The sequence below is a fragment of the Glossina fuscipes genome, unplaced genomic scaffold (assembly GCF_014805625.2).
Source record: "Glossina fuscipes isolate IAEA_lab_2018 unplaced genomic scaffold, Yale_Gfus_2 59, whole genome shotgun sequence".
NCBI classification, from domain to species: Eukaryota; Metazoa; Arthropoda; class Insecta; order Diptera; family Glossinidae; genus Glossina; species Glossina fuscipes.
Genome location: NW_023998431.1, coordinates 1,458,683 through 1,530,771, shown reverse-complemented (window position 1 = coordinate 1,530,771; position 72,089 = coordinate 1,458,683). Strand labels below are relative to the sequence as shown.

General features: G+C 34.5%; 1 protein-coding gene across 1 annotated transcript; it reads left to right on the top strand.

Annotated features, from left to right (window-relative positions):
• Nucleotides 1-34,418: 34,418 nt before the first annotated feature.
• On the top strand, nucleotides 34,419-63,075 carry LOC119637493. The gene is made up of 5 exons (XM_038033531.1): nucleotides 34,419-34,534; nucleotides 61,803-62,073; nucleotides 62,143-62,394; nucleotides 62,468-62,656; nucleotides 62,719-63,075. The coding sequence occupies exons 2-5, from the start codon at nucleotides 61,804-61,806 to the stop codon at nucleotides 63,073-63,075; spliced, it is 1,068 nt and encodes a 355-aa protein (XP_037889459.1). The 5' UTR covers nucleotides 34,419-34,534; nucleotide 61,803.
• The last annotated feature ends 9,014 nt before the right edge of the window (nucleotides 63,076-72,089 follow it).

Here is a 72,089-nt window from a genome sequence, read left to right as displayed (position 1 = left end):
TTTCTTTTCACTAACTTTAGTTATTGAGTAAAGACGAAAGAAAAAAAAAAAAAAATGAAATTTTCTTTGATTAGTTTTTATGATCATTTTCAATGCGATAATTGAATTTTAGTAAACTCAGTATTCTCAGCAATCGCATGACGTTAATCTATGTGCTTTAGTTAATTAAATTTAACTTGAATGAAAACAATTACATTTAGTAATTTATCGCTTCTAATTAAAAGACGATTATCGCTTAATTACTGACTCAATTCAATTTATATACGTGATTCTCACGCAACGCGACCGTATAAATGGTCAATTTTTTTAACAAGTTTTACGACCTACCTTAGTGGTTAAGAGAATAGGAACGCGAATAAGAAATTCCACAATCAATCAAACAACGATTGTATATGACATTATATAAAACGTGAAGTAAAGTAACGTTTTCGTTACTAAAATATTTTAATGAGATTTTGTTGAAAATTGTTAACAAAGGGTGACCCGAAATTTACGCAACATTTTAATTAATTAGAAAACTGATAGAATATTTTGATAATCGTATTTTTTTTAGTGAATCATAATACATGTAGAATAAGGTTATGTGTGGAATAGAACATCGAGCAAACGATCTGCATGGTCTCGTTGACGGATACGCATATCCTTCAATGCACGGATGGTTAGGAGTCTCTTGGTTTAAACTTTCATAACATCATAAAAGAATCTAGTAGTGTTAAATCACATGATTTAGAGGACCGTTTTGATCACCGAAACGATCATATTTGGTACGAAATTTACCAACTGTTCCCGCTAAGCTTTCATTATTTTTGAAATGTTGTGCAACAATGAAAACTGTCGTATAATGTACCTTAAACTGTCAGTCAACACTAGTACGTAAATAAACTTAAATTTTAAGAAAAACAAGTTCTTGCGTTAAAACATCGGGAGCAGAAATCGGTTTATGGTTTTCTCCATCGGGTTAACTCGATAGCGAATCTCCATTTTGTGTCGATGGTTCTTCTTATCGGGCAATCATTAACGCGATTTTCGTTGATGGCGTCCAAAACCTCGATAGGATTGTTTTGCTCGATATCGTATGTAAGATGTCATATTTTAGCTCGAAAGCAAAATAGTTATCGAACTTCATTTCATGTTCGAACGGAAAATAAAATATTTTTATAAAAGCACTTATATGACAAAATTAATAGATATAGTAGGATTACGTAATATTATTAAAATTAATTGCGACGTTTTAATTTGTTGATATCATAAAATTTGAAAAGAGGTAAATAAATATGGAATTAACGGCAAACGGTATATTTTTATACAAACATGAACATGAAAAAGCGATCGTATCGTGTTTGTGTTTCTTATCGTACAATAACTCGATAACGAGCACCATTGACTGACCCCAGTTTGTCTGGGAGACACTAGCGAAGTGATTAAAGCATCGATTTTTAAATGAATCGGACTAAAGTTCACCTTCTAGGCACTTAATTGAAACTTTGAAAAACTGAAAAAAAAAAAAAACTCTAAAAGAAATTATTTGTACTTATTTATATATTCTTGTGTTCTGTATTCACATAGAACACGATCGTCAAGATATTAGTGGTATACATACTTTTGTGATTCACTTTAAAACACTTTGATTTCAACAAATCGAGTTAATATTTAACGCAAACGTTATTAAATATTAATTAATATAATTTATATAACGAATTTTATTAAAGCTTTAGATAGCAGATGTTAATCATTCAATTGAAGCTTAACACTTATGTTTACGAGTTGTTATCGTTATTGATCTTCTCGCTCATAGGTTTGTCCTTTGCAGACTACAGTTGATTTTGACATTAATTAATTATGCTTTTGATATTATAATCTTTTTGCTTTAACACAATCATCATTCATAAGTCCCTACGCATTTCATTATATTATTCATAGATAAGACACACAATGTAATTTTTCTCTATTTGATCGGTGTAATTTTCCTGTTCCGATCAATTGATAGAAAACATTACAGTAAATGACAAAATCTACACAATGGCGCTGCGCTAATCAGAAAAGAACTAAAATTTTTCTCCTCTTTCTCTAAGACTACATTATCCCACATTATCTTAATAAGGTAGGATGACCCTCTCAGTGTTTAATAATATGTGAATGTAATTTACAGCGAGTATATATCTGCAAAGGAAACCGGTTCGACGAAATGGTTATGATTGGGTCCCGGAAAACAACGTGCGAATTAGACAGAAAAAAACAAATTAAAAGGTATTTACTCCATGTTTTTATACTCAGAAACGAGGAACTAAAACAACTCAGAAGTTGTAGTTTGTTTGCTCAGAAATACCTATCACTCTATCTTTGAAATATGCAATTAGTGATCAGGCGAAAGGCTTAAGATTATTATTATTATTATTGTTCATTGTTTCGTTCCGCCACTTCCTTCGCTTGCATTTTCAAACACACAAGTGTATAGATAAACATTTGAACTCGAATGCAACGAAGCATTTAACTCGAGCATAAAATAATTATTTCGTATTAGGAGATCACCTCATCGCCAAATTCCAAAAGAAAGCGGCGCTGCATTCGCTCTCTTATCAAAACAACATAACTTAAGCGATATTTCAACCTTGCGAATGTTATTACGAACGGTAGACGTTTGTGGTAATTTGTTATGATGAATTGATGATGTGATGTACCGAGCGTTTGCTCTATTGTAGGGAAAAAATCCTTAGTGGTCAAATGCTGCTAATATTTTATTTTCTTCTTTAATAAGTTCAGATTGTAACGAGTGGATCTTAGCCCTTTCATGTCGTAATCTAATCAAATTGATTAACAGTTTTACAAAATCTTTGTCTATTTTCCATAATACCTCCGAAAACTTACTACAAGTATCTTTCATCTATATTTTTATATATTTCTTTTCAAGTCTTTTTTATAAACCGTTAAACACCGTACGATGTTACAAAGAGAAAAGAATACCAAATGTTCGCAAAAAATTATGAAATCAGTTCGACATATGTTTGTCATTGCTTTACAATTAGCGACGTCTTTATTTTGCTGTTCAGAACGTGGTATTAAATAATATGCGGTTTTCACCGCTTCTATCCCACTTATTTGTTTGCATACAAGGCACGGCTACCTTACTGCTCCATTCGCATTATTAGCCGACTAACGACTTAGTAGTCGTGGGGTCGAATCTCAAGTGCGGCAGAGTTTTCAAGATAGGCGAGCATTTAATCTAAGCTATCCAGCAGCCTTCAATTCCCTAGTTTGTGAATTTACTCACCAAATATGTAGACAATAAATAAATCAAAAAATGCTTTATTTTGCTTTTCAAAAAGTCTGGGGTTAAAGAGGTCCTAACTAACAAAAATAATCAAAAACTTTACTGTTCTTAACGTATAGTTGCACTTAAAACGAAAATTAAAAGCCTACCTCTTTACTCAGCAATTAGGCTGTTTTTGTTTTTTCAAGGTCTATAAATAAGCAGTTTATTCAGTTACCTACAAAGCTCAAACAAATATTCGATTTTTATAATTTTTCTTAAACGTATCAAAAACCCGAAAAAAAGGGCAAATTTCATATACTTTCACTAAATTGGTAACGTTATACCGTATAACAGAAGCGTTACACATATCAAGTGTCACTAACAAAACGGCAAAGCAGCAACACAGAGCAAGAAAAGTGTATAACAATAGACAGGTAATTGAGTGGAAAACGTGATCAGATTTTAATATTCATTGTTGCAGGCTCTCTAATGGTTTAAGTCTGCGGTCATGGCAGTCATAAACACAGACCGACTGCCTATAACCATAAAAACAACAGACACGGCCATGGGAAAATAAGAAAGGAATTTAAAAAAAAAAAAAAAAAAAAAAAAAAAAAAAAAAAACAAATAGTACTCCGCATAAACCGTAACAAGGCGACAAAGAAAATATTGAACTTTTGATGACAATACAACGCATATAAGCGTAAGGCAAAGTAATCGTCAGAAAAGAGGAAGAGAAAATTTACGCTCTATATACGGAGGGCGGAAGTGAAAATGCAATCAAAGGTATTGAAAGGGATTTAGGAAATACAAATAACAAGTAAGTCTACGACAAATGGTTGGGAATTGATTGTTGCTGCTGCTGCTGCTGCTGTTGCCACCATTGCCTGTGAAGTAGACAATGAAAATATTGTTGCCCTTTGCTTTTTCATGTCTTTATAAGTGTGCACGTATGTATCGTGATTGAATTTTCTTTTTGGTCTTTTTTCAATTTGCCTCGTATGTTAGACAAGAGAAAGTATTAATTTTTCAGTTCGGTTAGGTATCTCTAAGTAATTTTCCATACATGTATCTGGTTCCGTGCTGATGCCTATTGAATGTTTGTTGCTTTCATGTAACAGTTGTAACACAACAACAACTTAACTTTGCTTTTATTTGTATTTTTTATATTTTATTTGTCTTTTTCGTCTTTGGAATCGTACCACTGTGAATGGTTTAATATTCAAGAGGTTTTTATAAAAGCCGCGTGTGTTGGTGGAGAGAAAAATTTAATGAAGTTTCTTTATTAAGACGAACTTTTCAATTAAAAGACATTCTTTATTGAAGCTTATTTTACCAATGACTCAATAACTTCCATATCGCACAGAACATCTTGCTTAATGCTATTGATATCGCATGCGATATATTTATTTAATAATTTTGATTTGTTCCTTCATAAAATGTTTAGACAAGGATCAGCGTTTTCTTTTAGAAATACTTAAGACATAAACAACATTTGCTATCTTTGTCTTATTAATGCGGGAAGCGGTTTTGGGACTTGCTTAGCTTCGCTAATATATATTATTGTTTACAATAAATAAGCTGTTTTTCTTTTTTGCTAAAGAATGTTTGAGAAATCTGTCTGTCATTGATGTATGCATTGTTTTTTATATTTTATTTATTTTATTTTTTTTTTATTATTTAATAGTTGCACTTTGACAAATTAAATAATAGTATTAAGAGAATACAAAATAAATGTCATGGCAATGTTGTCGTTTTCGTCTCAAAAGGAAGGCAAACGCTTCTTTTTATATCTGATCAAATAATTAGAAAAATATCATTCACATAAATTCATTTGACTAATGCTATTCATAATTCATGTAAAAATTTATATTTGGGACTAACTGATGCACTCCCTTCTATCTATTAGGCCTATGTATTTCTTTTTACAATTGTAATCTAACATCATAATAACAGCAGTGAAGTAGATTTTCTATATATGTGTACACAATTATACTTGAAAATTATGCTTTAAAATCTTTGTTCGTTTAATAATCACTCCTGGTTACTCTTGGTTAAGAGGAGTTTTAAGAATATTTTATTTCTGTAAATCATTGAAACGTTGCTTCAGTTTAGTTATTTAGCTGTCAGTGCTCTCAATTTTTTGTGATTTCTTTTGTTTTTTGTTGTTATTATTGTTGGTATTTTTTTTTTTTTTTTTTTTTTGCAGCTATTCCATTCCCTCATGCTCTACCGCATTTATTGTATATGTAACAAAAAAAAAAAAAAAAAAAAAAAAAAAATTATAGAATTGCCTTTCGAGTTGAGTTCATATTTTGTTTTGTTTGTTGGTTTCTGAGTATGTATGGTTGTTTATTCGTTTGTTTGATGCCGTGTTGGCGTGTGACCCCTCTCTTGGCGTATCTATGTTTAAATAGGTGTTTGTATGTATGCAAAGCAGTTTGCATGCACCTTTTGTACGTTTTAATTTTCCTGTTTTATTTCCGGTGTTACGATTCCGATCTCATCATGATTGCATTGAAATTGTTGCTGAAGTTGTTGTCGATGATGATACCACCGCTACTGTTACTGCTGTTGGTAATAGTGATGGTTTGGTGATTCTGCTGTTATGTATGTAGTCTGACTAAATATCACATAATGCACCAACAAACATAACAAAAAAAAAAAAAAAAAGAAAAAAAAAAAAAAAGAAAGAGAAAAAAAAACAAAAGTAAATCATACACACACAAGCAAGCAAAAAAGGGAAGAGAAAGGCTTTACACATTCATATGGCTTTAAATTAAAAGCTTTCGTTTTAGCCCCTTTTTTGCTTTACTCTGCACTTTACTTTTACCCTTTCATTTTGTGCAAGTACGGCAGGCCTGCAAAAAGAAAACAAGAGGGCAGCATAACAAAACTCTGGGTATTTAATTTAAATGTCATTTGATTTTTTTTTTTTTTTTTTGTTCATATCCTAGCAGTATATATGTGCTCTAAAGCAGTCCTTTTTTTTTTTTTTTGTTTTATTTTTATTATTTTTTTTCTTTCTCCGGCGTTATTGAAAGCAATTTTCAGCTATGGAGGGGAGACTATCTTTAGCATTAACCATTAAGATAAGCTTGTTGAGCTTAAATGTTTCATTTATTCTATGGCTGCTGTTGCTGTTGTTCTGGTTTTGCACCAACATTACCCTTTGTCTGCCTTAAGACAGACAAACATATGTGTGTTCAGTTACATGCTTTTGTTAATACGTATTTACTTAGAAAGGTCAGCAGACTCTTGAACATAAGTTATTGTTATTTAAAGAAAAGTTTACAATGACATCTTAAATATACAAATATTATTACAAATATTTAAATATTCTTTCTTTTTGAAAATATATACACATACATGTAAATATAAACACATATAAAGTCGCTTCTTTTAACGAAAATTTGATTAATTCCTTCACATTGTTGGTATATGCTGCCTTGCTATACTACTCTGAAAGTAGCTAACAACTGTATTAATTCAATCATAATGAAATTTTTAACATTACTTATGTCTAAGAAATTTTTAAAAATATATGTATTTTGGAATTCGATTCAAATTCAATCGCAATTAATCTTTTCTTAATGCCACGGATCGCTTACATGTTTTTTTACTCAATTACTTCTGCAAATTTACTTCTATACCATTTCTTTCTTCTATCCAATGCACAAAGAAACATTTAATAACAATAAAAAAAATTTATTTGAAAAGAGTACTACTTTCGGCAACGTCGGACTGTTCAAAATATAGACCATAATTTTGGATAAAATAAGCCAATTTGTTTAAGGGGTAGTATTATTATTAATTTGGCAGAAAAGTTTTTACTTGTCGTACAAGCACGCATTAAGTTCGTGCAGATATGCGCAACTCCTCAGAAGGATTTTAGATGGAGCCAACTTTTACTATCTATCTGTATATATTTATTATATATATACATTATACGTTGTATGTCTTTAGGGGTCTAACGTCCGCACCTGGCATGAAGCCTTCATTCGACGGATTCCCTGAAACCATCAGCAGTTGGAATTGAGGAGTAAGACAATCCCCATTGAAGAGGGCCTTACTACCCTGAGGTACCGAGTTCAAAAATGATTGCTGACCATTTTCTCGCTTACTGGTTTGCATCTAAACGCCTCTTAGATAGTTCCCCACGAAACTTCGGAGTAACCACTGCCACCACGAACACTCTCCGAAGGGCCAGTACCCAGCAATCAGGTTAAAACGGGTTCTTGCGACAGTCAGGTGGATAGTGCATCTTCCTGCCAGGAGTAATCCTACTTTTGGGCAACTTGAACCCCGTGGACACCCATTAACTTCATGCCTTATCATTCGCACAGAACTTACGCCAAGCTATAAAACTTCTCTTACTGTACGCATCCGCCAATCTTGCCTTCGGACTCTCCATATGTTCCGGAAGACCAGCCAAGCACCATAGTTTCTCGGGGAAATAATGCTTCCAAAGTTATCATCACACAGAACACGTGTGCCCCAGCCTTCTTGAACATCGTTAGCCATCATGTTATTTGATAACCTCCTTAAAAGAGAACTAAAAGAGAGAAGGAAAATGCGCTCTTTTTATTAGAAAAGAGAAACCCCGTCCCCAGGTTATAGATAGCGAACCTTAAACCTCTCTTTGTCGTTGACTGTGAATGTGAGAGCCATAAAAGCAACAATCAACGTTTATAGGGAGCACCACGAAAAGGGGAGGGTTTCTTCACATCTATGTTCAACCAAGGGGATCCCATAGTTCTGCTCCCCACATTATACGTTATATCTGGCCATCCGTCCGTCTTGGTTTCTTATGTTCAACCTACAAGTCGCAACTTTTACGATATTTCGTTATAAGTTGTTACACCACCTTGTTTCGGCCCAAATACGGGCACTATTGCCATTCGAAGCTGCCCTCTCTTTCGACCTTTCGACTTTCATTATATAACCTTTTATGAAAAAATGAGCAAAAGCTCCTTATGTAACACTTTCAGGAAAACGAAAGAGTTACACCTTTTGAAATTGCCCACTTCGCGTGAATTTGTAAAGCTCCAATTCGATTTTTAAACCCATGGATATTAAAAGGGCAACTGTAGGGAAGCGCCCAAATGCATGATGTCATATAAGACAATATATAAAATATATTGCAGTAATTAAGTTCTTTCAAAAAAGCAATAAAGAGAATGCAACGGTAGAGGTAAAGGTCTAACACTTTCTTATTGGTCACGTATTCAGTAGGCTGCGGTCACTTCGTGTTACACGTACGTTATAGGCAACATCCCCTGACTGATTGCTCAAATTAAAAAAAAGAAAAGAAAATCTATTCTGAGTAAAACTATTAAAGCCCCGAAGTGCAGAGTTAAAAAGATATTGCATTATTTTATAACGAGAGTTTTCTTAGGAAAATGGACGGCACATTTATTAAAGTCATCTATTAAGATCATCTATTTCCGAACTAGAAAGACGTTTTATTCAGTTAGTATTTTTCATTTCAGCTAAGGCTGAGTACAAACGCAATAAAATAAGAAATTTTATAAAAAAATTTTTTATCAAAGTCAACTTAACTTATTGTGAGTACTTAACGTAAAGTCCGTTCAGTAAATGACGTCATGGTTCGTAGTAAGCTAATCCTTCATTATCTCCACGATTTTATCGAAAATTGATTATCTAGCACACAGTTTCTATTCATTTTTCTGACAATCGACTACACACAGTCCGTACTGGGACCGTTGCACGTTTCAAAAATTTGGCTCAATGGATTCCGTAAATATAATTTCTGCGTTGTCTAAAGATTCCGGACAGACTGGTTGAAGCAAAGTCTCAATTGGTAATGAAAAATAAAAAGTTTTCATACAGTATTTGTTCAACATATCTGTACAGTTGAATAAAAAAGATGTTGGACAGAATCTTCCAATAGAACTTACTTCTAATAACGGATATTTTGGGTCGCCAAAGAAAATTCATTAGCCACTAGTTGAACAACTAAGAGACTACAAAGGGATAGCACCGCATCTTAGTCAATTATTTTGTTAAAACATATACACTGCAAAATCTGTGAAAATTCATGATTGCGTGTTTAAAGACTTGAGCGCTCCTTATACATAAAAGCTTTTCAAGACTAGGTTCTTAGAAAATTGAATGAAAGTTTAATTATTTTCAGTTAAATCTTTCCAGCTTTCTCATCTTCTTCTACGTTTCCTCCGTATCGTAGACACATATTAGTACATGCTCAGTAGATCTATTGTTCAGAGCAAATATGTCTTACCCGATTTGTGAGCATTACGCGGAATAATATAACTATAACATCCTTAACTATCGACAACTTGCATAATTTACAACCCTATATATGGATGTTCATTATATTCAATAGAAAATCGAAGCTTCTAAACTTCGAAGCACGAAACTTGGTTGTATCATACATTATTTTCAAGTCACATAACATAAAACATAAAATTTTTATACCCCTTACCGAAAGATGAGAGGTATATCCATTTTATAAAAACGCTTGTAACGCCCACAAAGCAGCTTCAGAGACCCCACAAAGTATATACATTCTAGGTCAGTATCAAATTCTAAATCTACGTAAGTAAGCCCGTCTCTTCGTCTGTCCATATGTCCGTCTGCCCGGTCGTTTGCAAAAACGAAGATAACGCCTACAAACTTGTAAAAAATTTGAAAAATGACACAAATCCGTCGAAGAAATTGCCTACAATGCCCACACGCCTAAGCAGTACAAACTGAGGACACATTTGCTTTGCAAGTTGTTTGATTGTTACTCATAAGGTGCAACACGTACCCCATATAAATTTTCACTTTTATTCTGAAAACAGATAAAATCTACCGCGTCCATCCAATATTATAGGGTATGATAATTTCGGTCTTTTCCTCTTTTTATGATCCCGATAATGGGTATAAAAGATTCCACCGAATTACCACCGAATATAGTTTTTTCGCCTGTTAAATTTTGAAATTTTAGAATATATATGAGATGTAAATCCAAACTGGGAAAGATTACTAATACGACGTGTGTGTTTCACTGTTATTTTCTATTCACAATTACTTGCTGTTGTTAGTTTTCTGCAACAATGGTTGTGACCAAGAGTTTCAAAAATTTTTGTATGTATTCTAAACTTTGCATAGTTAATTTTTATATTAAATTTTTATTATGGATCGATTTTCATCATAACGTATGGAAACATCAACTTTCTGCCCTAAGAAACAAAAATTTTCGTGCAAATCCTTATATGGGGTAAGATTCAAAAATAGACGTGGATGTCCCAAATTCGGCAGTGAATTTTTTTTATCTTAAATTGCTATTATGCGTTAAGTTTCATTATAACATATTAAAGTTTAGACTCTTCCGCCCTACAAAGGATTAATTTTTGTAAAAGTTTTATGTAAAGAGTAGGATCCAAAAAATAGGACAAGATGGTCAACATTTGGTACAGTTAATTTTTTTATCTTAAATTACTGCTGTGATCTGATTTTCATCATGAAGCATTGAAAACTAGCTTTTTTTGTCTCCTTTTGAACTCCAGTCTTCAGTATATGAGAGGGGATCAAAAGAATTGCCCCAGCTGGCCCAAAGTTTTTACATTAATTTCAAATGCCGAAATACTATTGCTATAAAATAATATAACGATTTTTCAAAATAGGTCGTCGTATGGCGAATGGTCGGAAAAATGAACTGATCCAAACCATTTCTAATAGCGGTCGTCCTCGGTTCAAAGCACGTTAATGTACCAAATTTCATCAAAATATCTGAAAAATTGCGTACCGTAGCTTGAACACAAATCTACTGATGGACAGAATCAGATGAACAGACAGCCTTAGGTCGATTCAGAATCACCATCTAGCAAAAGGTGGGTAGAAGCCGTTAAGCCGTTCTGCGTTTTACATACGCCCGCAAAAACTTAATATACCGTTTACCACAAGATATGGAGCGTATAAACACCGCACAAGCACGGGTTGAACTGTATATGAAGACATATAAATTTATCAGATCGCACAAGACACAAATTACAAAATAGTTTACGTGTCAAGTCCAAATTTGTACAATTATTCAATTTATTTTGTAAAATTTACTTTTTCAAACATTTAGACAACTACCTCGTTTTAACAATTAAAAATTCAACAACTTTGTAAACATATGACAATAATATACCGAATGAAATATGGCCGGAAATTCTCAACTATATGCTGCCTGGAGTTCTACTCTATGTAAATTTCGTCTGTAAACACTGACGGCAGCTGGCTCGGACACATGCATGAAAGCGTTACTACCAAGCGCAATTTGAAGAGCATTTGGGACATTATGGCGCACAATGACGCATATGTACCATGAAATGTTGAGATAGGTGAGTGGAAATTCACCAGCGCGGATTCTGAGCTTTTATTAAAAGTTTTCAGATATCAATTCAGAATGCCGAAATACTGATACTTCGTCACTTTTGTTGAGAAATTTTAAAAACTGCAATTTTTTCAATATAATCACTTTGCAAAATAGGTTGTTAGTGCCCGAAAAATTGGACCGATCAGACCCATTTTCAATAACGTTCGTCTTTGGGTCAAAACAGGCAAATTTCATCATTATATATCAAAAATGGCGGCCTGCAGTTTAAGGACGAAAATATGTGGACAGGCGTCAGACGGACAGACAAGCTGAAAGTTGCGTCTGTCTTAAGCACCTCTGCTTGTTAAATACTTTTACACAAACTTAATATATCCTATACCACAAGTAGTGTTGGGTATACACACAGTGTGAACAGGGTTTGAAATTGCATCCACAGTGTTGCTGAAGACTTTTTATATGAATGGTGATTTTCTATTGGAGGTAATATGTTAACATTATTCATAAATAAATAGATCGAACAAGACGTAAAACTGTTGCATGCTTGCTTTGTGTACTGATTTTCTATACCTTTGCAAATTTTCTATACTTGCGTCAAGGATTAGTAAAGTGATAATTCTATCATTTCCCTGAATATTTGCATATCTTGTAAAGCTTATGTGATCTCAACAGTGAAAGTACCGGCTACATATTAAAGCCTTTCTACGACACGAAAATATCGACAGGAGAGGAGAAGACAGGAACGGAGAGAAAGAAAAGTTTAGAATATTTAACCGAAATCAATTTTTTAGAATTACATAAAAGTGGAACTTAATTTCAGATTTTTTACGCAGAATTTCATCAGTTTATTATAATCTAATAATGTGGTATCAAGTCGGAAGACAAGATATCATGAACGGCTATACCCGTTTTATTTTTTTTCCATAGTGTATGTAACACACAAAAGAAAGTTTCAGAGACCCTATAATCTATATATACTCTTGATCGGCGTGAAATTCTGAGTGGACTTAACCATGTCTGTCCGTCTGTATGATGTATATTGTTGGCATTCTCCTGGTCGCAAAAATGAAGATATCGACTTCAAAGTTGGTAGAAACATTGGAAGTTTCGGCACGCAAGTTGGCATTGATAGTCAGAGCAGAAGCGCGCAGTGGAGCGTTAACTGAACGCAGCTCAGTTTTTTTAATAAAAATTTTTGGATTCTTGTTCGTTTCTCGGAAATTATTAAAGTTAGAAGGTTGAAATTTTTACTCACTTACTTTGCGAAACACTCTACTCTTTAGGTGCAAAAATGGAAAAAATCGGCCACAGCCACACAAAGTTAAAAGCGATTAAATTTTCACTGCTTATTTATCATAAGAAAAACAAGACCGAATGTATAAAACTATTTTACACACTCCACAAATAAAGATATATTGTCCGCCTAAAAATGGATTAGTTTTAAAATGAATATTGTAGACACTGCGATTGACTTTTCTTAATAATACTAACGATATCTACAATCAAATAAAAGAACTTAGAGAGTAGACTGCGAAAAACGTGGTGGTGGGTATGGGAGATCCCGTCAGAAAGAAGGAAGGCATTGAACACAAATAGGGGGATTGTCGCCAGAATATAATGGCTGTGTGTTTGTATAAGCGTACGGGACTTCTGCGCCTAATTTTCCTCCCCCGGTACTATAGTTCCTTTCAAAAACAATTTCTTAACACAAATTGAATTTACGATTCCTAAGCTGTACATTTATACACGAGGTGTGTTGATGACCTGTTGAACGCGTTTAAAATTTTTTCAATAATCTGCGTATCTATAAGTATGCTCCGACCTATCCAAGTATTCGTCCTCAAGTTATCTCCCATCGACGATTTTTGTTGCACTTGCTGCGAACGGATTCGCACGCTTCACGCGTAGGTGTAGCGAAATGACGTTACAAAACGAAAAGAAAATTTTTAATTCTGTACTTGACTTCAAAATCAAATCTAAAAACATCACTTCACACACTTTCAATGTGGTGATGGAGTTATTAAAGCATCTCCAGCCGCTTTCAGCTTCATATTGGCTGAACGGTCAACGAATTTAGGCTAATGTATTTTGGTTTCGCCATGACTGTAAGCAGTTTCTAAAGCCTTCTCATTGTGTATTAGAGGTATAAGGTATCAGCAAGAGAGGCATTTCCAGTAGAGATTCATTTGGCACAGGCAACCTTTTCGTGCCTGTTGAAGAGAAGTTCAAAATTTTAAGGAAAATGCCAAAAAATTTTGAATTTCTTAGGGCTTAAAACTATAAGTGCTACAAACTATATTGAGGACATATGTATTTCTCACTTTTTAACTCAGTTAAGTGAAATTTCATTGTAAAGATTATCTTTCGTCGCGGTTCCCGGCGGGTACTTACTCGGAGCCGATTGATAAATGTAGAAACTTATAAGGACAAGACTAGACTGGGTTCAATAACCGCATCAGTTCGTGGATTCATGGCGTGGAAAGCGTCCACTAGGTCCTCGGCTATGTCTAACCATCTAGTCCGTATGAAATAATCATTTCTTTAGTCTTATTAATAATTGAGTATCTCTTTCAATCTCCGCACGTGGCATTGAATCTTATTTGAATTAACATTCAGTAGTTTTTTTTTATCGCTACACAATAATTATTCTCACTACGATATTTACCAAATGTATTCCTCGTCGCGGAAAGATGCAAACAGAGTCAAAGGCTGTCCGCGATATTTTTGGTTTGATTGGTTGCACATGAAAAAAGAAAACGAATCAGGGTAAAGGGAAAGCAACTTCTTTTTATGTCTATTTCTAAGCGCGCGCTAGGTATCAGCCAAAAATGAATTACTTTAGCTGCGATTGCCACACATTTTGTCTGTCGTCTTGTCCACTCTTATCATCTAGCTTAATTTATTGGGTGTTTCGGCCTTCGGTATATTCGTCCCCTTCATATATAAAATAAAGAACTTTCTTCTTGCTTTAACATCACCTCTTTGCTAATAGCAAAAGTGAAGTACGCTGAAAATTTCTGGCACACAAGCATTACGATATCAGCTATCAACTTTGTAAGGATAGCGCGCCTTAATTGTGAGCTTGACTCTGAAAAAATTTAATTATATCCGCTGTTGGGGGAAAACGTAATAATTTTCCAAACTGCCTAACACCTTAACTTGGCAGAGATGTGAGCTTAAACTAAGGACGTTTTCAAGTCCTCATATTGCTTGAAATAATTTTGTTTAGGTAATTGTTGCGCAAAATTCGACTCTTCTTCTCTCTAATTAGGATCTTTTCCAAGATTTACGCTGAGATAGTTTACTTCCATTTTCACAAACTTGAACTTCTCTACTCTAATGTTTTTTTTGTTAATTAATTCGTCATCGCATTGTCAGATCTTTGTTTCTAAAATGATTTCTTCATAAAATCCTTTATTTACTTTTAAATCTCATTAGATGTTAAATGATTTATCAAAAATATCTTTTATTTATTCCTCAAGTCAAATAGCAAAAAAAAAAAAAAAAAACTAACCTTTTGATTAAAATCTTTTACACTAATTCTACGTTATTCTCCTTTAAATTAAACTCATTCATATGCGGCGGCACATTTACATTAATTTTAACCTCAAGGCGAAAGAGAAGTAAAAAATTTACCAAAAATAGTTAATAAAAAAAATAAAATAAAAAAAATGGAGGAAAAGTAAAGAGCATTATTTTCACGAGCCTTCCCTCCTTTTTTGCGGCAACTCAACTGAACTTTAGTAAAAATCTTTATTCATTGATTATTTAACGACTTCTTAAGTGGTTTCCTTAAGTACACACAAAACACAAAAAACTTTTTCTTAAGGCTTTAGCATAAGATTAACTTAACTCAAAGAGAATGAATGAATGCCACGGAAGAATCACCCACCAAGTAAAATAGAAAAAGCAACAAAAAACAAAAAAAAACAACAACAACAACTCGATTTTTAACACGCTGCACAGTATAAACGAACACGAGAAAGAGAAAAAATGAAAAACTTTAATATTCTTTGACTAGAAGTTTAAAATAAACGAAAACAAAAGGAGGAAAAAAAAAAAACGAAAAAAGAACCGGTTTCTCTCCTTACGATGCCAAAATAAACTTTTTACAAATGTCTGCACTGCACAGTTTAAAGTTCAGATCATTGCTAACTGTAACGATTAGCAATTTCAACAACTGCGTTATCACTACATACATATTATACGAAGGTTTACAAATCTGTTTCTTTGTAACTTGATGACGAACTTCTATATGCATTAAAAAAAGTAGGAGTTTAATAAGTTTGTCATACCGTTCGTCGCACGGGGAAATATTTAATGAATAAACCACGTCAATGGGTTCTTCTATGGTTGCCCGCGTGTACTTCTAATGGTTCTACTTTCGGTGTACACTTCAAATTACCTACCCATCGCCCAATCTCGACCTTTGCTGCTTCTCATTGTCCCTCTATACTTCAAAGCGCTCCTCTGTATATCTGCCTATCCGTCTACGTATACCTCTTACTATCCATTTGTACTTTTAATTGTTTTCCACTTCTAAATATTCTTCTGTATACTTGAAGCTATCTGGTGAAAATTTGAACAGACTATTTTTCCTTGCCTTAACTGCCTCTCCTTAGTTCCTAGCTTTCTTTTGTAGTTCTAGTTGTTTGTCGCTATGTCTGAATATCTTTCTCCATATTGATCCAATTGATTGAATCCAATTGACTATCGCTCTATGCTTATGTCCATTCATGTATCCATATATAGTTTGCTTCATCTGTATTTGCGAATACCTCTCTTCTCTTTCTTTTGCCCATTCGTTCGTTCCATTGATTCAGAAACAGGCGATTTTTGGATGCCTGCCGTTGAATATAACGCTCTTAATGGTTTAATTTAAAGCTGACTTTTATAAAAAAGTACAAAAAAGAAATATTCACAAAAAGCTAAAGTTGGAAAAAGTGTTCTTCGTATGCATTTTCATTATTCATATGTAATCATAATGCATTTGATGCATTTATTCATATCTCTTATACACATTTGACAGCTTTTTGAGGCATTTTTCCCAAATAACACTGAAATGTTGTGTCAACATGGCCTTTATGGCTTTATAATACACTCAACAATTTTTGCATAAGCTCATATAACAGTCTTTTACGTTTAAAAACAAGTGCGCGAAATATATTAACGTTAAGACGAATCTTGAATACCCTCTAACTATCGTATAGAATAATTTAGGAAAGCATTTCTCCTACCTCGTTCTCAGTTAGATTCATATCTAATCGAAATCCAATGCTCACAACAATTGCCCAATGAAGAGTTAACCAACTGCATTATTGCTTTATAGTTAATTTCTAGTACAGCTGTGAGGAAATTCTCCATTTATTAAATAATTTTTACATAGAATTGGTTTTCGATCTATGGCAAGTTTTCAGTATACTCTGACTATCCGAACTGAGAAGATTTATGAAATAAAAATTGTGCGTACATTGTTAAATCGCACCTTAAAACCTTATGCGAATATAATCTGTATGCACTTAATGGTTTCCGTGATACATATTACTACATATCACAAACGAAATGACAACACCAGTCGACTGCAGCAGTTAGCCGACTTGCCCGTGAGGGATGTATAAATCCATATGAAAATTTTCACGTAAGCAAAAAATAATGCTTTTTTTTCTCATTTTTATTTTTTGATTTCATTTTCATGCATCCATCTCGGTCTCAATGTACTGTATGCACGAATGTTTGCAAATTTTTTAGTAACACCTGAAATTAAATTTTTTTTCATTTCATCATCGTTTTTATAAATGCAAACGAAGTACACATTTTGCTATACGTATCGTAATCCATTCACAATGCTTTAGTTGTCGTTCATTTGCATTTATTAACGTTGTGTAGTCAGTACGATATTATCTGGCATAACTGATAAGCTTTTATTCCTCTGTGCAATCCTTTACTTTTTCGTTTTTCTTTTGATGAATTAATAGATACAAGTAAGTAATCATGGAATTTATTTAATTTATTGTTTTGTCCAATATTATTGAGAATTAATTAGAAAGCTTGCCAAGCAATGTTTGCCTGCACACCGAAGATTTTAAAAAATCCATCGAACTTAGTAAAATTCGTTCGTAAATTTCACTTAAGGAGGGAAAATAACTCTACATTTTTCAAACATTTGCTATTTTTAAATGGTTTAATTTTCGTATGGTGGTGAAGTCTAACAAATACATCTATTTCCTGTCGCTAGTGTCTATACGCAATTAGTGTCGTGAACCGATATTGATCATAAAATATTAAAATAAATTAATATATGTAGGCGTCTGTAAGAACCCGCGTGTGTATTCACTTAATTACTTAAGAATAATTTAATCTGTTTTTTTTTATAATTTAGATATATGATGTAAAGGTCCTGCCTGGCCAGATTTTTTTAGAAGCACTTAAATTACTTCAAAATAAAAACGATATTTTTATGTCAATCAATCTCTTCATGCTGAAAAGCAAGCCCAAGCGTCTTAAGAGTCCCAATAATAACAATTGATTAGTTAGCTCAATTCCGTGATATGCTACAATTGATCACATTGCCTTGCAAACACTCTTCCTAGACCCTTCAAATTTGTAATTTTTAGTACCAAAGGCTTGAATTTTAAGATGCTACACAAGGTGGAATAAAACGCTTCAAGTCTCAGGCATCCAGCAGGAAAAGAGCATCATCTTGAACTGACGGGGATTATGAACGAAATTTAGTGCTATGTTTCCTTTGAAGAATGGAAGTTTCTCTTTCAGCGAACTAAACGAATTTTATATTCGAAAACTTGCAAGACATCTCAAGTTGCGGGATGTACGTGATTGTACTCTTGATTATATATACAATTTTCATTTTTTCAATTATGTTCATTGAGGAATTGATAAAAAAAAAGAAATGATTGTTGAAGAATTGAATTTTAATTTAATGTTTCTTTGATTTGTTATCAATAAAAAAAACAAATAAGTAAAACAAGTAAGAAAGTTATATTCGGCAGGGGCCGAATCTCGCATACCCGCCGCTATGTTTTTTGCATTCTACTCCCCAAATTCTTTTATTTGATACCCGTAACGCTGATATTATTAAAAACAAAATTGTCCACCAGGTCGTGGTGTCTATCATATTCATTTTAGAATTCACCTATTTTTAGGCAGTTGCTATATCGTCAATGGAGGACTGTACTAAATAATTTTATTATTATTATTATTATAATTTTAAACCAATGAAATGAATTAAATTAAAAAGAAAAAAAGACATTGAGCACTAGCAACACAGGTTATCGACTCTAATTTATATAAATGTAGATTAGATATTGTGCCTAGTAGTTTTAACAAAGTAATATATTGAATTGATATTATGTTGTGAAGCCGATTTTAGAATGTCCAAAGTTAATCGTTCCAAATGCAGTACTTCTAGCCAAGGAAAAGTTAAGGCAGTCACAGAGAATGTGCTTTATAGTGAGAATTTGTCCACAACTGCAGATTGGGGACGAGGACTTCTTCAGGATCCATAGGTGAGTTTCAATTATATGACCAAGGCGAATTCTCGGAAACGTTTGGATCTCGATTTTCTCAACATTTGTTGGATATAATGGTGGAGTTAATTGAGGGTTAATAAAAGAGTAGGGCTGATGATGGTATAGTAGATTTCCTTTTGTAATTTTCTCTTCAACTTTTCCTCCAATGTATCTTTGAAGATCCAATTTTTCCATGACATCATCCATACTTAGAGGTGCAGAAGCAGCATACTTCGCCGCTCGATCAGCCGGCTCATTTACCAGTAAACCGATATGACTTGGTACTTTCATGAAATATCTGATTGAAGAGAACCTGTCCTGAAGCATCTACCACAAGAAGATGGCAGACTGATGGATTTTGAGCCGTTTGTAAATAAAAGATTCCAACTGTTACCCACCAGTACTTGGGTTTTTTCAGCTATTTGATTCGTGAAGACGTAACTTAAAGTGTCTTCTTTCTTGTATATAGACACAGAAATATCAAAAGGGTAGTCTTTCAAAACCCATGGAGGTTTAACACCAAAATAGCGGAAAACTTTTAAGAGAATGTTCAATTCCTTTGCGCCGTGCAAACAATAGTCAATTGCAGATGGTGAGTTTCGAATTTTCTTGGCATTAAAAATCTTTCTCACGTCTTCACCGAGAATAGATTTGTTTGAATTAAGAAGCTTGGGAACTTTTCTAGCTTTTAACTCAAAAAGTATATTTTCTAAAGCTGGGAGACCAGTTTCAATTATAATATTATTTATGGGCATCGTCTGAAAAGCATAACAACTTGCTCTGAGAGCTTGGCGGTAGAACGATTCGAGGATATTGATGTTAGATTTGCAGCTGTTGCCATAAATTATCAAAGCATAGCCAATCCAGCTTAAAACAAACATTTTGGTAAGGTAAGCAATAGTGTTAATGTGCGGATGCCTTTTTCAAGCAACGTATTGTATAAAATTCCCCCTTGTCAAAATAGAATTTCTTAATCGAAGACAGCGTTTTTTACAACGATATTTATTGGAAAACTTGAGCCGGAGAATATGAAGCGTCTGCACGTCTAGTAGTCCGAGTTGTTTAAATTCAGGTGTCGGGAGACGTCTATAAAAATTATAAAATTTTATGAAAACTGATCCAAAATAGAAAATGCAAACTTAATTAAAGCAAGTAAGAAAGTTGTATTCGGCGGGGCCCGCATTTCGCATACCCACGACTATGCTTTTCGCACTCTACTACCCAAGCTCTTTTATTTGATACCCACATCGCTGGTATTATTAAGAAAAGTCAATCGCAGTGTCTACGATATTCATTTTAAAATCAACCCATTTTTATGCAGATAATATATCTTCAGTTGAGGAGTGTACAAAATAGTTCTAAACATTCTGTCTTCTTTCCCATATGATAAATAAGAGTAAAACTCAAAAAAGTGAAATAATAAAATTTAATTGCTTGTAACTTTGTGTGGGCATGGCCGATTGTTTCCATTTTTAGACCTAAAGAGTAGAATGTTTTCCAACATAAGTATGGATAATTTCGGTTTTCTAGGTTGACTAATTTCCGAGTAACGAGCAAAAAGCCCAAAAATATTTGTTAAAAAAAACTGAATTGCGTTCAGTTTACGTTAAACTGCGTGCTTCTGCTCCAACCGAATTCACCTATTTTCAATATCGACCTATGTACAGAAGTTTCCAATGTTTCTTTACCAAAATGGAAACCAATATCTCCATTTTTGAGTGCCAACAACACACACCACGCGGTCACGCAGTCGGACAGACAAGGCTGAATTAACTCAGAATTGCACGCTGATCAAGAATATATATAGTTTACAGCGTCGTGAGACATCCTTTTGGCTGCTACATACATTACGAAAAAGAACAAAATGGGGTGGGTATGGAAAGAAATCGCATTTTGTCGAAAGAAACCAAAAACCAAGTTTACTGCTACTATTTACCATAAATTGTTATCATTTACCATAAGTGAAAGTTAAAGAAAAATAACAAATGCGTTGTACAAACTATGTGATAAAAAGTTTGGAGATATAAGCACATTCCAGATCTTTGATACATTTTGAAGAAGACGAAACATCATAAGAAAAATATAATTTCGTAGTGATATTCCGCCTTCGTCATCATCAACCCTATCCATATGTACCGTCCCCCTAGATGTAAAAAAATTAAAAGAGTGTAACTCGAAAATTGAATTCCAATTATTTTTTTATAATCTATTTAGTGCATTACATGTGGAGGAACGGATGCACACGTGAGATGGACAAGGTATGTTGCTAGGAAAAGGTTGTTCTTTTTAATAGGTTTTAATCTCTTTTAAGGCATACCAAGAATATGGAGTGTTTTTCTCTCTCTCTCTCTCTCTCTCTGAAATTTTCTAAAACACAATTTGTCTAAGGGTCGGTTTTAGTTTCAGCATCCACATACACACACTGCTTGATTGCTAATGGCAACAATTTAGTTTTTTGGTTTTGTGATAATAACATCAGGTGTTTAGTTATTTTGTTTATCTTCTTCTATTATTTTTTTTTTGATTTTGGGGCAAATTATAGTTTAAAACTTTCATAGTCGACTTGTGATCTGAGTAGTGCGTGTTTTCTTTTCGTCTGCGATTTTTTTTGGCTTTCCTTGTATTTGGCTCTTGTCTCTTCATTCTTCTTGCGAACCTGGTTATCGCGGGTACCGTGTGTGCGTTTTGCTTTTTTTATACATTAAAAAAAAAAACAAAATTAAAAAAGAAGAAAAAATAAAAATCAAAAAAAAAAAGATTGAAAATCTCTTTCTAGTGAGTGGTTTCTTTTTCCTGAACTATTGCATAGTACCCTGACAACCAAAAAACATTATAGCTCGGGGCCGCCAGATAAAAGCTCCGGTATCGGCAATTAGTTCTATCATTCCGATTGACAGAAAATATGGGATTATCTCTTCAACGGATGCTAGCATAACAATTTCGCAAATCAGTACTAAATGGCATTACAACGTTTGTAGACTTTATCTCGATTCTACGCGATGGTAATTTACTTGTCCTCGCTGGTAATCCGCCCGCGGCAGGGAACCTCTTAAAGTCAAAATCACTAGCTAATTTACGTCCAATATCAACTCTGTTAAAGACGCAATTTATGGTTCGTGTTTAAAACATGTACCGGAAGAAGAAATAGTTCTCAAGATGAGCAATCAAGGTGTAACTGAAGTTCATAAATTCACTAAATTAAATGACGACAGAAAACCTCGCTTCCCTATAGGAAGTTTGGATATGAGTTTTGATTGCTATCGGTTACCGGAAACCGTTGATGTGGCTTGGCACATCTGTAAAGTGGAACTCTACATTCCAAATCCCATGAGATGCAAAGACTGCCAACGCCTGGGACATACTGCTAAACATGCTGAAAGCTGTATCTGTAGTTTCTGCATAAATTACAATGATCCGCTCTCGGCGTTAGACAGACAATGTCCACGCTGTGTAGAAATGCGCGACATTCTAAAAATCAGAACAGAAAATTACTGGAGCGTGGGCGAAGCGCGACTCAAGTACCGGGAAATAATTCCAACTCGAATCCATAGAATTAACAAAAGTAATACTTACGCTACCATCGGTTCGCAAATCGATCTTAATAAGCCTTTAACTCCAACTCCTTCCAATGACAAATCTGTTCTATCATCATCCTAAAACCAAATTGAGAAACCAGATCCATCACCCGCCAGAAATACTATTGAAAAACTCAAAGCAACAACAAATATTGCAAAAACTAAAACAACAACTATAGCCATTGTAGAAGTTCTGTTAATCCTATTCCACCCACATCATAAACTGGATACTTCACGAATGGTAATCAAAATCTATATTCCAAACCAGGAATTGGTGTTTTTATAGAATCCAATATCCCTCACGAACGCATAATCTAGGCTCACACGTGCAGGCCATAGTGAGGCAAATAATTTTAAACAAAAAGTTTGCGGTGCTTTCGCTCTATATCCCACCTTCGCAATCGTTTTCCCAGCAAGAGCTTTGTAATTTATTCTCCGTACTTACCTTCCCCCCCTCTCATCTTTTAATTATGTACGGCGTCTTTGACAGCTGGAACGCCATCTGGTGCTCAACAAAGAAAAACATGGAATGTTTTGACCTAAATTCTTCAACTACATCAAATCATTAATGTCGCATCGGCGATTTAAAGTTAGAATTGACAATCATATCTCCGATTCCATTCCGCTAATGAATGGCATTCCGCAATGATCTCCTCTTTCTATCACGCTTTTCCAGATCGGTTTTAACGAAATTAGCAAAATTCTTTGCCGTGTATCGAGAATCGAACATTGTCTCTACCCGGACGATGTATACATTTTTATAAAAGAAAAAGGTAGCACGAAGGCAATCAACATCCTCGAATTTATTGGACGAGGGATCTCCACATGGGCAAACTCGTCAGCCGCTAAAATTTCAATACACAAATTAAAAAAAATTTTAAAAAATGCACATTCGTTGGAAAACAGACTGTCTTCGGTTAAAAAATTCTATTTTAACAAGGGTGAATTTCATACAGCACGTTGCTTGAAAAAGCCATCCGCACATTAACACTATTGCTTATCTTACCAAAATGCTTGTTTTAAGCAAGATTGACTATGCTTCGATAATTCATAGCAATAGCTGCAAACCTAATAGCAACATCCTTCAAATAATTTTAAACAGCCGGTTTTCTTTGCTTTATCATAAATAAATAAGTATAAAATTTTAAAACGGTAAAAAAAATAACATTTAATCACTTTTAACTTTATATGGTGATGGCCGATTTTCTCATTTTTGCATGCAGGGAGTAGAATATTTGGTGATGTAAATGTGGAAAATTTCCAGCTTTTAACTTTTAGAATTTCCGAGCAACGAGCAAACACCAATATATTTTTGTTAAGAAAGGCGGAGTTGCGTTCAGTTCATCGGGCTTCTACTCTGACCAATTTGGCTCATTTTCAATGCCAACCTGTGTGCGAAGATGTTTTTACCAAAATTTAAAGTTGATATCTTTATGTTTGCGACCAGGAGAGTGTCAAGAACATATATTATACAGACGGACAGACATGGCTTAATCAATTCAGAATTTCACATTGATCTAGGATATATATATACTTTATCGCACACACTACTGTGCCACATACATTATGAAAAAAAACAAAATGAGTATACCGCCACCTTTCAGTGGTGGGTGTAATGAAAATCCAAGCAATTCAAATTAATAGGCAACAGGCACATCTGATCGGTTATGCATATGGAAATCAATGCATGACAACGTCAATGTAGCCCGTACCAACAGTCGAGGATCTTGTGGTACAACAAACTAACGGTATACAACAGACATATTACCAAAATCGATTGACGTCACACAGGGAGCAGACATTGTCGGATCATTTCCTCCGCCCATAAAGAAATTTTTATGTATTTATAATAGATAATAGATGAGAGTTAATAGATGATAATAATAATAATAATTATAATAACAGATAATAGATAATCATCCCCACAAATATTTTTGTCAATATTCGTGAAAATAATTCCGTTTCTCGTTTCGCCCTGCCAGCAAACAACGCAGTTTAATTCGCACTTTTTCACCGAATTACCAAAAACGTCAGAAACAATGATCCCGCATTGCACTGAATTGCACAACGGCATGATCGAATGTAAATGGCATAATTATTGTGAGAGAACAAACGTTGAAATTGATTGAAGAATTGCCTTCCGTTTATTAGAGGTGCAATCGTAAGATATTTCTAACACAGCAGCTGAAATTTGGGTGTATCAGATAGGTTCATCGTCCCCGACAGTGAAGTAAACACCGATTATTTTTCGTTCGTGCAACAACATAAATTCTAGATATATCAGATCCAATATCGACCGTGATCCGATCCGGTCAGTTTACGTGTGATAAAAACATTGATACGCTCTTGCCCAAAATCATAAAAAATGTTCTTTACAAGCTCCTTAAATTTGTTACCAGCGAAACAACACAACACCGGTCCAACAAGTTACAAACGCAAAAAGACCCACACATTTTTTTTATATAGCTTCAATCCTATAAGAGAAATAGAAAACGTTGGATAGCATTACTTGATGTACATAGGGGAAGTAAAAGAAGAGACGTTACAGGGTAGAAGGTATACTCATTTTTATCAAAATGTTTGCAATACCCACACAAGGTGACTTCATGCATCTTATAAAATATATATATTCTTAATCAGCATGAAATTAGGTGTCAGTTAAGCCGTGTCTGTTGGAGTATATGTCCATGTGGTGTGTGTTGTTGAGACTCTCTGTTCGCAGAAATGAAGATATCAACTTCAAATTTGGCAGAAACATTGGAAGTTGTCGCACGCAGGCTACTAATTGGTGGGAGTACAATGAAGCCTGTAAACTGAACACAGCACTATTTTTTCTAAACAAAAATTTATGGCTTTTCGCTTATTATTTTGCATTTTTCACCTTTTTGGGGGTCTGTGCTTATTGATCCTAAAAGAAGCAACAACGAGTATACATACAACTGGTATAGATAGATAGAAGTGGGGATGCTATCAAGCTGCTTACATATAGATAAGTACGTTTACTAGAATACATGTATGTCATAATTTTTGTAAAACGATTGTTGAAATTGTTTAATTTCAGTATACCAGCCAAGCATTGCCTGTAGTGGGCAGTGTAGTAAGGCAATATAAAGGAGAGTTACTCCACTACAGTCATATGGTAAACTGAGGAAGTGAAAAGGATCAGCCCGCATTTACACATTACCGCTTAACATTTACACAACTGCTGCGAATACACTCACGTTGTCTGAACACTTTAAAACGGTTCAATACCAGAAAGTCTGGCAGCATTAAACGTTGACAGAGTAGAGATTAAGAAGAGCGATCCGTTCCCTCTACGACCGACAATGAAAACAGATGTCATGTCCTTTGCACGCCGTCTATCGAAAATTGCAATCGAAACTGGCAAGGCCGGAATTCCCAAATCGGAATCCCTCCATATTCAAAAGACAAGTGTCATATTGACGTCCAACAGTAATACTTCCGAATGCGATTTTAATCGTACGCGGCCTTCAGTGATCTTTTTCGCAATCCAGAATTTTATTCAATAAACACACTTCAATATATACACTTAAAAGGTAAGCAAAAACTTACCGCCACCTTCCGTACTGTTTGAGCTATATATGCGAACATTATGGTATTTCGTAGAGCTCTTAAAATGTGGTAGCGGGAAAAAAGCCCTAAATCAGGCCAGCAAGATATGCCTGTATATATGCCGAGTGGTCTTTGCCTGTCAGTTACTTTGCCTCCTATTGTAGATGAAGACAGGGGAGATGAACTATGCTTTGATAAGAAGCATAGATGTGCCGAAACTCTCACCTCCCAGTGGTGATCCCCGGGCAACGGCTTCGGCCGGCTAAGAAGAGTTTAAGGTTTTGGGCTGCTAACTCGGCGACGAGTTTCTGATAGATGGTGGAGGGGTTGGCTGGAAGAAGAGCTCTTACTCAATAAGCTAGTTACTACCGAGGAAATATATTGAATGGTATTTAAGTACAATGAAGGTAGTAATCTAGCGAGTGCATGGTAGAGTGCATTAGACTAGTCTACCATGTTCAGTGCAAGACCCGAGACCTATATATCTTGAAGAAAAGTAGTTCACTTGGTGCTAGCAACCAGGAAAGTATGGAGGATCCGAAGCAAGTACGGTTGTTTTTAACAACCGCCCAAAGTATGCCATAAGGCTTTGCAAAATAAACTGGAAGCCACGGGGGTCAGGAAGCTCGCCTCACAAAGCCACGTATGCCTGCGGGTATATGATGGACTTTGTCCTTAAGTCGTAATAAATAAATAAATTAATTATACTATTAATGCAAAAAGGAATTGACGGACGGCCTTCCCTTTGGCCGATTGATAGAAAATGTCTGGTAAATTAATTAATACATGCAAAAATGGAAAAGGGATTTGACGAATAAGTTTTCCCCTTTTACCTATTTTTTACTTTCGAACACATGTCACGGATGCCTGCGGGTAATGGTGGTAATTGATCAACAGCACAGTGGAAGCCTTATGGCGGAAGCAGTCAGTTGATCAATTTGTGAGTCCTGACTGCTTGGGTGCGGCCCTTCGGGGAGTACTCGTGGTGGTTGTGGTTGACGAGTTCCTAGCTAAAATGGAACAATTGAGTGCAGCTAGGCCTCGCCATTCACCAGAGTGGGGTTTATTGTTCCATACACAATAAACTGTTCTGGACTCTGGTGCTGTTTAGGCCCCTACTCTGTGGGGATTGTCTAACTCGCCAGGGGGCGTAGTACGCTTAAAAGTGGTTTGGGCCACCGTGGGGTTAAGCCTTTCAGGCAGGAACCCACGTTAAGCCCTTGCCACAAATTCTGTAGATGAAGACATCTTTTATGCTATAATAATATCCACTTTGAAATTAACAAGTGAATGTTACACTTATTTACACAGTTTCTTGCATTCGTGTTCTCTACAATATCCCTGATCGTCTTTTGCGCAGTTCTATTAATTTGCTTTTATTTTTTATTTTTTCTTTGCTGGATATGAACTAACGCGATTTAGACATAGTTTCTCGTTTTCGCACAATCATATGCGAATGTAATCTCGCAAAATTCATTTGTATTGTACTATGGCAGTTTTTGCACAAAGCCACCAAATTCGAATGTAAATTAGAAACTCAAACTCTTGTCGAGCTTACTGTTTACGTTTCCGATTACTCAAAATTTGCAAAAGAATTTGCATAAAGTATCCACATGATATTTTAGTTTGAAACTCAGTAACGTGAAGCACTTCAACTTGGTGACACTCACGAGAAAAAACAACATTTGACAGATTTAACTCTAAATAAATAATACGCTTATATATCTTTTGTTAGTTCTTAAAAAAAATAAATAAATAAATAAAGAAAAAAAGCTTTTTGTTTGGCAATCATTGCTACCACCGTTTTCGAGTGTTTCTTTCTCATCAATCAGTTTCTGTATTTGATTTAAAAATTAATTGTTTTCCTCTCATTTTAATTTCTTGGTTCTTTATGTTTAATAAGTTTCCGGAATCGTTTTATCAAACAGTTTGAGCCAACTCTACTTAACGTTGCAATCTTATTCATTTTTTACGAAATGTTTCCGTTTAATAGTATTTTTTTTAATACCCACTACCGTAGCATGAGGGGTATGTTCATTTTGTCAAAACATTTGCAACGCGCACGAGAAAGCTTCAAAGAGCCCACAAAGTATATACGTACAATCTTGATATATATCAAATTCTGAATTCAACTAAGGGTATCTGTCTGTCCATCTGTCCGTCTGCACACACTTGTAACGTCGAAGCTATCGAGTTCGAATTTGGCAGAAACATTAAAAGTTCTTGTACTCAGGTTGGCATTGAAAATGGGTCAAATCGGTCGAACGACTTGCCGACAGTACTACGTAAAGAGAGAACCGCACTCTATTTTGCAAAAGGAATAAAAAATTGGTCTTCTGCCCATTACTCATAAGCTATAGCAGATAAATGTACAAAGATTTGAATGTATGGGCACGTCTGTAGTGCCTCTACAAAAATGAAGAAATTGCTCACGCCTTCGTAATTTAATACTACGTCATAAATTCATTTTTTTTCAACACTTTTATATATGTATACAACACAGAAGTTTTATTGGTGACATTTAAATTTGGAATGCCATTAAGAATGTCTGTCCGGCTTTCTAGTATCTGTGGTAAAAATTCTCCCCTTAGCGAAAATGAAAAAATCGCGTGAAAATTTGCAAAAGATTTTGGAAATGACTTAAACTTTTCAAAGGACGTGCTCACAACATCTACACGCCTGTACGACTAAAACTTTTATTTTGAAAATAGAAAAGATCAACTACATCAACCCCATCCCGTATTAAAGAGCAAGCAATTTAGTTCTCCTACTTCTTTTGTCTCTTTTAGGATAACGCAGATCGGTATAAAAGCTTCGGTCATTGCCGAATACATTTTTCTTCCTGGTCTTGTGCTTAGTTAGTTTTTCATGTTCACTGTGTTTCTTCAATTATTTTTTTAAAGTTTTTATGTACTGTTGATGCTGCGTCTATTTGACGATCTCACGATTAAGTAAGTTTCTATATAATTTATTATATATTTTTCACTTTTAATTTTTTTATTTACAAAACTTCTCGTGCTCTCTACTTTCACTTCTTTTGCTATCTTCTAAATAAATTATTTAGATAGTTAACATGGAAGTTTCTTTTTTTCACAAAGTAAGCTTTTGATTGTTGGCATCTTTTACAGTATTTTTATGTTAAAAAATTTTCTTTTTTTAACCCAATTGTCACTAAACGTTTTGGATTTTAAGCCGAAGTAAGAGGAGGGAACATAAATGAAATACAAACGCTACAGTGAGCCACGGCCTACCATTAAATTCCTTATGATACTTTGTGCCAAAAACTTATATGAGAAGTGGTAGAGAAAAGGGGTCCGACCATTCCAACAGTGTTCATTTTCGAGCCAAAACACGGTGTTGTGTCATATTTCATAAAAAAACGTCTCCAAAAGTTGAACTCAAAAATACAATATGGGCGTAGGTATAAACAAGTATACATTGACGCAGAAAGTGAATCAGTATCATGAGAGCTGGGCCTATCTCAAAACCTTCTGTGCTTACATCCGCTCAAATTTAATATACCATTGTACCACAAGTGATTTAAGATATAGTGATTAAAGTAACGTAAAACGAAACAACAATTGTATAGTAGGCTATAATTAGATTAGTGGCCATCAAGCTAGTTACGTAAATGTGCTACGAAACTAGGTCAACTAAAAACTTTTTTAAAAAGTTAACTTAATTTTCGCATTTACTATTTAATCTCTAGTTATTAAGGTTTACGGATTTCTGCGTTGCGGTAATCCGCACACCCACATCAAATTCCTGTTCACATGCACAACAACTAAGATTCAATATCGTTTAGAAAGCAACCTTTGTTTGACAGTCATCGTTTATATACTTATCTACATACATATCTACATCATAACCATATGTATTGAGCTTTGTACGCACAACGATGCAAAGTCTAACTTGTGTCTAATATGGTATCCTTTATAGTAATTAAGGTGGTCCAAAGAGCTTGATGATCCGTACATTACGAAAAGGCTGTATGCCTCAGTTGTGTGGTCTCCTTCATATACGTGCTATGTACATTCAATTGAATCTGTTCAAAAGCAATTCTTGCTGTTTGCCCTTAGAAATTTGGGTTGGGATCCGATTGCCTCTCTTCCTCCCTATGACAATAGGTTGCTTCTGTTATCCTTACCGTCTCTTGAGAAACGTAGGTTGGTTCTTGGCGTTTCCTTTGTAGTCAAAGTAATAAATGGTGCTATTGACTCGCCTTTATTACTTGGTGACATAAGCTTTAATGTCCCTAACCACTTCTCTAGGCACTTTATCTTGGTTAAGCTTAGTCAGTGTAAATTTAATTATGAGCTGTTCAATCCACTGAGAGTCGTTTGCAAGAACCTAAATGATGTCTACCACTTATTCTCGTTATCGGACCCTTTAAAGTCCATTAAAGCAACATTGCTTAATACGCGCGATTTACCTATGTCTTACTTAAACTAGCTTCTATCCTTAAAAAGTCGTTACGTTTCGAAAATGAATTATTGTCAATTTATTATCGGTTGGCAGGCTTATGCATGTTTGCGACGGCTTAGGGGTTCATTTGCAATTTGGTCTTGTACCGGTTGTAAGTGTGGCCCTATGCTGATAGTGCACATGCTTTTTTTTCTTTTTTTTTTCTTCTTATTTGTTTTATTATACTTATACTAAATTTTATTATTAATTAATATAAGTTTTGCATTAAGAGCCAATTGAACTCGACTGTTATTTGTTTAGTTGAGTTTCTAGTATAAGTGGACTAAATAAATAAATAAATAAATAAATAAATAAATAAGTAAATCCATCGCCGAAGGATAATTTTCATTTAATACTCTTTCCTTAAATTTCTTTTTTTCAACTTATGTATGCTTGCAAGTAATAATATTCTTATTATTAAATGTTTATTTATTTATTTTTTATTTCCCATTTATTAAAACGCAAAAAGGCACATAAAGGCAAAAACATTCATTTCTTAATTAGCGTGAACTTTTACATCAAATTAGTCACGTCCGATTGCTTGTCTAACCATCATCCTAAAATTGCAACAATAAGTAGAAAAAACTGAAACTTGGATTCGATTCCGTTAAACGGCACTGAAGTGAAGATAGCCTCCCAAGATAACCCACATTTTATGGGTCGTGTCTTCACTAAAATATGTCCTTGCTAAGCAAGAATTTATTGCGAAATAAACAACAATAAAGTAAAATAAGTATTAAAATTAAATAATCTTAGCAAACGTGCACATATAAAATATACTAAGCCGATAATTACGAACGCAAAAGCAAAAATGCTTAGTTATTGCTAGTAAATCTCATGCAAAAGTACGTTACAAATGTTGACAGAATGCATTGTTGAAGTCGTGTTATAACCATTTGTAGACTACCGATTGTTAATATGTCGTGAAAAATGCTAAAATCTATCAGAAAAACCTAACTTCATTGCCCTTGTCAGGATACATCACCTCGGAATTCGCCAAAAACCGGCTCTCTCCATATACCCAAAGCACTCAATTAGTTATAAAAAATTTTTACGAAATAAGCCATGCGCAGCTTTTTGCCTTATGTCTTAAAGGACGCTAAAATCTGTCAGAAAAATCTAAAAAAAACCGACGTTGGAACACAAGGAGACTTAGAGCGTTCGGAAAATACGGATATAATAAGTACTATACAAATTGAAATAAATCGTCAAAGGTCATACCCAACAGTCATAAACTGAATTTTTCTCTTTTCCTGATAAGTTTTAGCATCCTTTAACACATATCAATAAATTGCGCATGGCTGATTTCATAAAAATATTTTATGCACACTTTATATATTGAAACTTTTCGCCAACGCTACACATGCACTATATGGTAAATACAAGAAAAATTTGTTTTTTTTTAATATCTAATAATATTTCTGTATAATTTCTTATTTTATTTATGCTTGTATTTCTAATTTTGCTTAGATTTTCGAATCATTTTGCAGCGTTCAATTATCAATCACGTTTGCAGAGACGCGAATCCAAAAGCGAATGTGGGCGACAGCCCACATTTTTGGCTTTGATAAAATGTGGATTAGGTACAGTGGGCTAACTTCACTTCAGTTAAACGAATTAGAAAATGAGCATGATCTACCAACGATTATATCCGTCATTATCCTTAAAGGCACAAGAAATAAATAAACGAAAACTATTCGAAGTTGGATCGAAGTTGTTAATATTTACACCCGACTTGATTTTGCTCTACCTAAAAAATATCAAGCCTATTGAAATTGAGAAATGTAGATATTGAAATAGTTGTTGGAAAAACACAGTTACATATAAAAATTTTGTTTGAATGATTTTTCTCACACTTTCACATTCCTTTCACTATTTTCAATAAATTTGTTCGATAAACATACACAGAAGTTTATTTACTCAATACCGGATTATAATAATATATTGCGTGCAATTTCCGTCATTTAAATGTTTTAGATGAATTTTAGGATTTTTATATTGCATATTCCAGTGGCTGCATGCATACCAAGCTAGTAAGCGACAGGACGAAAGTACTCGTAAGCTTAACACGACACCAAAAATTAACTAAAGTAAATAACGATTTTCGGTCGTTCACCTGCAAATGTTGGTTGTAAAATAAAACGGTCTTATGTATGTGGCGATTGATGAAACGATTGAAAAAAAAAATCACCGAGAAATTCATTAGATAAAACAACAAAAATCATCAGAATGAAATTTTGTATTTGCGCTTTCCTTTCAGAAGGTCAATAAAGAGAGGACTTGTGCAGTAGCACGATTAAAAGTAAATGCTAGGCGTTAAAAAACCGTTACCTGTCTCCGCAAGGCATAGCATTAGCTCGTCATTGAAGTGTTCACTAAAGTGTCATTTCTCCATTTCAAAGTAATATTTCTAAGCTATCTCGCTAAAGTGTGTGAAAACTTTCAATAAGTTAAGTTGCCTGTCACACAAAAAAAAAAAAAAAAAAAAATCGCTGAACGCGGAGGTATTACGTTTCCTACTTAGTTTGAAAGATGGTGCTATTAAAACGTGATCGGAACCAATGAACCGATGAAACTGACAATAAAGGCGAATATCCTGAACATTGCTGTTAGGTGCGAATTGCTTCACTCTTAGAAAATCATCGTTGGAAAACACTGCTAACATCAAGTCCAAAAGACTTTTACATGCTGAGTTTTCAGTTTACGAAAGTTCAAAGTTTTAGCGGAAATCTCACTCAGAAACGTTAACAGAGCCACGCTTCCTCTACACACCCTTGTAACAACTGTTTTCTCTTATTTCTTTTTTCGTATTAATCAAACTTTTTTCACTTTGAAGTGGTGCTCGAGCAGTGATTTGATAAAAGGCTCTCTTTGCACTTAGCCTCACAAGACGTGTCTTCTTTACGGAGCGCAATATGAAAAAAAATAAAAAATACATAGCTCGGAAACCGTAAGATTGTGAATATAATATACTTAAAGTATATATATTTCGTCCTGTCACGACTGACTTCTACAGCTGATATACTGCTCGCGCTCACGTAAGGTAAATTTCGTAATCATATGAATATTATAATTATATAACGTGCATACACAAATTTAACATATTAAAATTGAAGTACAGGAAACCTGAAACGATTTCTGCTAATCACAAGGAAATTGCTGTTCTTATGAATTAAATGTGACGATAATAGAACAAAAGGACTAAACGGCAAGCGTAAAGCTTGTTGAGTTAAATTGACGGAATTGCAGCAAAAGGATAAACGTACACAATTAAGTCGTAGCCACTATTTACGCTAATCAAGAACACCTATGGTTTATGCAACGTCGTATGCATATATTTCGAATGTAACGGATTTTACACTCTATCTATAGTTGACCTAAAGGCAAATAAATATTTAAAATTTTGTCATCCATTTGCGACTTAATGCAGAATATTATGTGAGTTGGTGAACATGTCCACAGCAAACTGTAAGCTATTTGGAATAGGTATAATGAATTTGAATAGAAACGAAACTTTTCGATCATAAAACTAAACAGACACTACGGGATCCCACCATCTCAAGAACCGATTGATTTCTTTGTCTACCGGCTTGTAATCTATCGTCGAAGCTCCCAACATCAAACTTTGCTTCAAACATTCGACGTAAAAACGAAATCACAAATTTGGTGCGTTACGCCCACGAATATGCCTAGCATAGATAAATAGTTGAAAAAGGTTAAAAAAGTTACTGAATAATGTTACACGTCGTTTAAGCGTTACAAGTTATGAAATATGCCGTAGACATGCTGCTTTATTACAGTAAGTTGTTCATTATTTTTCGACATTAATTTCTTGTCTACACTCGAGTATTTTTCCTTATGCTCTTTGGTCGAAGATTATGTAACGAGGGTAGAAAATCTATAATTCTATAAACGAATTCGTGGCCAAATCTAAAAACTTCATCGCAAACTTGCAATTTCTTAGCCTAAGCGTTAAAGCTTTCATGTTGTTCCTAGCCTGACATCGCATAGCAGCGGTCATCTCAATCAACATAAACTAAAGCATTTTTATTTTGAAAAGTTTATTCAGTTCCGATCCGATATTAGTGAAATAAAAAATCGGCAGATAAGACATTATGAAGCAAGATGCCAGCTGGGATTAATTTGTCGTGGACAGTCTTGCTCAGTGCTTGGAACACTTCGGGAAAAGATGAAAATTTCACGAAAAGTATTTCTTAAAGGTAGCAAAGTTTTTCTATATATATTCTACCATGTTCATAGCGTCTATTAACCCAATAAGAAAACTGTCGTTCAATCAATCAAGTGAAGTGCCTATTCTTCTATGCGGTTTGAGAGCGGTGCCAATCACAAATGCACCCAGCAAAGCAGTTAGGCGCCGAAAGAATGTGGGGCACCGCCATAGATTACTATATGCTTTATTTAATTGTATTGTCCGTCGATTTTCAGGCGCAGTATGTTAGTTAAAATATTTGCGAACGCAATTTATACTAAGTGGACGGAAGACTACTAAATGAGACGAAGAATGCTTTAGATTTGAATTCGAAATATTACGTGTTAGAGAACGTGTTGACCTGAAGACGTTTATTTCTTGTCTCATGCCTACAAGAAAATCATCCGACACGATAAAATCGACTGCAGATCTCTCAAACGCAAATTCAAACATTTGGAAATGTATACCTTTCTGAGCAACGTATTAACAAAACTACGTTATACACGATACTCTTACGAATATAACGAACCTATATATTTACTTATGCATGTAAGTGAGTAAATCTTTTGGGTACCATGAGGGCAAGCTTGATGCCACCTTCAAAAAGCATCGTAGATCACATTATAATATGTTGGATAAAATTGCAATTACGCCCTATTAGTATTAAAAAACTATTAAAGTATCTTTAAGCTTTGCGCGCAAGCACATATGACGTCACGGCAGTGTAAACAACACTAAACTGGGTTACTCAATGCACGGGAGAGAAAAAGCTTAAAAGTGATTTAGTTGAAAAAAGAACTGCGAATGAACTGAATCAGGCAAAAAAAAAAAAAAAACAATGTGAGCATGCAACGAATATCCGGCGAACTATTAATATCATTAGTACAATCAACGGAATTCAACGGAACCGTTAGTGACCTGATTAGTGAAAGGAGTAAACGTGAAATTTGCCAATCATTAGAGGCAGGGTCTAAGGCCAGAATCTAAATCAAAGTTCAAAGCAATGCACTATAGCTCTTGCACAGGTGAATTCTAGGCGGTATATTGCAAGGCCGATTCTGTGTTTTTTCCCGTGAGGAATACTGAATGGGGATTTGCTACGCTTCCCAGGCCCTCTCCCTCTTTTCCCTTTCCTTTTCATCTGCTGCTTTATCTGGTAAGTGCTTCTTTTAGTCGAGCACTTGTCTAAGTAACTAATCGATTCCTTTGACGCTGTCCAACATTGTGTCCTTCTTGCTATTGATATAGAATTTATCTGAAAGGAATATTAGACAAACACCAGCTAATTATCCAGATAATACGGATTTCTTTATATTAAATCTCTTCTGTCATAATTATGAGAAAAATTTTAGTTTTTTTTTTTTTTTAAACAAATATTCTCATTAAAATATTTTATTACATTCATTGCATTAGATAAAATTGAAAATTTATTAAAACTATGGTACAAGATATTTAATTTGAACTATTATCTGTATGTATGTATGTATGTATGTATGTATGTATGTATGTATATGTGTATGTATATATAAACGATATGTATGTTTAATTTAAATAATATTATATATTATGTATATTAAAACAGGAATTAACCCGTAATAATAACGCTTCATAGGTGACAACGCATGACATTTATTACCCTCTGTTGTCGTTTTGGTTATTTATTCGACAGTTTCATACGTGATTGAGTTTTATTTTTGGGGTTTGTCGACGTGACCGCATACTATGTATATCCAATGTACAAGCGTATGCATATGTTTACAAAGCCAAGCAATTGTTTAACAAACTAAATTAACTAAACTAACTAAACACTCCTTATGGACATTAAATCGATGATAATAAATATTGAACGTTTTATGTTTAATGTTGTCATAGTTGCTTTTTTTATTGTTTTGTTATTATTTGGTTTTCCCTAAACAACCCCTACAGAGGCATAGAACGACAAACTGTACAGACTCTATGAGTTAGTCGGCCGCAAAGATTTTAGAAAGTAAAACTTTCCTGAATGGGGAGCGTAGAAAATAATTGACTTACTCGTATATCAACTTGTATATCTGGCCAATGAAATAAAGAGTAACGTCTTAAAAATTTTTCCAAAAGAACAGTTGAGCTGTAAATTTGCTTCAATTAATAAAACTCAAGGGAGATTTTATATTGCATTCGATTAGATTGTGTTGTTTTTTTTTTTAATTTGTTTTTTTGTTTATCAAAATACCATCCCTAGGATTTCCATCACAGCACAATTTATTTAATCAAGCAAATGCACACAACACAGTTTCTTTGAGTAGAGTAGACCGTCAAAGATATAATCGAACACGGAACTCAAAGCAATTGAAAATAATATTCATAAGCGAATACTCCAAAACAGCATGAAGTTTGTAAGAAAGCTTACTGCCAATAGGAGGAGCGATCAAGGCGAACACTGAAGCGAAATGTTTATAACACTGCGGCAGGATTATCTGGGTATAGCGTATGATGAGCCATTACTGAAAAATAAACGCAAACTAGCTCTGACGCAAGTGACCTCAAAATCAAATCGAAAAGTACAACATCAGCAGCGCTGAGCTTGAAATGTGCCGTCGCGACTCGCTACGCCCTTTTTCAATTTTTTCTTTTTTATTTTCTTCCAGCCAATTAACACTTGTTAGAGTCGATATCTTCCCGATGAAAACTTTCGGGCGACAGCCTGCAAAAATCAATTATTCTTTCGGCACAGACTTCACATCTCGCTAGGTCGAAAGGAAAACCTAGATGAAATGCTAAAAGTTAGTTCAACAAAACGAAGTTTAACGAAGTTAAGAATTGAACTTAAAAAGCATTTAAAAAACCTTTAACATATATTCACATATCCAATATATATGATAAACAATTGACGACGTATACTGCGCACCTTGCAATCATATTTCGTTCAAATACCTAAGAAAGACGAATGACGAGTATTGGAAAGTTCGTTTTATACCTACGGTAGTTTATTCCCTGTTCTATTTTGTTAATGGATATGTTTATAGGCTTGCGGTTATTTAAAAATAAACACATTTCGATTACATAAAATTAACCGCAAATATAGGTATAATATGGTGACAAATATTTTCCCTTAAATTATTTATTAATTGGGTAGAAAACTCGTTATGTTTCGTTTAAAAAAACCTAAATTTTACAATTAAAAATAATTATTGTATAAAAAAGCAATAGGTTAATTTCAAAAATATTGATTCTTGAAATAGTATTACCTGACCCGAATTATGGGCGTGTATACGGCCATCATTTGAATAAAAGAAATGGATATTCGACATTTGACTTGGTTCAGATTTAATATAACGTATGGATGAATGGAACTAAGGAAGGAAATGTATACGTCTACTTAAAGCATTTTCAATACAAATACATTGTAAATAGCAACAAATATTGAAAATAGTGCTTACATAGGTTTTTATCTGCCAACAATTAACCAATTGTAACTTCTTCGCACGACTATTGCCTATAAGAGTTACGTAAGTACGGTACAAATCATGCGATGACGAGATGTCCATTCAACATCTAGTTTGTCTGTATAGTCGAAGAGCAAAATGAATAAGTACCGATTGACAATACTTTCAATAATATATCTTTTATCGTTTATCGTTCTCTTGAAAACGCGCCTTCTTTTCTGTTTAATTGCAAAGGAAAAAAATAAATTCATATGAAAAATTTTCCATTGTAAAATTGCTTTAGTAAATTGCAACCACGCAACTCAACAGTTTTGGCCATCTAGTTAGCATACGTTCGGCCCATCAGCAATACTCAGCAATAGCTCAACAAATTTTTTCATCCCTTTTTGTGATATGTGCACCTTTTGTAAAATGTCGTAAAAGTCACTCAATTCTTCGCCCATTATCTTGATAGATGAAATTTCAATTTCCTTTAATTTCCAGGTTCGCTTACAACGAAGATTTTACAAGTTGATGTATATATGTGGGTATGCGTGTGTACTTAGATTATATGCCTCACAAATGCACTAAGGCTGAAACAGCAAACAACTGATTTCCTTTAAAAACTAATATTTTATTTATATACAACAATATTGACAAAGCTACAGACTTCATTTATCTCCATTTATCTCCGATACCGAAAACTAAAAAAGAATTTCGAAAATGAATGCAAAATATGACTACCCAAACAGATTCAGTTCAACGAAATGTTTTCAATGATGTCCCGTAGGAAAAAGCCACCGGAAATAGTTTTTGTGAAGGCTTCTCATCCAAATTTTTCGTAGAGAATATTAGGATTGAAAATTCCGGGGTTTGAGATTGAGGTTTGTGACTAAAAACGACTCTAGAATTGCCATGTATATACATATATACATATATATATATATATATATATATATATACATACACATATATAGGTGCTTCCATGTATTTTAATCAGCAACATCTATTGATGAAAGTGATAGAATAATGCAAAGTATCAATGTACACAACTACCCACTAACTGCTGACTGTCTACATAAAATAAAAATTTCCGATTTTGTATGATTGAGTTATTCAGTGTATACAGACGCTAATCATGCAATGCGCAAAATGGCACATTCGACATTCATTACTTTTGTTGTCTTATTTGAAGAAATCTGCTGGCGAAGGTCATCAAACAATTTTAGAAATTTGTGGTGATCCTGCTCCATCATGTCCGAATAGTCGGTTTTGATTTCGACGATTTAAAAATAGTGTATTTGTTATCAATGTCAAACAACGGCGTGAAACACCAAAAAACTTCGAGGACAATGAATTGCAAGACTTTTTGTACTCAATCAACCCTCAAAGAACGACTATTTCTAGCCGTTTACATACGATGGGAAAGCTCAAAAACGAGGGAAAATGGCTACCACACGAATTGATTGAAAATGCCATCTGGAACCGTTTCAAAATCGCGCATTCTTTGCTTGCCAAGCAAAAAAAAAGAAGAGTTTTCTGCGACCTATAGCGCCTTACGATGAAAATTGGATCTTGTACGATAGGATGACCCTAAGAGCAAAAATTTATGCGTTAGTCCAGCAGAGCCATCAACATCGACACCGAAGCGGAATATTCATGGCCATAAAGTTTTGCTGTGCATACGGTCGTATCAGGAAAGTGTAATGCATTACACTCTGTTCAAATCAAATGGCACTGTTACTGCAGATGTCTTTCGATTTCAATTGGACAATTTGAATAATATATTTTTGGACGAATGAGGAGTAATTGCGGTTAACAAGCGCAGAGTCATTCTCTTGCAGGACAACGCTCGGCCACACGTTGCAAGGGTTGTCAAGGATACACTGTTGTAGCTCAATTGGGAAGTTCCGCCACACCCTTCATACTTACCACACGTAGCCCTTCCCGCTACCACTTGTTCAGATCGAAGGTCATATGGTCAGATTAGCTTGACTGACACGCGGCCTAAAATTGCTGAAGAAGTCCGAATATGAGTGGATGACTGGATCGCTGCCAAAGCAATATCGTTCTTTTAAGACGGTGTCGTCATGTTGTCAGAAAGATGAGCAAGAGTTGTAGAAAGTGATGGAAAAGGTTTGGCATGCACATTTTACATATATATACATACACGACATATATATATATATATATATATATAGAATACATGTATATATTATACATAAACACATGTATATATTTAAATATATATATGAACATGTCGCCTTCTCTGATTAAGTCGAAAATAGAGCGAGTGGTAAGCGACAGTTCAGAGTTCATTTAAAAAAAAAAAACCTTGTGATATATGTCAATTCAGTCAAAAGTCTAAACTTTTGATGAAAAGCACGTGGTATTTACAGTGCAGATGCTTCATCGAAATTAGCATCACGTTAATGGCGCGCTTGCTTACGCTCTGTAGATTTCGATGTTAAAGTCGTGTCGTCGGTACATTCTAGTCGACCAATCGCTTTAAAATCGATGGAAGGTAAGGAAACTGAACGAGGCCGCACATTTCATATTATGACTAAGCGACGGAATTAAAAATAACATAAAATTTGATACAAAAATTAGATCCGTACAATGAAATATTTAAGGAAGCAAGTTTCCGTCTGCGAAACGCAGATGAAGAGAAACAAGCTTGAATCATTTGTGGAAAGAATGATTACTAACAATGAAAACTACTTCATATAGGACAGCGCGTGTTCTCTTTAACTTGTTAATTGCAACTGTTCAGACAAGCGATCCACCACTCTAATCGCGATAACTAATGCGAACGAAACGTCCAATTGAAGGCAAACGTTCAGCATTTATATATAAAAAATTTTCAATGAGTCAGTCGGCAGCCCCAAGTCTTGTAATATATCAATAAAATAATAATTTCAGCAAATCAATCAGCAACTACGGCCAAGTAGAAAAACGTACTATCAAAATTAATTATTTATACTCTAGTGGAAAGGATCTTTTCTAACAAACAGGTGAACATCATAAAAACGCGAAGTTATAAGAAAACGTTGCTGCTTTTTTAAAAAGCATTGAAATGGTTCGCTTGATCAGAAGAATTCACTTTTGATCAAGAACTTGACTTTAAAGCAAAAGTATCGTGAAATGTTTATCACAAAAGCAAAAAAATTCCTTTAAAATTCGAGAAGTGCTTCCGCGATATTATTCACGGTACTTTGTATATGGCTTATCCATTAAAGCTTTGAAACCTCTTTGAGGGATGAATGTTCAAGGGTATAGATACATATGTATTCCTTCTTGATTCAAAAGCGAATTGCAGCTAATTGTTGGTTATTGTATGAATTCCTTTCATCCATACATTCATTCATTGAAAATCATCATTTATTTGAAAAAAAAAAAGAAGAGAAACAACGAATAAGTCATCACTCTTTTATGTTGCTTTTCACTTCTCAACCACAAAACCAATGAAATTTTTATGATGACACATAAATACCATCATCATCATCATCATCATCATCATCATCATCGTCATCGTCATCACAATGAATACTATAGCAGCAAAAGAAAGAAAAGTAGGAAAAAATTAAATACAAATTCCAAAAAGGAATAAATAAACAAATAAATGAAGTCAATTCCTGTAAAAGTTTGTTAGACTTATGAATACATATAAAGCCAACATTCATAGATATGTTAATAAACAAAAAAAAATTGAAATTAGAAAATCACAACAACAAATAAGAAGTTCATCTAACTTTTAAGGCGAACCTCTGACACCCACTACAATTCATTCAATATTTTGTCCGTATAGATAAACGTGTCATCCAATTTTTGGATAGTTCTGCTTCGATTGAATTTCAAAGCGACATCTATTATAAAATCTAAATTCGAATCAACTACACTTCAATGTACTTGCAAGTGAGCCACGCGAAAGTTTGAGCCCGCTTCACAGTTTAAACTGAGAGAGCTGTACGAGAACAGATTCAGTGTTCTTTGCTCATTTTTATGACCTTAAATATTGTTAAAACAAGAGAATGAGAGAATGCACGAATGAAAAGATAGAAAAGCGTAGAATTTTACGCGCATCATGACAAGAGCGAGAGAAAGGAAGAGAGAGATCACGAGAATACTTCAGACTTAGATAAGAGTCCCTTCTTTGCTAACATAATGAATAAGAAAGCTACATCAGGACACGAAACGAGCAAACGATTCTTTGAACCGTAATGCTTTCAAAAAGATCCATTTTCTCTTTTCAGTAAAATTTTCTCGCAAACCAATTGCAGACAATACTCAGCACTACTCGTTAAGATGCATCTACTGAAAAAGAAAAGCAGCCAAACCACATGTTTATTGAATTTTCCATTAAGGACTTCCCTCACTGAATTTCGATGTAAGACATTTCGAGCCATTTCACGTAAACTACGTAGTAAATACATTTTATTCTTATAATTTGTCTCAAAGCTGTACAAAAAAATGATCGCAAAAGTGCGCACAGTCAAAACACTGTTCGGAACACTGTTCAGGTGCAAAATCAATATTCGTTTAACTCATCATTATACTAGAGTTCTCCGTCCTACGAATATGAATGGGATATGAATTGTTTGCCCCAATTTAGTTTTCCTCCAAGTTCCAAGTTTTCCCCGAATTGTTCGATCAATTAAGCTAATTGTGGGCAACTAATGCATACAACATATTGCAACCAAACAATATTTCATGTTTGAATATATTGCGTCTATGATTAAATATCTGAGGATTTTTTTTTTCGCAAAATTATTGTATTATCAAGCATTGTCGACACTAGTCCTCCTAGCTCATAGGTAACATATGAATTCCGTGAACAAATGACAAATGATATTTGATGCAGCACAGACAACGAACGAGTTTTTCAACAGGAAGGTTTAGTGTAATCACAAGTGCAATCAATGTCCGGTAAATACGGCAAAGAGCTGTATATAGTCGGCTAAGTGCATTTCTTGGGCCATTTTTGTCATTTGGGACCGAGCGTTGTCATCGCGGAATGCCACAATATCGTGACCCTTTTGACAAATTGCGTACGGTTTGAGCTCAGTTGCATCAGATGTGGTTGGCAGCCTCATTCCCTCATTCGAGTAACTCGTAACACAGTGCACTTTCCTGCCTTTCTCCCTCGTCCGTCCCATTAAGACAGATATTCAGGTTTATTATCGGTTCGGTAATGGTTCGTCTAGTGTGCATTATAATTAGCAATCGTTAGCATTGTGTGGCTCTTAGTTTTAAGCGCAGAGGTAAATCTATTCAAAACTCCAAAACCAGGATTGTGTATACTTAAGGGCGATGACTTATACTGTTGCGTAAAGTTTGTAAATAATCCTTTCAGATGAAAAATCGATTGGTCGGCAACTTTTAGTACTAGTTGCACCCTCTCTTGGAAAACGTTAGGAAGCTACTTTAACATTCTCATAAAAATTAGGTGGTTTCAAAATTTTCTGAACCGCAGACTTGCAAAGGTTCTATTGTAGAAATAAAATATGACTTGTGATACGTGACATCTACAACAAGGAACAAATGAAAGCCGGAGCCGCTATCAAAATACTGTAAAAAAAAGTGTTAAGTTATGAGTCAATCGACCTTTTCATACAATCCCGGATTAATTTATTCAAGTTACTGTAGTTGGATCAATAGGCATGAATCATTGACCAAATAGCTTCTTCTGATTCACTTGCTCGTTATTTCCTCCTGCTATATTCTGAAAAGTTTTAATGAAAATAATTTTCAATTTTTGTCTCTCCGATCATTTTGTTCTACTTGAAGCAGAACTATGGCTGTCTTTCAATTTAGATCTGTAGATGAAATAAATCAAGAGTCTAGTGCTGGACTCTTTGACGTTCGTTCGTGACTTTTTGACAGTTTTATTATTAAGCAAACGAATTATGATGAGAAAGATAATTAAATTAACAACGAATTTTTTACAAATTGTGGCGTATTGCAAATGCGAGGATGAAATAAGTATAACTTTAGCAAAGGATAGAATAAAAACGTTGTATGTTTTTAGTTTGCTCTTATGCTTCATTTGCCACACAATTGTCACCAGGGCTTTGTAAATTGCCATCAGCCAAGAGTTCAAATGCAAAGAATGAAAGATAACATGCTACATGTAGTGGAATATACATACATATATTTATGAATGTGTATATATAAATAAAAGGATTAACCAAACATTTAGAGAAAGTAAAAAAAAGAAAAAAAAAACAAAAAAACAAAATAAAGCAAAAATAAAGCGAATGAATGAAATTTTATTTACATTTTTCTTCTTCTTTTTCGTTTTCATTATTTTTATTTATATATATATATATATATATATTTTTTTTTTCAACAACATTTGTTAAATTCAATTCCCCAGCAAATTGTATTGCCTGAATTGTTTGCAAATTTTATGGTTATGAATTAAATGATGAACTATTTTAGTGGACAGAGATGTCACGTTCATATCTTGTTGTTCATTTAATTCGCTTTGGCTGATATAATACACTTGTAACCGTAACAGAAATCACAACAAACAAAAGGTTATAGAAATTTAATCTCTAATTTAACTTTGGTCCACAAGGTTAAACACAACTTCTTAGGAATAGAGAGATAGGTAACAATCTGTATATTTAATTTACTTACACTTATTTTGCATAAACTGACTGCTCTTCTATGAAAAAATATACCACTACTTGTCCAAGTTCCAAGAGCGCTACACGTTCCTTAATAATGCATCCGTTTTAAGTTCAACTTTATTGCTAATTTTAATTCCATTTGTTGAGAAACTTTGTCAGTACTACATTTCAAACACAATTAACTTCACTTAGCCGAGATTGCTTTGCAGTTTTGTTGTTCTTTTTACTTATTTTGTTTATTTTTTTTTTTTTTTTTTTCTTGCTGTCCTTATTCGCACAAATCTTGCAAACTTGAAGTAGGACGGGCCAGCAACTAACTACCGGTCAAGTGAGACCTTGATAGGAGCGAGTTGGGCCGTTTTTTCCGATACATGCTTACACATACACACCGCAAAGAGCGATCGAGATAGGTTTCTTTTTGAAAATCCCTTAAAGGCACTTACAATGGCTTCTTCTTAAACATAACGAAAGAGTTCTTTTCATATAAGCGTTATAAGCGTTAAATGGCGTGGTTGAAGGTTGGTCTTAGCCTTAAGTCACTTTAAGAAGAAACAACGGCTCATTTTTATCGGACTATTGTGAAATTCTCAATATATTTTGTTGGATCCCTTTGGATATTCATTCTAGTATTTATTTATCAATTAGTTGGTCCGTTTGTTTTCCCAGGTGTCTAGCTGCTTACCTATTCATCTGCTTTCTTGTTTATCGATTTGCCTCTCCTTGTTAAACTCTTTCACGTTCTTATGCATTGCAAGTACTTTTTTTACTGCCTATCGACTCGTTCGTCAACCTGACTGTCTACCGTTCTTTCTACCCGTTCTCCATCTATGCCCGAAAAAGAAAATTTTAAAACAATTGCGTTTAAACTCTATAGCCTTATATTCGATGGACTGTCGGGACGTGCTGACGTTGCTGATGGACTTTAGGTATCGTTAAAATTCGTCGTAAGAAAGTATCCTCAGAATATCTATTACGTTGTAGTTATTTTAATCATTTTACTTGTTCTTCTCTCTCTCTCTCTCTCTCTCTCGCTATAACTGTTAAGGAGAGCAAGTGTTGTTTAAGAACATGTTGTTTGCTTGCTTGCCGGCTTGCTTGGTTGCTTACATTAGATAATTTACGGGCCTTCCATGCAGATCCAATAACTTTAGCCATAATTCATCAGTTAAGAAAACAAAACCAATGAATTATATGTAAAAATATATGCGTCTGTTAGTAGATGTGTGGGCACGTAGTTTATAAACTGGAAATGAACTGCAATGCTATACCACAACAACAACAACAACAACAACAACAGTAAAACTTTCAGTTTAGCTTTTTGCCGATTTTTCGTTAATATTAAGTTGAACTTTTTATTTAGATTTTTTTTTTTTTTATTATTTTTTTTCTTTTCTTTCGTTTTTCCTGGTAATGTTTTCGTATTTTGTTGGTGTCAAAATATTATGATACAACAACTGCCACCAGATGATGAGTCTTAAACCATAATCATGATGATAATGATGATGATGATGTGAATCCTTTGCTATATGAACCTTTTAATTTTTTTTTATTTATTTTGTTCGTTGTTTTTTTTTTTTTTTTATTCATTTTCCTTAGATTCACTGCCAAGAAAACTTTGCACTTGTGATATTTTTGCTGCCGCTGTTACTGCTGTTCAAGTTGACTGCACACAATAGACTCTGAATGAAGGTATAGTGTTTTGTTGTTGTATACGTTGTTGCACATTGTAAATGTTTCTTTAGAGTGTTCTTAAGGAAACAGATTGTTTTGCACAGGAACAAAACACCGCCTGTGCAAGCAAAAAATAACATACACACTTGCATACATATACAAAATACATATAAACACAAACATATAAACTGACAGGCAATAAGAATAAGAAAGCGAACTCATGGATGGATGGCTGTTTAGTAAATGTGCTAACGTGGCAAAAATCTTGTTTGCCCCGAAACCTTTTTTTGTTTTACCCTTCATTCTACTTTACTCTGTGTTTTTATTTTCTTTTTGGTTTTGTTTTTTGTGTTTTTTTTTTTTCTTTTTTACTGCACTATGCTGCTGCATAACTCTGCACATAAACGTATAGTTTGGTTGATTGTTAGCTTGAATATTCTTGAAATTTGTTAACTTGCTTAAAACAATATATATGTACATGCGGTATGTTTGTCTGTTCGTCTTTACAACGGTTGTGAATTTTGAACGTTTGCTTTCCTTGCGGAAATCCTTTTATTTCTGCTATTTTAAGGATATTTTCTATCATTTTTTTTTTTTTTTTTTTTTTTTTTTACTTTTAAATAAGTTCAAAAGATTTTGTTTTCGTATTGTTTTTACTATTTTTTGTTTTGCTTTTTTTTGTCCATAAAATTAGAGAAATTAGTTTATAAATCATAACAACGATAAAATTGTTGAGTCTCTGTTTCATTATTACGCTCAATATGTTAATCTTCGTCACAACTGATTGCGGCTTTTTCGACCGAAGTACAGATTTCCCATAGAGAGGGAACACATTTCTTTTTTACAGTTGATGTCTTTGCTAAGTATCACAATTTTGCCCTGAAACTTGTATTTGGTGGTGGTCGAATCTCGCATACCCACCACTTTGCTTTTCGGATTCTACTCTCCCAATACTTTTATATGATACCCATATCGCATTAATCGCCGCATCTACCATACTCATCTTAAAATTAACCCATTTTTAGGCAGATAATATATCTTCATTTGAGGAGTGTGCAAAATAGTTTTAAACATTCTTTCTTGTCTGCCTTATGATAAATAAGCATAAAATCTGAAAAAAGTGAAAAACATAAAATTTAATGAATTGTAAGTTTTTGTCGACATGGGTTATGTTTTCCATTTTTGCACTTAAGGAGCAAAGTGCAGAGCAGTAAAGTCAATGTGGAAAATTGCATCCTTCTAACTTTTATAATTTCCGAGTAACGATCAAAAATCCAAAATTTTTGTTACAAAAAACGATGTTGCGTTCAGTTTACGTTTCACTGCACGCTTCTGCTCCAAGCGATTTGGCCAATTTTCAATGTCAACTTGCGTGCAGAAACTTTCAATGTTTCTATCAACTTTGAAGGCGATATCTTCATTTTTGCGACAATGAGAATGCCAAAGACAAACACCACACGGACACACAGACGGACAGACAACTGGCTGGCGTTCAAGAATATATATACTTTAAAAGGTCTCTGCAATTTCCTTTTGGATGTTACATGCATTATGAAAAAAAAACCCGATCATTCAGTGGCGGATATGAAAAAAATGATTGCTTCTAACAATCATAGAGCGTGTGTTTACTTATTGGAAGAATGTAAAGTATAAATCGTGTCATAAAAGCTAAGACCACTTCAGATTTTTTATTAGAAAAACTTACTTACTTTGTTACGGTATCGTTATTGCGTGGATCCCCAAAAAATCTCATATGTATCCAACTCCCAAGAAATTATATTAATTGCGAACAGTTTACCTTAAGAATTTACCTTAAAGAAATTAGAAAAACCGAACTTCCTTGGTATATTCAAAGTTCGTCGCCACCAACCCCTATCCATATAAGAAAGTAAGTTATTTTTATTTGTGTGTCCCGAAGGACGCGTTTACGGATCTCGGAAGGTGTTACAAGTGTGCAATGATAATTATTGATATCTGCAACTATTGCATTTGGTTAAAACGTAGTATAATTGAGAATATTAATAAGTTCCTGCAGGTTATCTTTAATAAAATTGAAAGTTCATTGAAAAAAAATATATCATGAGATATTTTAATGAAACTGCATCTACTGCGAAACATTACTTTTCTTATCTCTTAGGCAGAGCCTGAATTTCTTGCAGAAAGTCCAAAATTGCTGTCTTGAGACTACCTATCTAATGGAGTCATTTTTTATTTCCGGCCCTAAAATTGTAGACTTCGCTTGAGGAGGAAATAAATCATGAATTGAATTGATTGATAGTCACAAAAAGCAACGCCTGGTAGCAAAAGCGGGGAGGCTCCCACAAACTAAGTTAGCGCTGCCTGGCCTTATAAGCCTTTTTTATACGAGACCGAATTTCTTCATAATGAAAACTCACATTACACTCATATTTGACACTTTGCACTGGTTTTTCGTTTCAATTACATCAGCTTTTGTTCTCGAGCTGGTTGTAGTAACTGGTTGTAGTAAATACTGCACAGCACATGCAGCTAGCCATTCCAAATTTGGTCGCAACGAATATTCATCCGCTCCCTGTCTACGGCAATATTGTTTAAATTGAACAGGAAAAGTCACAGTTTTCGTAAATGACACTTTTTTGGTACAGAAAGATCCCAAAAGCTATTATCTGGGATAACTTATCCTGGAAAGGTCACAGTTTTATTGATTACGGTAAAGTACTAGTTACGATCACTCAAGGAGAGCAGCGCGAGCTTGTTTACTGCCCCAGTATATCCTGTTCACTAAACATCGGGGAATCATTTATCCAAATTTATATAACAAAAAAACATTTATTAATATTCGAGTTTTATATGTGAAAGTATTTCTCTTAAATTACATAAAACGCTGTTTTTCTAGATTTTTTATATATAAACTTGAAACGTGTGGTGGCTTCCACGAAACAGTTTTTTTTTGCAAGTTTCACGTTCTTTCATTCCTTTGTAGAAAATTGCGCATATCCAAGACGTTACCGCTTAGGCTAGCGAGTAGAATAATCGGGGCATTCAATTGGATGACCCGGGTTCAAGTCATGATGCGGTACACCATTAATTTTGTCTTACCCACGCATGTACAATGTGATACAGTGAAATTTTCTTCTTCTTCACTCGTTATAGAACGTTTTAGTCCATACGTTTTTTTTTCACAGTGAAGTACACTAATTTGTTGTAATCTGCTCAGTGTGAGCTCAGTGTTTTCTCTTAAGTTTTTTCTTTGCTCCCTGTTACAAAATTTAGTTGAGACTTTTTTGATTAGAAATTCCGTCGGGATACATAATGGAATCGATTAACGAATGGAATCGATTAACGAATGTGTGTTTGCGTGTCCTTTACTCGTTCGTGTTGACTACACGAACAAATTTGCCCTCAAGTTGTTATTCAGTGCTCACTGCAAGGCAAGTTTAAAAATTAATCGAATGGAGGCTTAAGATTGCTGATGGTTATTAAGGAGCTCATGATGAGCTTAACCTCTAATTATGATATGGCTTCAAAACTTTGAAATTTCGATTGTGTTTGCATCTGTAGAATTTTTTTTTTTTAAGTTATTTCGTATTAGTGCGGTAGAGTTTCCAATAAAACCGATAGCTCTAAGTGCTAGTGCTTTAAGGCGTTAGTCTTTGAATTTATTTCTCTGCTTATAAAATTAATAATATTAATTAGAATATGGGACCTGGTGAATACATAAAGTTTTTGATCATAATGGACCCAAGATATCGTATAAAAAAGTAAATTTGATAGCTCTTGACTAGCTTGCAGGTCTTACAAAATTTGTATATTACTTCAAATGTCATTAATATTTTGTAACAATTTTGTACATTGTGAAATTTATAACACACTTCGTGATAAATTGAAATAATACAATTTCGGTTTTTTTTTTTTTTTTTTTTTTTGATAACTTTTCCCTCTTCGTTCGTCCACCTAGGGACCGTCTTTTATAGGGATGGGCACGGTATCGGTTAGGAAGAGTTATAGGTGGGAAAGAAATGAAAAGAATTACAGTGCGACTAAAAGACGACAATAAACAATAGTGTGTGATGCGGTACTCGCATATCTCCCAGACAGTCAGGTATTCAAGAAACGTCATATCCATCGAGTACAATTGTTACCTACGCTAACTCACCTTGGAGATAGAAAAGTCTTATCGCCCCTTAGAGATATCCGGAACAAAGAGCTTGCTTTCGCCGAAATGGCGAATCGCCTTCACGTGTATTTCGATGGAATGGAACGCTAGCTTACCATTGAACCAACGCTTGTTTAGCTGGTTTTGGCTATAACCCAACATACGGCAATATAACGATAGTTGGCAGGATTGGTAGAATCAATAATTTTTCACCAACTTTGGCGCTCCGGCCTGGTAGCACTTCTTGCAGGGGTTGCGTAATTATCTGCTTGACTACACGCTTGTTTAGTACTGTAACTGATATGCCATCTGGTACGGACTTTCTTAAGGGTGCTCGTTAATTCCTATAAGAAGTTAATTGATTGCTATGCAATAAATAGGACTTTGAAGTACTTGGACGTTTGGAGTCGATGCGGCGGATTGGTATCCAATTCCCTTCCCGAACTATCAAAAGTTCTTGATGCATTCCAGTACGGCGAGAAATGTGGCATGTAGTTACTCCTCGTGCAGAGCTTCTCCGGTTGGGAGACTCCCAAATCATTTATTTCTAGATTGTTTTCAAAGCAAAGTGTTTGAGTCATTTATATAGAAGGGGCAAACTTTAAAAGATTCTTCCCAGACAACACTCAATGCATGATAATGTTTTCTAAAATTCTTGTAATTGCTTGGGAAAAACAGTTTCCGATTAAAATGCCTAAAGAAGTCTTTATGCGTTCTTCAGTTTGCCTCGTTGTATTTAAAAGTTTTATGTTTCAGGGATAAGTAAGAACGACGAAAATTTGTGCACGAAAAGATTCAGAATTCGAGACCTATATTGATGATGAAATGAGAAAAAAGTCCGTTGTAACCCATCAACGATAAGAAGACGTGTTAGTTCAGTTATAAGACACACCAAAGAGTTCTCGAATGTCATAATTTCCGCGCCATATTCCTGTAAAATTGTGTGAGCCGAACGGCGAAAACAGGGCTTATTATGCGTAATGAAATAACCATCGGCAATGACTTCGCTTTGAGGATATTTATTAGGCATAGAAAATATTGTACTAGACAGGCTCTCAAAGTCATTTAAGGAAACCAACCTGCCCGATTTTGGACTTTTATAAACGAATCAAAAGGGGCAAAAAGGGGATCGTAGGAGTTATATTGTTGCTGACACTGGACAAAAATTAGGGACAATATTGTAGTCAGTTTACTAAACTCTATCCAGTTTTCTGCTCCCGAAAATTAAAATTCAAGCTTTAAAATTTTGCTTACAATGAAATTCTTATTATAAATTTTCACTGTTCTTATTTTCATCGAGTTCAAATAATAACTCAACCAAACGGTTTCGTCTAGAGCGGGCATAAAACCCGATAGTGTTTATCTTTTCTTACATCTCGATATAAAATTTTCGTCTTACATAGTTCTGCCCCTCTTCGAAGGATGGGTGCGTGTATGTTCATTTTGTTAAAACGTTTGCAACACCAGAAAAGAAGTTTCAGATATTTTTAATCAGCATGACATCGTAAATAGTTGTAAGCAGATTCGTCTATCGCTCTGTCTGGTTATACGTCTGTCTGCGTGTTCATCGGTGTTTAGTAGACACTCTCCTAGCCGTCTCCAAATTAGGCAGAAATAGTGAAAGTCCTTGTACGCCAGCTAGTATCGAAATGGAATGAACGACAAATGAAGGACAAATCGAATGAAGGATTCGCCTACAGTTGATGATGAGTAAAATTATAAATGAAATATCTAAAGTGGTTTTTCCGCTTGGCTTGTCAATTATCACGTATAACTATTTTTATCTTTCATAATCAACCCGATAACCGACGAACTAAATCTTGAATTAAAAATATGTTTTTAATCCCTTTTATAGCCAATAATTTGCTAACGATTTATATACAAATATGTTGCACCCTTTAAAAATATTTATACAAGTTTTTTTTTTATTTATTTATTTATTTTTTTTTTTTTTTGATAAGACCAATCAATCGCTAAGGGGATATCTCCTATACGCGTAAGACAATGACGATCGAAAAGAAAAGAGGACAGAGAAAGAAATATGGAGGTGGTGGCCGAAGATTAGCAGGCATGTATCTTATGGACCTTGCCTTTACCGACTAAGTACGCGCTACAGCTACGACAAGGAAAACTCTACCGCATTTGAGTATTTCAGCCGCGAAAATTGATTTAGTAGTCGTGATTTTTACCTGTCCGGCTATTCGGATCGATGCAAAGATATAATGAACACTTGCTACGGACTGTAAGTTAGACTTTTTTACTTGTTTTAGGCGTGTTTTTCCATTGATCGCATCACGTTTCCACAAAAACGTTTTCAGTGGATATATTCAGCATTTATTGTAGAAAAGAGGCGGTAGTAATTTTCAGTTCCATATTCACGCAATGATGCGAGACATAATCTCATTGAATTATTTTGTTATGTATTTTCTTCTTAATTTCGACTTGCACACGATACTGCGTCGGTCAGTCTTCTTGGTTCATTTCATTGTGAACGCTTTTCTTGAGATTTTAGAAACAAAAAATTTTATACTGAAAATAAAAAATCATGAAAACATCCTAATATTCGTTAAATTCGTTTTGCCACGTACAGGAGACAATCTCTTTGCTTGAATTTGCTTTGAATTTGAATGCACGGCATTATTCAAGTTTACTCTTGATTTCACTAATAGTAACACGAATATAAGATTTATAATGAATCGCACTATTGCATTGGAATGCCATTCCATTCAAAATTGAAATAATTCTTGACCGCAGCCTTTCTACCCTAACTCACTTTGTTAAGCTAAACTTCTTCAAAACATACATAAAGAATTTATTTGTTTATTTTTGTTAATCTGCCTGAATTAAAGTTCAGTGATTCATCTAACGAATAATTAATTAATAGTATTATATTGTTTATGCGGAAATTAGCCTGCAGCATCACCCATCGAAAATTTAAAACATTTCGCAGATTTCTTGAGCCGAAACAAGTATTATGTATAAGTTTCATTTCAACCGAATGAATGATTTCATTCTTTTACAATGATATGCCTTCAGAGCACATTCATTCATTCATTCATTCCTATATATATATATGTATAGACAAGCTTCAGCTTTCATGAGCGTAGGAATTCCAACAGTAGACGGGTAGATATGCCGACATTTCGATTGGAATCGTAAACTGATTAGGAAAATGTCTGGTGTTGTGTGACTTTCATTCTCACTTGATTTTAAATTGTTATGAACTAAAATTACCGTTAAATCTCTCATTAAAGCGAAATGTCATCGGCTAAACAATTTTAACTGTATATACAACGTTTTGCATGCTAACTGAATTTGTCAGCTTGTACGAGTACAAGTAACGAGCACAAGTAATCCTTATAAAATCAAATCAATAATCTTCCAAAGTCAACAAGTTAACAAATATTATACAATGCGCTACGTATTGTTATTATAATCGTAACTAAAGAAAAACCAACAAAAGAAAGAAACAAAGTGACGAGGAGAAAAAAAAGAAAAAAGCGAAGAAAGTAGAGAGAAGAGAAAAAAATAATAAATAAATATTTGTATAAAAATAAAACTATTGTAAGTACGCACATAATACAAATCTCAACACGTGAAGTGTAAAGTAAAGCACTTGTGACTTTTTTGTTAAGCACTACTAACACTCTAACAACAAGAACAAAAGCGATAACTATACGTTTATACAATACCAGACACTCGTCGTTCGTTCTTACCTTACAAATGGAGATGTATCGGTTGGGTATGTAAACATTTAATTTTTACACACGCACGACTAACAATGAAAATTCTATGCACTTTAAATCGAGACAACACACAATGAAAGCAAAACAAATAACGTACGTGCACATATCTAACATTCTTTGGCAATAGTATTTACGTATGTGCGACAAGCATGCATGCATGCCTTGCGACAATATGTTTTATACGTAAAACCTTGAACAAGCAGCGTTCAGCGTGACAATACATTATGCAATGGAGTGTATGTGTGTTTATTTGTTTGTTTATTTATTCAGCTTTCGCTATTATTTACACCTGTAAGTGTACATGAAAATATTTGATCGAGGTTAAGTTACAATAAAGGATTAGTTGTTTATGTTTTGATTGGTTTCTTGCTTTCATTCTCACAACAATTGCTTCGCAGCATGTACCTGTGCACCTTCTATACAATTCTGCTCATTTATGTGTGCGGCGAATGTTGTTTTGATTTTTAAATCCATCATCAAGACCGGATTTGCTCATTCGCTCTCATCCGGTTTATAATCTTCAAAAATCCGTGTTAAAAGGCTTACATACATAAATATATATATTAGTTTGGGGAAAAAGAAATCCATTATTTTTTCGGTAGATGGCTGCACTGATAGATTTCTCGTAAAGTACCGATCAAACAATTTCCGATACTGTACATTTCGCAGTAAAAAAAATGGAAGGGGATTATTTATTATGAGTTGCTTCCATATGGCCATACGCTAAATTCTGATCTCTACTGTCAACAACTGGACCGTTTGAAGATAGCGATTGAACAGAAACGGCCAGAAACGGCCAGAATTGGCCAACAGGAGAGATGTCGTGTTCCACCAGGACAACGCTAGGCCACACACATCTACAGTGACTCGTCAGAAACTTCGGGAGCTTGGTTGGGAAGTTTTAATGCATCCGCCATACAGTCCGGACTTGGCACCAAGCGATCATCATCTTTTTCTTGCATTGCAAAATTTCTTTAATGATAAAAAATTGAAATCTTGGGAGGATTGTGAAAATCGACTACTAGAGTTTTTTGCAAATAGAGACCAGGACTTCTATGAGAGAGGCATTTTGAAGTTACCTTTAAAATGGCAACAAATCATACAACAAAACGGTGCATATTTGACCCAAATCGGACAATCCGAAGCATGTTAGATAAAGTCCTGAAGTTCATATAAAAATAATGGATTTCTTTCTCCCCAAACTAATATATAGGTAAACTATATGGTTCCTCATTCTTGGTATGACTCTAGCTAATCTGAAGGCGACATAAGTGATGACTATAAAATCTGCCTCTGTTGCTAGTCTATTTTGTCTTCTTGTCCCGGGTACACTTCGAAATGGTATGCGTATTCCATAAAGACTTCATAAAACAAATAGCTTGTAGCTCCACTTGTGGGGCTTATTTGGTAAATATTGTTTCATCAAATAGCATGATTTTGTTGAACAAATGTGTTCGTCTCTTGAGAGACGTTGGCTTATGAGAATAGATGAAAATGTTTCATTTAAGTGATCGTTATAGGTCTGGTAAGCGATCATAATTGCAATCATCTCTCGGAAGATGTTCTTTATAACAGATATAAAAATGTCAACTCGTAATTAATTGATGTGAAAATTACTCAGCCACATTGTAATTGTAATTATGATTATAAATACAACAACACAATTACTTTGAAAAAAAATAAATAAAATGTGAAAATTGTAATAAATATTTCAAAAAAACAACTTTACGATTACTGACCTTATGCACAGCCGATATTGATGTATTTTTACATCGTAGAAAAACCATATCTTTGCATGTGCATATGCAAAAATATAAATATTGTTCGTTACTCTGACCTTGCCTGTATGTTTTTATAATTTTTTACATAAATAATCGTAATTTGTAACAACCGCCAAAATGAAATTGTTACAGATAAAGAAATAAACTGTCAAAGATGCTAGTGGCGTTCTGAAACGTGGATATAGTTTTGGTAAAGTTAAAATTAAAAAAAAAAACACTATGAGAAGGTTTCCTTATAAAGAGATATTAGGTTTTTAAACATACGACGCAGGTTTACCATTACTATGCATTTAAAGGGTAAAGACCTTCGCTATGCGTATAACAGATGGCAGGCAGAAGTGAAGCGAGTAGGTAGAGTGCAATACGCACAAGCACAAGAATAACTCTGCAATTACATCGGATGCGGAGGTCCGCTTAGGAAACGGACATATGTAATACATTTCAATTAAGGTCCGCTACACAGCAATGATCGAACGCAGACCTTCCCGAATAAGAGCTAGACTTTCTAACCACTAGATCACACGATAACAAATATTATTTGAACAAATTTCTCTTTAAATTTTAATTTTTATGATGAAATTAAATCAAATTAATAAATATAATTAATACGATTTGTTGAAATGTGCTCTGTCGCTCACGGTTACAAGTTGTTGTCATTTTTTAATGATATAAATGAGTTATATTCGTGTTGTATAAATTAAAAATAATAAACAACGTGACTAGGTTTCGAATACACGCCCGGTATTATTTCCAAGACTTTTCACACGCATCTTGACTTTCTCTTGAATGTAGTGATCACATTAACTATAAAGATGACCAAAATACGGCACATAGAACTTTTGTAGGCGTCGGTTTTCCAATTTTCGCAAATTGTTCGTAGTTTCATTAAGAATTTGATAACTGGACTTCTTCTTTTAGTGTTGCAGTAACGTCATAACATTCTTATCGGAACTATGGAAACAAGTTATCGATCAAAATGCCATATGTTTGATTTAAAAACGTTCATTTAAAATATAGCAGCGCCACAAAACTATATTTGGTCGCGAAGGCTGTAAAAATTTCATCCTCCTAACTTTTATAATTTCCGAATAACGAGTAAAAATCTTAAAATTTTTGTTAAAAAAAAAACGATGTACAGAAGTAAGCGAACTAAATTTTCTAGTTCTATAATATAGAACGGACGTGACTAATTTTCTCTATTTTCAAAATAAAAGTTTTTGTCGCATAGGTGTGTGGGCAAATTGTTTACCACATTTGGTTAAAACGTTTAGAACGCCCAGAAGGAAGCATCAGAGATACCCCAAAGTATATATATTCTTGATTACAATCAAATTCTAAATCGATTTAAGTATGTCCGTCTGTCCGTCTGTCCGTCTGTCCGTCTGTCCATCTGCCCATCTGTGTAATGTCCGTTGTAAACATTCTCCTGCCGCAAAATAGGAGCTATTGACTTCGAATTTGGCAGAAACATTGGAAATTCTTGCACGCAAGTTGGTATTGAAAACGGGCCGAATCGGTCAAAGGACATATCCACAGCAGCATATCAAACGGAGAAGACCTCTGTATCTCCAAAAAAAAAAAAAAAAAAAATTGGTTTTTTGATTATTACGTACAAGTGTACAAAAAATTGAATGCATATGGCCGATCCTGTACAAAAGTGGAAAAAATTGACCACGCCTTCTAAATATATAAGAGAGAGTATTAAAATTTATTCATTTTTCAATACTTTTGTAAGACGCAGAAACAATCTTCAAAAACCCCATAAGGTACACAAATTCTTGGCCAAAATTGGAATAGACCGGAACATGCCCGTCTGTTAGTCTGTCCATCTGTCTGCCTGCGCAACTGTGTAGTATTTGTGGTAAACATTCTCCCGTTAGCGAAAAGGACGATATCACCTATAAGTTTGCAAATGTATTTGGAAGTGACTTAAACTTTTCCAAAGACAGGCCTACTATGCGCATGCCCGCATACCTATGCGGTAAAAACATTTATTTTGAAAATAGAAAAAACAAGATGCTACCAATCTATATTATAGAGCATGGAGTTTTCTTTCTTTACTTCTTTTACTTTTAGTGTCTATTTCAGGATAACGACGTTGGGTATAAAAAATTCACAGGCTCTCGACCGAATATAAATTGTTCTAGAATAAAAGATCAGATGTTTAATATAATAAATAAAACATATTACAAAAAAGTATCACTCTCCAATACAATGTAAGGGTGGATATATATATTCAATTTAGCCGCACACACGTACATTGCACCCTTTAACAAACATACGTTATTAGGCAAGAGGTATATTTCCTACGATTAACATAAATAACGTACGTATCTTTAAGCCAAAACATATATTGGTAGATATTTGAAACAAACATATAACGTAAAATTAAACTCAAGCATTTCGATCGCTTTCGCTGAACAATCTTCGGAGTAAGAAGAAACGATCGCGAAAAATAACGAAATACCTGAATAAACGAGATCCCAGCAAAATAGTTGATTAAGTATATATCCTTGAATGATGAAATAATTAATGTATAGAATATCGCGATTATTCTCACGGACACGGACGCTGTTTAAGATAAATTCGAAGTAAAATAAGGAGCTATTTAGTTAATAAAGTTTATTTAAAGTTTATTTAAAAACAAGTATTTTTCTTATTAATTCTTAGACCTACAGGTCTGATAATATAATAATTCGGACAGTAGTGAAGATACTATTTTTTGCATTTACTCAACGTAATAATCATAATTTTGCATCTGTTTAAGACTTTAATCCAAGCATAACATTAATTCGCTGTCGTTTATATCTCATATGTACGATTATGACGATTATGAATTCATTTAGATCATTAAAGAATAATAACCAACCGAATCGCATAGTTATGTATTAAATCTCATGACCATGTGTGCCATGTCTTTAAATCGCCAGCCAGTCAATATTATTTTAGTTAACTTCGCTGTCGTCTTATATTCAGGAGATGACCTACTTAGCCATTAAACTTATTTCTAACCCGACATCATATTTCTTCGGGCTAAACCTTGGAAAATGATTCTTCTATCTTTTTAATAAAGTTTAGTGGTACACGATAAATTAATTTGTTACATGTTTGTTCAATTGTTGTGTTTCACTTTACTTGCTGCCTACTGATCTTTTGACTATTGCTTATGGGTAAACTTGTCTTATGTTAGTCTATTTAAAAAATCGAGGTTAATGTATAGTGTAGGTTATTGCTTGCAGTTACAGTTGTGCTAAACTAGGTTATTATAATTGGGTTACAGTGTTGTAATATGCAAAGCTTGCATAAATTAAATTAAATTGCAATAAGTGAAATAAAATAAAATACATCAAAGCAATAATGTTGGCAGTACAAAAGGCCAACATCTCACGATGTCATCGCTTCGACGGATAAAATCGGAAAATAGCAGAGCCCTTGGAACTCCGCTAGCCAAGGGCAGAAGAAGGAAATGATCATAGACTAATTTTATCGATATCTCTTCTTCACCACAGTCGGCATGCCAAAATTTATCGAGTAAAAAAAGGCATACTTGATCACATCGTTACAAGCTTGCAACGTACAGCCAGTCGAATGGTAATTTGATCTTACTTGCAGATAAACTTACGCAAACTTCTAGATACGTATAACTGCTGAAAGCAAACTTAAATGTACGTATGGAATCAAAATGGAGAACGATTCTTGTCCTCACATCCATGTAATATAATTACATAAACGCTTTGATAAAATCTATTTTTGGCGGAGACAGACTGATTGTCTGACAGGCAAACTAAAACGAAGAAAAATTAACGAAGAGAAGACCAAAGGCAAACAAATACACTTAAATCAATCAAAAACATTAAACTGCTCGGGAATAGAACTTAGACACAGAAATCTCTATTGCTATATCTATATTCAAATCTGACTGAACCTGCGAAGATTTAGTAGATCTCAGGTGAACAATCGCTTCCTAAATGTTTTTCCCCGCACCCGTCTAGTGTATTTGACTTTATTGGTTCAATGGTTCAGTGCCCAACAATCTATGACATTATAGTGTCCAAAACTCGTTTCGATACAGTTTTTATGAAATTGCAAACAATTCTTCAATACCTTTAGTGCACTTAATCTCTATTATTGTCAAGTACTTAGTTCAATAACGAAACTAACAGAGAAACATGGAAACCGCTTAACTTTTTCTTTTTATTTTTTTATTATCTTTATACGTCTTAAAGAGTACAGATGGTAGTTATTTAGTAGAAAGCCTTAAATTGTACTTTCCATGTTCATGTAATGGCCGATATATTACTTTTTAACCGATTTTTGTAAAAAGGAAAATTTCTTCCTATGGCAACCTTTTCATAATACGTTATCATAAATGACGTGATCGTAAAAATGAAACGATCTAAATCGATTCAGAAATGATGTTGTATCGTCAGTCTGCTCACTTTTTCTCGAAGTGCTAAACTTATTGTACATCGCAATGATTTTTAGTTCTAAGCAGACAGATATACATAGAATTGCAAAAGCTTTTGCGAAAGTACATTTTTTACATGAGGATATCGGAATGACTTTAATGGCAGACTTGTAATAGGAATCCTTACTAAAACTAAGCAATATTGGTTGCGACATAGGGTTGGTTGCGGTAAAGGCTAGAGAGGACCTCTGCAGAGCGACGATACTTCAGGTAAATGCTTTATGCTTACATTAAACTTTTTAACGGTATGCGTCAAACTCCGCAATCAAAGTCACGCTATTCGCATTAATTTGTTCTTTTTGCATAAAACCAAAGTCTTTCAAAGTGCGCGACAATCGTAAATGCTTATGCGGACGCATTAAGCTTCTTTTTTTTTTTTTTTTTTTTTTCTTAATCAATCCAATTATGCTTATATTTTGAGAGTTTTTTGTATTCATTTAGTTCCTATATTTAATCATTTTCTATAATGCACTTCCAACCAATTATCAATCAAAATCGTTTGCAAAGTTGAAAGGTACATAAAGACGTGTATGAATCTGTGCTATTTCGCTTCAAGTTGATTAAACGCAATTGTCATAATCAATTGGCTAGTTTGTACCAGAACCTTCAATGAAAGCTTTTCAAAGTGCAACTATTATTAACGGCAAGCTATCTCTTCGCTCTAAAAACTTTAATTTTAAAGTTTCGGCCTTCACAACTTATTTGAAAATTAAAAGCTTTGCGAAATTTTTTACTGAACATTCACTCACAAAAAGCTATTTACACACTTTTATGTTAGATTTTATACGCATGCATAAACACATGCAAACAGTTATACTTATATCTACATATACATATATATATATATATATATATATATATATATCATTATCATTACGACAGATTACTATGGTAACGCAAAATTTGATTACTACAATTTTTTTTCCAAATTTTTCTATGATTAAAATCAACTTTTTTTCATTCATTTTTTATATATATTTCTGAACGAATCATACAGAATTTCATTGGCTATTGCAGGATGTCATTGACGGAGAAGAATTCGTTTTGGACTAATGTTGTCTCGAATATAGAACGTGAAGCTTATGAGAGGACACTCACCGAACGTATCAAGAATTATGATTTTTCATTGACTCTGCCAGTTACGCTACGTAACCGCGTGGCCAAGATATTGCAATACGAATATGATGAGTTTGATCGTAACGTTTTCATAGCAGAATCATCGGTTGACACACCCATATCATTTGGTGAAGATGAGGTGGAGCCGGACGATGGCATCAAAAAGAAAAAGGTATTTCTTCTTATTTAATATAAAATAATACGATTTCTCCAAGATGATCTGATTTCAATTGTTAAACAGACGGTTGATCTTTTTAATGAAAGTACATGCTCCGAAATTGAACGCATGGAACATGAATTTCTTGTATTCGATTTGGTTATGGACAAACCGTTAGAACATAAGGCCAAACAAAAGAGGAAGAAAAACTGGTGTTCTATGTACATTTGCAAGCCCCGCAAAGAACGTGTCAGATGGGACTCAAAAATTTATGAACTCGAAGGCACTGTTTGGGAAAAAACTCTAGATGAGCAAGCTGAACAATTGATGGATGCTGTAAGTTATATATTGATGTATATATTTATAACAATAATAGTAGCTAATTAGTCTATCTTATATCGTTCTATAGTCGGCTGAGCGTTTTACCGAATGGTTGAATTCCCTTGGCAGCAGCAATCAATCGGATATAACCAAAGAGAAGTTAAAATCTTTCTTTTCAATTGAAGGCGACCGTAAGCTATTGGCTTCGATTATAACGGAACCAAAGGAAGTGAAAGCTATCGCCAAAACCGTCGCCGATAAATGGAATCTCCCCGAGGTTAACAGCCATTACAGCATTCCTCCTTTTTTTCTTGTAATTTGTGCATTTTTCATATTCAGATGGCATTAGAACTGAAATATGAGAAGTATATAAAAGATCGTTTGCAGAAAGTCCCAAGAACTATAATTAAGGTGGCGTTCGGTCGAACCGTGCCGATGAAGGATCGTCCATGGTTGCCGTCTGAAAATGATACACTAATTCATACCGCTTATCCGCAAGAGTTGTTGACTTTCGAAAAGCTCTTTAAAGGTATCACGCACTTGCGCTCCACTCGGGCCCTTATCGATTTCTACAAAAAGACTCCTATACTCGAGAAGCCACAGTTTCTAGTAGCAAATGGACATTTTAAAGATAAAGAGGAAGCGGCCGCTAGGGGCGAAGTACCGCTTTATGAGCGTTTGAAATTAAAGTATTAAGAGTCGTTTCATTAATTTTCGCAAATTTGCGTGTGGATGTTATATATACCCTATGTCTTTCAAAAATTATTTCAGAAGATATATAAAAAAATTTTTTTCTTTTTTTTTTTAGAGATTCAAATAAAATTTTCGTTTAAGCAAACAAAAAAGAATGTAAATGTTAATAGAAAGGGGCGGATGAGAAAAATTGGAGCACTAGCTGGAATAAAAATCATTTTCAGTGAAAGTGGAGAACAGCCACAGCTACTGCCACAATAGAAAAGGCATTGAAACCAACGCGTTTGCGCTGATGAGCGTTTTTTATAAGCACTTTTCAAAATCGTGTCGGCCCAGTCCCATCGCATTTTCTTTCAATAGATCACCTTGGGCAAAACTGGGCTGTTTTAATTTGAAAGGGCTCCTATCTTCTACTTTATAGCTCCCTGATATAAAAAAGTGTTTCCAAGAATTTTTTTATAAAAATTATTTTACACCTTTGAGGCTTAATTACAATTCGTGTTCTACTCTCCAAGCCGTTTTATATGAGACCCAATTCGACCGGTTGATTTTCCACGTCGCGACGTCCGTCAAATATAATGCAGAATTGTCACAATTAACTTACCGCCTTCTATCGTCCAAATTTTGTTGTTTCACGCCCATATCGATAGGGTTGTTAATAAAAAATGAACCAATTATATGGCAACATCTGCCATATGTAATTTAGAGTTAACATTGAAAATTTAGCATCTTGCAAGCGACTTTATTTGACAACCAGACTTAAGGGATTTTTTAGAAAGAGATAATGCCAACACTGTAGCGGTCACTATTTTGAATATACAGACTGTATAATGTTGCATCATCATTGTAGCTCAGGATGTGCGCAAAATTTCAGCATGATCAGAAGATCGTTCTCGAAGTTCTCGAAATACCGACGAGCAACTTCTTATTGATTTTCCTTGTGGCGGATGACGTTTGTTTATAGATAACAATTTTCTTTCGTGGCTAAGCAGGTATGCAAAACTTCCGCGGAGTACGACATATGGAGATATTTCTGTTAAAAAAGCAAGTTAAGTAAAGACTTGTGGGAAATGGGTGTTTTCAAAACAATAAACGTTACCGCAATACCTTTGCTATGACACACGTTAATCGAAATATTTTGAAGGAACCAATTATTTTAAGCTTTTTTTCTAAACTTAAGCGCAAACCCGGTGTTCAGTTACTACACCGCACTTCTTAAGTGCTAGATATCAATGACACATCCAGACTTTTAATAGAGCAATGTTATTATTACCCTTTCTCGACGTCTTCAGCTGTTTCACTCAAACGAATTTTCATTGGATGCTGAGAGCTGAAATCCTTTTTATGTTTCCATTTAAACTGCTTTCTTTTTTGCCTTAGCATGGTCGATATTTCGGTCTTTTTCATACATTTTATTTAGTTATTTTTGTATTTACACATAAAACTCAGCTAAAACAAAATTAACAAACGAATTCAATCGAGTCTTAAAAGTAAATCTACCGCTAATTATTATTAACAGCTAGTATAAGGTATGTAAGGAAAAGTAAGGAAAAAAAAATGAAACAATAATTCATGTGGAAATAAATAAGAAATAAAAAACGAAAAGAAAGAAAAAGGATGTACACAACTAGCATAGAGACAAACCCACAACCGGTACAGATCCAATTACAAGTGCCATTGCAAACATGCACAAGCAGTTAATTTTCCAATCATAGTGAGATGTTAAGATTGCAAGTTACTTTAATTACGACATAGGTAAATCGCGGGTATTGAGCATAGTTGGTTTAGTAGACTTTAAAGAGCCCGTGTATTGAGATTAAGTGATAGACATTATTTGGGTTTCTGTAAACAACTCTGAACGGATTAAACAGCTCATTATTATATATACATTGACTAAGTTTCATGAAAATAGAGTACGACTAGAACCGATTGGGGACATTAACACTTATATCACAAAGTAATTAACTTAAGTAATTAACTTAATTAAGAAGGAAACACCAAGAATAAGTGTACGTTTCTCAAGTAACGTTAAGAATAAGAGCTTATCCATTTCGCTAAATACAAACGGAAGCCAGTCGCCTGAAGTTTAAAGATCAATAAATTAAAGTTAACTAAGTCAAACGATTCAAATGAACAGGACGGGACTATAGAAGATATGGCAATTAAGACACCACACCCATTGCGATCCTGGAAAGAATTGTGAAACAGTTTCGATGGGTGTAATCGGGCTATAGCCAGGTTTCAGTGAAAGCCAAACAATACAATATACAATGCATGGTGAATTTTTGTTGACCTCAAACACAAGGGTTTGAAGAATATAATGCAATAAGGTAAGTATCACTATGCAACAAACTTCAAAAGGGATCGAATCAAAAACATAGATAGATAGACAGATAATTCTTACAACGGATCGGCAAGAAGACCAACGAAAATAATTCATATAATTGTACAAATCAACAGCAATTGCAACAGTTACTATTATTGATAATCCCGACAAGGAAATTAGCAGTTAAGATCACACAACGCGAAAAAATGCTGTAGAATACCCAAATAGGCTGATTTCGGCATTACGAACTTGAAAGCACATGAGTCGGTTATCTTACAGGTAATATACCGGAGAAAGTCCACCTTACATGAAAGAGAAACAATTGAGAAATCAAGTTCGGAAACAAGTGCGGAACCTACACGCATAGAGATTGTCAATTTTGGGCTATATTTATTTCAAGTGATCAAATGGCTACCACTGCGTGTTCAATATGGATTAAAAGAATTGAGAGTTTAGATGATAACATCATACGTGGCTGAGCCAAAAGAAGTGTACAAGTCTTATGAAAATCGTTGATAGTGTCAATGAATTTCGATGGCGATGAAGAAGATCGATCAGAGAAGTAGATTTTGGTATTTTTGCCGTGATTTTCCTACTCCACAACTGAGTATCATCGTCAGCCATAAGTGATAACAGATTTGCTAGAACTACAGACTTATCCATAAACGATTAAAAATTCTGAAAAATGTTAATAGGGGCGCCTGCAATTTTAGAACTTTGGGAATATACGTATAGATTAATTTATATTCTTTGAGCAGAGGATGGGGTAATGCACGTTAGCTGTACGCTTTATGTGGTCTTCCTCGAAATACAAAGTGTGGTGATATTAGGGAAAGTCAAACTAACTTGAAGAAAATGAAAGTAGAAAATCATAAAAGGTAAAAGATTCACTTGTGAATATATGTGAGATTGGGAGAAAGCAATGGCAGTCACGAAAAACTTAAAATTGCCTTCGAAAGGAGCAGCGAGATATGCTAGTGACCAGACCAGAACAATAGATCTAAAATCTGAGAGGAAAATATAATGATTGATCAGCAGGCATGCCCATATTTATAAAAAAAAAATTTATGATTTGTCTATTTTCTTAAATTATCGCCTGGATATTGTAGAGTTTTTACTTTAGAGCTTTAGACCGTATGTTAGACTTTCCATTAATAAAACTTTAGAGCTAAGCCCGAAATACAGCTAAATTGGCTAAGGGTTTAATCTAATATTTAAATAAAGCAAAATATGAAAACATTATCTAAAGTCCCAGAAAAAATCGTATTAGTATTGCTAGTGATGACAGATAAAAATTAAGAAAAATAAGCATAAGGCCAACATATAATGTACGCCAGCATTCAACTACAACAAGTGAGGAACACCGAGTAAGAGGAAATATTTTGAATCAATTTGCACATATTGCACAGTTGTAACATCGAAAATGCAACAGTTACTTATGCAATCCAATTAGCGGACAAAAGAGACAGATCAAGTAAGTGGTAATGATCGTTGAACGTATTACAGTTGAACCCGAAACGGATTGAACAACTCAAAACTGGCTCGGCATTGCAGTAGCTGCAACAGCACAAAATGTCTTGAGGCCCTACTGGCCGTGTGAATGTTAAAAAGTTCTAATGAAGCCAGCGAAAAAACATTTCCTTTTATTAGCTTAAAGGCGAAGGCTATATTCAAAATTTCACGCCTTTTTTCAAGGATAGGCAAATCATCGAGATTCAATCTATTACAATACGGTGGAGAAGACAGGGCAGTGTTCCATCCCAAACCACACAAAGCAACCATGAAGAAGTCGCATTGAACCGACTCTAAGAGATCAAGGTGGCATCTCTAAGTAGGGAGCCAAGCAACCGGCAAGTATTCAAGAGTTGCTTTAACTAAAGATGTACACAAGAACTTGGTAATATAAGGGTCATTGAATCGTTTAGACCATCTTTATTAAATCATAAACGGGGTCTAGCTTTATTAACCGAAATTTCTATATGAACATCAATCTTGAGCTTTGGATCGAAAGCCGCTCCTAAGTCTCTACAACTGCAGGCATTTTCCAGGATGTTATTGTTAACACGTTAATAACAGGTCAACGTATTGCCCCACACGAAAAACATCTCCTACTTCTTCTTTAAATCAGCGCCTTACCATTGATTGCACACCATAAAAACAGGTTCCCAAGACCAGACTGAAGAAGTTTAGTACCATGTATTGAGTCGAAGCAGAGCGAAATCTCAAACGTTGTCTGTAAACATTAAAACACGGGAATGTATAATACACTCAGGAATGTCATTCACATATAAAAGAAATATAAGCGGGCCAAGATGAGTGCCCTGAGGGACACCAAAAGTAATGACAATTACTCTGGATTGACAAGAAGACATCAGCACCCGTTGGGTGAGCCCAAAGGCGATGTAGTTTATAGGTTAACAGCCTATGATCAACTCTGTCGAAAGCTTTGGAAAACTCCGTAGAGATAACATCAGTTTGATTGTGATCGGAAAATGCTTTGCAGATTGGACTACTACACTCCAAATGATTAGTGGCAGTTACTATACCTTTTAAACACCCATGCTGACAGTGCGATATAATTGACCCTAAAAGCAGAGTAAGCCTTTTTGTTACTAGTGATTTAAATAGTTTGGACACAGGACGAAGTGTGGCAATTCCCCTAAAATTCTGAATAATATTTCGAGCGCCGCTTTTATATAGAGGAGAAATAAAGCAGCTCTTCCAAACCAATGTTACGTGACCTTTTTTCAAACAAGGGCTAAAAATAATGTGTAAGGGGAGAGCTTCAGTAAATCAGCACGATCTTGGAGAATAGCGGAAGGACCAACGTCAGGAGCAGGGTAGTTAAAAGATTTCAAAGTTGACAATGCTATAACATCTTCCTTTCGAAGAAGGACACAGACGAAAAAATATCAAACAAACTTATCGAATACAGGTAATTATCAGACGAAATATTTGAACATTGGCAGACTTCACCTAAAAAGTCAGTTATTGCAGACGCATCGGATTATTCGAAATTTACCAAGCACATAACAGAGGGAAACCCTTCTACTTTTTATTTAGATTTTACGAATTTAAAGAAGTCCTTAGTATTTTTAAGAAGTTGGCACCTGTTCGCAGTAATAAAATTGGAATGGCTAGTTGCTTTCAGGGCGCTATAATCTCCTCTAGCGCTGAATTATAACATATAATTACGAATCAATCTACTTAGACTGAACTTTTGAATAGCCCACTTCTTTTAATAATTGCGGAAAGAAGCTGACTGTAAATAACGGATAACGAATAGTCAATAACTTCATAGCGTAAGTCCCGGTCAATGCCACCCAGCAAGACAATTAACGGCTAGGAACAACGAAGGATGACGCCTGTCTACGGGCGAAAGAAAGCGATTGGTTCGAGTTCTAGTATCCCCGAAGAAAACTAAGTCGAGCACATTCACATTATTCACATTAAAGATGATTCCAACCTAACCCTTGATTACCAATCAAAAACTCTTTGTAAATTAATGGATAAGGAAAGGAAATATAACAACCACGATCATCGTTAAGAGTCCACAAAACATTTGGCACATTAAAACCGCCTATCACTATCAACTCACCACTCGGTTGAAGGCGATAAATAATATATTTGACCAAAAATAAGTGATCCAAGTAAACCGTAATATCAGACGCTGGAAATATGTAAGATCATGTAATATATAATTTACAGGTATGCAACTTTATTCTAAAGCCCGCAAACTCAACAATTGTGGACACAGAAGGGCTAGTCATAGATGAGGGTAAGCGAAAGGCCTGCCGGAACAATAATCTTGAACGAAGACGTGCGGAACTTAACTTAAAAACAATGCATTTCTTCGCAAGTTCCTTTGAGAGCTTATTACTCAAATATTTTACAATCCCTTCCTTGGGTTATAAAACGATAACCGCGATATAGAAATAGATTTGCTTGCAGGTACCTTCACCAATTCATGGAAATTGAAAACAGTGGCAGTCCCGTTGAAGGGTTTGGTAGCACCTCCACGATAGAGACACACTCCTTCATCGTTGGCACTTATTACGGTCACAGAGGCAATATCAGTATACTGAAAATCACGCGGATTTTCGGAACTCTTTGTAAGCCTGCGCCGCTATCGTTGGCCGTTTCAACATGCCTGCCTGCAGATAGCTCATTACACGCAGCTTCACGATTATTATTGTTCGAAATCGTTCGTTTGGTGAATTTAATTCTTCGTGTTGCCCCAGACCCCGAGCCAGTATCATAACCAACAATGTTTCCGACTGACGACCCTGGAGAATAAATTATATTGAAAGACTCATCAGACGAAGAAAGAACACGAACAGAAGGAACCTCCCTCAACACATGACTTGTTAATTGTTGTACTCAATTCTTCAAAGACACTAGTTAACTCACTGAAATGTTTCATCGTTTTGCAAAACTCTGCCCTCGCTTGCACAAGTGATGAATGAAGATTTATATCCTTCAGTTTGCAGCCCTCACACGACCACGACGAACCTCTTGCTTTGTCAAGCGTGTTTGTGGTGCATCGGACGGTCACAATATTGGCATACCACATACCATACCATAGGATGTGCACAATACCTGTTAACACACTTGTATCCGATGTGGTTGAAAAGGTAAATCGATACCAAAGTTTCACCATTCGTGTCTTTGTGATGATGAGAAATTCGTGTTTCTCAATTGACACTGACTACTGCGCCACTGCCTACTATAACCTGGTAACAATTGCTACTTCGAAATCAAAAAAATATATATATTTCGATTCCACAATTCCTCCTAGCAGATATAAGTGTCGACTACTCCATGCACGAAATCAATCAACTGATGTTTACTAACCCAAAGGAACGAGAGCACTCTTTAAGGTTCACAACGTACACAAAATACTATAAAATACTTTAACATTGTCAATATCTCAGTTTATATAAATACTGGGATACTTGACTAATTATTGCTTGCACTTTTTTGAAGTTTATTAAAGCGGAACAAGTTAACTATAAAAGCATTGCAAAATATTGCGAAAACTTGTCGCAATCGAAAACAACACGCTCACCGCGTACCACGGCTAGGTCGGTATTATTTTCAATAAAATCACAAAAATTGATTGCAAATGTTAGTTTCTGTGCTTCTTAGTCAACTTGTGATAGAAGGTATAGTAAATTTATGCGAATTTATATGTGCAACACCCAGCGAGGCTTAATAAAAATCCTCTCCACCTCACATTATGCAGATCAAGTGAGAATAAATTTCTGCATCTATTTAAATATGTCCGTCCTAGCCTATCTTCTACACACCACCGCGTACAGGGATTCTCATGAAAACTAAGCTTTTCTATGAAAAAAGCATCTTTTTTTTAACATGCTATAATAAAAAACTAGTGCTATAGTAAATTTTGGCCATGTAGTACGATTTTCTGAAAAATAAGTTCCCAAAAAATTGCCACAAAATTTAATTTTTAGTTTAGTATGACAAAACTAGGCCAAGGACAATATGGTTCTTGGCAAGGAAAATAAATTTTCCAAGTTTGGATTACGTCAATTCATGGCTTTTGATCTCCTCCACACAAACACTCGCAAACAAAGTGCGTCTTCGTACGAAAACAAAATAAAGTTTGCAGTACTTTATGGCGAAAAGAAATGAAGTATTGTATGAGCTGAAGCGGTGGAAGGTGATTAGTTATTCACCTTACTCGACTATAACCTTTTTATCTGTTTTAAAATTGATTAATGCTATAAATATGTTGCTGGTGCTTAATGATATAAAGCGTCATCAAATTAACTTATAGCAATGCGCGTGAGACAACATATATGGACTGCAAACCTTTGCATATAGGTTTAGTCCGCATTTTCACAGAATAAATCTGCTGATCAAAAAACTAATGAAATTTTTTGTATTTCTATCAGCTCTCAGAATCGTAATGCCAGCACATTGAAAGTAAATGGTTAAGAGAAGTCCAATACTTTTTAATTTCATGATAGTACCAGAAGAGAATAAAAGTTGAAAAGAAATGAAAACCTTTTTGCAATAAATATCTTTTCTATATCCATATACTGCATACTTACTGTATAAAAGCTTTTATGAAAAGAAAGGAGAAGTTTCTTTTAGGATTCTCGAAGTGAAATTATAATTAAATTATAGATATTTTGTTTTTGATTTTACCGCCATCCACTATGTAAGCATTCATAAATTAATTATATGAAAATTAAGTTTATCTAAATAAATTGCAAATATCATCGGAAAATCCAATAAATTTTGCACTCAAGCAACATAATTAAGTTTGTTATTGTTGCGTTTGTTTTCACTGTCATTTAATGGCATATAAACCAATCAGGTCACAATAATGTAAACGAAAAGGTACATAAAACATTTTAAGTATACTGGAGCGACAACCTACCTAGGTAACGACAAACTATTTCTATCATAATGCAAAATATACATACCTTTCTATGTGGAGTCAATTTATTTATCGGCAGCGACATTGCATACCAGGTAATGTAATGTAATGCATGGTTAGGTGGTCTCTAATGTACGACTCCTGCTACAAATGCAATTATTTCTTCATTAAACAGTAGTTGTTCCTTTCCTATGATGTAGAGTCTGTTGTTGTTTTTTTTTTTTTTGCTCTTTTTTCAATATGTGTAATGCTGTGTGTTTTAGTGGTAAATTAATCGAATCA

Coding starts and splice junctions, on each gene's coding strand:
- LOC119637493 (XM_038033531.1), top strand. CDS start 61,804: ATGTCATTGACGGAGAAGAATTCGTTTTGGACTAATGTTGTCTCGAAT. Junction 62,074..62,142: donor ATGGCATCAAAAAGAAAAAG/GTATTTCTTCTT, acceptor ATTGTTAAACAG/ACGGTTGATCTTTTTAATGA. Junction 62,657..62,718: donor ATAAATGGAATCTCCCCGAG/GTTAACAGCCAT, acceptor TTTCATATTCAG/ATGGCATTAGAACTGAAATA.